Source organism: Helianthus annuus, chromosome 2 (genome assembly GCF_002127325.2).
Source record: "Helianthus annuus cultivar XRQ/B chromosome 2, HanXRQr2.0-SUNRISE, whole genome shotgun sequence".
In the NCBI taxonomy this organism is placed as follows: Eukaryota; Viridiplantae; Streptophyta; class Magnoliopsida; order Asterales; family Asteraceae; genus Helianthus; species Helianthus annuus.
In genome coordinates, this window is record NC_035434.2 from 147798533 (window position 1) to 147870621 (window position 72089).

The window sequence follows — 72089 nt, forward strand, 5'->3', positions numbered from 1 at the left end:
AATGAAGTAGTGGATTCAATAAATAAAGAGTTGTTAGAGAGTCTGCCCGGTGAAGAAAAGGTTTATTTTAGTTCAGATAGTGTATGCCAATCGGAGGAAGAATCAGAGCTTAATATGGCATTGTTTCCTCCTGATGTGTTAAACAATCTTCGTTTATCTGGTTTACCTAACCATAAATTAGTACTGAAACTTGGTGCTCCGGTGATGTTACTCAGAAACATTGATCAGGCAAATGGATTGTGTAATGGTACATGTTTACAAGTCACGAAGCTCGGAAAAGTTGTGATTGAAGCAAAAATTATCACATGAACTAATATAGGTCATCATACTTTGCCTTCAAGACTGAAGATGACACCTTCAGATAAAAGAATACCAGTGAAGATTTCTCGAAGACAATTCCCACTTTCACTGTTTTGCTATGACAATAAATAAAAGTCAAGGACAATCATTGGAGCGTGTTGGTTTATATCTTCCACGTCCAGTGTTTAGTCATGGCCAGCTTTATGTTGCTGTATCTAGAGTAAAAAGTAGGAAGGGGTTGAAATTTTTGATTTGTGATAAAGAGAAACGAGTCTGTACAACCACTACTAATGTGGTTTACAAAGAAGTTTTACAAAATCTATGATGATACTAAACATCTGTCAATCTGGCAACGTCTGTTGGGTATAATGGAGGAACTGTTGTTAGGAAATGTTTGTTGGAAAGCAATACAATTTTTTGAAAGCATCTGATACTTGCTCTGCATTAAGCTTATCCTGAGAACACATGTTGTTAATAACATTATTCTGTTAATATCTGTTTACTAACCTTTGTAGTTTCTGTTGACTGACCTTTTTAACATGGGTGGACTAACATCTGATAGTTACTATCTATCCATCTGGCAAGCTCTGTTGGAGATAATGGATGACAGTTCTTATTAAAGTCTGTTGGAAAGCAACAGAAGTTTTTAACAGTTAATAGATAACAGTAGTTTGATCAACATAATGGAATTGCTGTTGAATAAACATATTGACCATTAGTGTATATCAATTTTATAAGTCTGTACTAATTATTTTTTTACTCTCTGTCAATATGGGCTATGCATGGTTTTCTAAGAAACGACCCGTGTTTGCACACGGGTCTTACCGATAGTACTATATAATAAAACAAACCAATTTAGGGACACTTGTCATCATATTAGACCATCTCTTATAGATAATTATAATTTTAGTTTAATCTCTTCTAATTAATTATAGATAACTCTCCTATTTAAATATTATTTAGTTTAATATCTTATATTATAGATAATCCTCCTACTAAATATTATTAGTTTAATATCTTATGGATAATTATTATTTAGTTTAATCTCCTTCTCATTTATAATATTATTTATTTGAATTAATTATATTTGAACGTTTTGTTTAGTTTGATATCAAATAGGTTTTACGAAACTTAAAATAAAATTAATTAATATTATTTATCATTTATACATTTACGGTGTATTAAATAAAGGATTAAATTTATTGAGACTTCGTTAACAAATTTTTCAACAACATAATAATCTATTTTTATCACGAGACCAAACTTTGAATTAATATATTTAATAGTTTTATTTTCACTATATAAAATTATATTTACTCGACCCATGTAATACATGAGGTTTTTTAAGATATAACTTTTTATTATTTGATATATAAAATTAGATTTATTCAATTCGTACAATACACGGGGTTTTTAAGGATATATATTTTTTATTATTTAGTACAGAAAATTACATTTATTCAAACTGTGTAATGTACATATTTTTAAAGATGTAATTTTTTTTTTATTATTTGATATCTAAAATTACATTTATTCAACCCGTGTTATAAATGAGCTTTTTTAAAGATGTATTATTTTATTATTTGGTAAACAATATTACATTTATTCAACCCGTGTAATACACGTGGTTTTAAAGATATAACTTTTTTATTTGGTATATAAAATTACATTTATTCAACCCGTACAATATGATTCTTATAGATATAACTTTTTATTATTTAATATATAAAATTATATTTATTGAATCCGTACAATAAATGAGCCTTTTAAATATATATTATTTTATTATTTAGTATATAAAATTTATTTATTCAATCCCGTATAATACACGGGGTTATAACCTAATATCATATATTTTATTCCTTTGTAGGTAAAATAGAAAAGATAAACTAAAACTTAAATTATACCAATGTTACTTTTATAAAGGAAAAAAAAAAAAAAAACTTAAAAGTAACATTACATCAATTTTGACCGAATCAAGCTTTTGCAACTAAATGCATAGCAGCCCTCAGAAATTTGATCAAATTTGATATCTACATCTTTGAACTTTATAATCAAACATATCTCAGAACGGTTTAGGATAAAATACAAAGGCTTCATATTGTAAAAAGGGTACAAAGGCTTCTAAAAAACCCACTACACAAAAAAAAAACCCTAACTTTTGTCGAGAGGGAGTGTGTGGGTGGGTTGGGGGGGGGGGGGGCGGTTAGGTTTTTGGGTGGTGGGGTGGGGTGGGTGTTTAGGTTTTAGATGGTAGTGTAGTGGGTTTAGGTTTTAGGTTATTGCACACCGGTCACTCTATATAATTGTTCTTACACTTCTTACAATTAGGAGTCTTTGTAGAATAAGTTAACCCATCTCAGAACATCATGTATCCCTAATTAAAACCAATATAATAAATATGATGGTAATATTGTAATAATCAATACCTGCTTGCGTAGAACTAGGAATCAGTTTAAGATAATCGGTTCATGGATTGGGTCTATGCTGATAGATTACACAGGAAATGAAGGCTGGGTTCCACGAGCGATTAGGGTTTCATGTAGGTGATTATGGATATAATGAAAAAAATTTCGGATACAAAGGTTATTATAGGATTCGAAATTTTGAACACGGGTCATGATATTCAGGTTCGGATCCCGCGATTTTCAAAGGGAAAAGTCAAATAGTCAATAAAATCATTGAAACTCATTGAGGGGGTGACACGTGTCACCCAATGTTTTTCTTTATTAATTGCTAAATATTCGATCGATATTGATCACTGAACGAATTTCCCCTATAACATTAATTGCTAAATATTCGATGGACGTTTTTACCCTTACTACATAAGCATAGGATTTTCTCTTAGGTGTATATATAGAGGTTATTAGAGAGGGTTTAAGGGTTACACAAATATCAACACCAATTTCATCTCCTACTCTCTCTAAAAGTGATCATCAAGATCACCTAAATCATCCTAACTATACACCCTATTCGGGAACTCGATCAGTCAACAATATGTTTACATCCATTTCTACGGTTGCTGGCAAAATCAGGTACACACGTTTTAGCTTCATGTTTCATTTCATTAATGTTTAATAAAGAATTAACAAACATATGGATTAAAATATATCAAGACAATTAAGGTAGTGTTTGGTATATAGGAATGAAAGGTGGAATGAAATGGACCATTGAAAGGGGAATGAAGAAAAGGATGTTTGGTTGGTTAATAGAATGGAATCGCCTATTAAACCATTCCTTCAAAATCATTTCATCCGCCTCCGTTTTTATTTTTCATTCCATTCTTTCTTCCTTCATTAACAACACCACAACCCACTACTGTCGCCCCACCGCCTACCGTTGCCACCACCGCTCACCAACATCGTTGTCCACCACCGTCCACCGCCTCTGCCGCCACCGACGTTCACCGCCGCCGCCATCACCACCCACCACTGACGTCCACCACCGCCGCTGCACACCACCCACCACCGTTGTGATCTAGAAGCTTTACAAAAAGTTGTGCATAGAGTTTACTGATTTAGTGAGTTAAAGTTAAGTATTCATAAAAACATTAATACATACGTGACGAATTTACCCAACATAAAAGCAAAAAAAACAAAAGAGAAAAAGAGAAAAAATCGTTATTATGTTTTGAGTTGTATGTGTCAAAATCACGAAATTAAATACTTGCAAAGAATCATTAAAATTAAACTAACCAAACATCAAAAACCTTAGCGTGAAGAATTCCATACTATACAACAAAAGAATGGAATTTTTATTAATTAAAGTTCATAATAGTTCCATACTAGGTTTATGCCTCACTCGCATCGCGTGGCGGTAAGCCGTATATTTCTCAGTTTAATAACATGTACTACTCATAACACAATCTTGATAAAAATTAAATCGAGAGACCTAGATAAAAATACGGTCGTCAAAGAATTTGTTTTAACTAAGTTTAGGAATTATAAAGTAACTTTATTAAAGTCCAGGAGTAGCCTGATTCTGTTAACTAGAAGGACAATTCGGCCATATAAAATGACCGAATTACCCTTCTCGTTAACAGAAAAAATGGATGAAGTTAACCCAGTGGACTAAAACGGCAACGGTGAAACCTTTTTGGACCCATAGACAAAAAATGAAACCTTTGAACTAAACTGACAAAATGGCTCAAACCACAAGGACGGAAATAACATTTAACTCGAAAAAAAAGTCAAGACCAATGAGAAAGTACCAGACAATTGAGACAATTGGCTGACACTATACATGTGCCCTTTAAAGATATATACAACTAGTTTTTGCTGTCACACCCCAACCGATGGCGGAAACATCGAGATGAGACGTACAAACTGTTCAAAGACATCATAACACTAGTTGTGACAATAATTAAAGTTTATTTCATTGATATTCATAAGTTTCATACAATACATGGAAATGAAAAAGTACATAACATAGATTGTAAATTTAAATAGTTGATGGGTTTCTAAGCCATCCTAGCCTTTTCTTGTTTTCTTGAATCCTCAGCCTGCAGTATGCATTTAAAATACAATCAACAAATAATTGCTGGCGAGTATACAGGTTTGAATATAGCATAATAGAGTTAAATAGTTTATCAAATCTATTCCATGTGAACAACTGATATTAATTAACTGTTATACTCGTAACGATGAAATCCACATGTCCAAACCATAGTTTAACGCAATTAACATAGCCTAACCCTCGAAAGGGTGGTGATAGAGTTAAAAGAACCTAGCAATACCCGTATATACGGGAGGGGCGTTACAACCTACAGCACTGCCATTGATAGGGGAGGCTTGCAAAGTTAATGAACATATAGCCATAGATGTTAACATCAGCACAACATAGATAATCAATGATCAAGTAGTTTCACAATAGTATGGATAGATTGTGCAATGAAAGTGTTTATCATTGTGTTTTTGATAAGGAAATGCATACTACACCCAAAAGTGTGAAAAGAAAATGGGTCAAGTATACTCACCTTAGGTTGCGTTGCGTATATTGGAAAAAGATAATAGAATCAGGGATTTTCCAAGAAGATCGTGCACAAGAGAATTACCCTATTAATTTGAGGATTTGATTAATTATTTGGGAATTTATAGAATAATTTAGATAATAAGACATAAATAATACAGAATTCCTAAAGTGTTGGAACAATAAAATAAATAGGAATTTAAATAGATAAATAATTATTTTAACAATCTAAAATAATTACCACAACATTAGTTAATAATCTTATAAACAAATAACTTATTTATAAAGTTTCTAGTTTATAAAACAAATAAATAAATCTGAAAATAAAATAAATAAAATTTCTAGATTTTTATTAAATAAACAATAATTCTGATTTAAAGAATATAAATCCTGAAATTAATAAATATGATCAAATAATAATTAAATAGTAATTCAGAATTAATTTATAATTTAAACAACATTTAAAATAAATATTCTGAATTAATAAAAACAATATATCTGATTTTTATGATAATAATTCTGAAATACATAAATAATTCTGATTTGTAAATTCTGAAATAAATAAATAGATAAAATCTGATTTTATTAAATTTCAGAAATAAATTCCGAAATAAATAAATAAATAAAATCTTATTTTATTAAATTTCAGAAATAAATTCTGAAATAAATAAATAAATAAAATCTGATTTTATTAAATTTCAGAAATAAATTCTGAAATAAATAAATAAATAAAAACTGATTTTTAATAAATCTGATTTTATAAAACTGAAATATTTAAATAAAATTCCGAAATAATAAATATGTTTTAATAAATAGATAATAATTATAAATCTGATTATTTTAATAAATAAATCTGTTTTATTAAATTTCTGATTTTAAATAAATATTTCAGATTTAAAATAATTAAATATGTTTAGTAATAATTATATTAGTATATTTGTTTTCTAAATAGATATATTTGATTTTTTTTTAAAAATTTTCAGTATTATATATTAATATTTATAATATATAAACCTGATTTTATGTATTTATATCTTATAATACTGAATTATATAATAATAATAATAATAATAATAATAATAATAATAATAATAATAATAATAATAATATTAACAGTTGTATAATAGTATCGATACGTAAATCGGAAACGAACATATAGGTCGGAATACGTTACCGGACAAGGATGGCGATGGTCGGCGGTCTTTTGCAGGTTTCCGGCGACGGCGGGTGGTGGTCTTCCGGCGGCGTGAACGACAACGAACCGAGTTCGGTTCGTGGTTTACTTCGGTTTCGGTTATGGTCGAAAATGAAAAGGAAAGATCAAGAAGGTTAGGTTGCCTATATAGGGGATGGAGATGCCAGTTACGAACAATGGAAGGTCGCAAAAGTCCGGTCGAAAATCAATAGCCGGAGAAGATGAAAGGTTTGGCGGTTTCTTTAGATTTAAATTACGCAATTAATGACTGGTTAAATGCAAAACAGATCCAAAATAAACACATCGCTCACATCCTTGGGATTTAATCCCTTTTTTTTTTTTTTGGTATAAGTTAGTTTTAACTAACTGGGTTAGCCACTAACTGAGTTTTCCAACTCAGTTAGTGCTGCCCTTTAGTAAAAGCTAACCAGGTTAGGTTATTTAACGAAAATGCTTAAAACATCAATAAAAATTCAGAAATAATTATCTATTTAATTTAAATTGTTATTTTATTCATTTAAAATAATAATAAAATAATATAATAATCAAATTTAACCCAAACTTCAATATTTTTACCGAATCAGCGTATAAATTCCCAATTTTGTACGGTTTAGGGTAATCTCTTGGCAACGATGAATTAAAGAGTCGAAATTAAGATGGAATTCCTCTGTTTTTACGTGTTTAACATAGTTTCAACGTGTTTAACATAGTTTCAACGTGTTTAACATAGTTTCAACGTGTTTAACATAGTTTCAACGTGTTTAACATAGTTTCATAGTTTCAATGATTCATAGTATTCAAACACAAAATATGGATAAAATCATGCAATTTCATTATGATTTCAAGTCTCGAGTACAATTTTGGAATTTGAATCAAGTACAACAAAGGTACAACTTACAAAGGTAGAAAGTACAAGTAGACTTTCCAAAAATGGAAAGTTTGAAAATACGAAATGTTACAGTCTCCCCTACTTTAGGAGATTTCGTCCTCGAAATCTAAGAGGAAGACTGTTGAAAAGATGGCATCCAAGGATTCCACAGAGGGAATAGATGAAACTTGATTGTGAATGGGAGTCATATCAAAGACATGGAATAATAGAGAATAGTGGGAGTATGGAAGTGAACGATTGACTCTAAGTGGATGCAAGTATAAGAATGGCATAAGTATTGGATATACAAAAGTTGCGTAGTAAGAATGGAGTTTCGTCTTGGATAATCGGACATAATGCGTTTGTAAGTTGTTTAAAGTTTGCATTAGGTCCAAAAAGGTGTGCAAAACACTGAATTTCTCATGGCACGTTTCACGAAAGTTTGGTAACGTGGTGAAAACACTTATATATAGGATGTACCAGCGGTGTATCCACCATGTTTTGACCATGTTACGTCCGTTTCGTTATTCGTGTCATATTACGTTCCATGTCTTACCATACACAGTAGTACACTCTATGGTTCTCATGCGCTTATTACTATAATCCCGTGTGCACCCGCGATTATACCAATCGTCGCATGATCCGCATAGCTTGTACTAATTTGCGTATGAATCAAGGTATACATAAATTTGAAAATAAGATTGTGTGCGTATAAAAATGTAACATGTAAGCATGTTCGCGTTCCAAATAGTATAAGACTAACGTAAACGAATCCTTCGGGTTTCGCCCGTGTACATGTGCGAATGTATAAATTTTGAGTAAAAAGCATGAGCATAGTATAAGTTTAAATTTGAACACGCACGTGAGCATAAACATAAAACGCATGCCAGGAGTGTGAGCAAAAGTATAAGCATAACGTGTATTAAAATGAGCATAAATGTGAGCACAATTTGAGCACAAACGAATGACGTGAGTATGGACAAAATTCGTATAAATGAGAGTATGAACACAAGTACGAGTGTGAATACGAGTATAAATATGAGTATAAACATAAGATGCATGAGTATGGTTGTAAATGTGAAAATTAAGTGTAAAACATGAATGTTTAAGTACGAATGGAATGTATGAGTATATATATATATATATATATATATATATATGAGTGTAAACGTGATCGTATAAGTACAAGTACAAGTATGTTGTTGCGACTATGAGTATAAATATGAGTACAAGTGTAAGCATACGAACGTATTGTGGGGAGTACGTGTGTAAATATGAGTCAAAGTATAGACACGAAACGTGTCGTGGTAGTTATGAGTATATAAATACGAGGATCATAACAGACGTGAGAATGTGTCTGAATATAAATACAAGTATAAACATAGCGGTATAAGCGTATACGCAAATTGCATACGTATGAATGTGTATATGATTATAAGTAAAACGAAGGTGTATGAATATGAATTTAAGTATCACGTAAATGTATAATTGTGAGTGTGTGTATAAACGTAAAACGTATGAGTTTTGAATCGTGAGTATAACATAAATGCGTAAGTGTGAACATAAGTGAAAGCATAAAATGTATAAGTATGGACGTAGGGATTAATGATTTTGTTTATAATATAAAATTAAAATACATGAGTTTATGCGCATAAAAGGTTTAAAGTTTTGAATATGAAAGGAAAAAGAGAACGAGTGACACGCGTGAGATTGTTGTGAGATATTGACTAAAACGTGTAAAATGATATACATATATAGTTGTTTGTGCAAAACGTGAAGTTAAATTAGATTGAGTTGTCAGGAATGTAGAATCTAGTTTGTGAATTGTAAAGAGAATATAAAGGAAAACATCTTTTGATTATGCGAAAGGATACTTTGTAAAAGAATGGAAGTGCTATTATGGTTTTAAAAAAAGAATTTTCATAGCTGAAAATTTGTCGTCCTTATAAAGTTTCCTTGCCCACGTGTTTTGAATTTAATTAACGTATCAAGCGAGGTTTTGAAAAGTTCTTCGAATTAAAAAGTTTGCATCGTTTTAAGAAGTTTTTTTTTTGTATTACTAACTTCGAAGTTTACAGATTCTAGTGAAAAGGTTTAACCTTAGGAAAAGGAATTTTGGTATATGAACCTGGTGATCGTGAAAGGTGTCCTTAATAAAATGTTTTTGTTGATCTTGAAAAGAGTTTTGATAACTGATCGGATAATATTTGTAATATTCTGTATGAAAAGTTGGTTTGATTCTCAATTGGAAATTTAGAATTCTTTAGTATAGTGATGCGAGATGAGTGCGTTTTAGTAATTACGTGGAATACGAAATTTTGTGGGCAATAGATTTATTAAACTGATTAGGGTGACAGTAGTATTTTGTGAAATTTTTGAAATCGAGGAATACGCGTTTTTGGTAACATTGAAAATTTTTGTGTATGCGAGCGATGTGAAAATAGATTATAGAATAGGAGATACGTCTAAATAACTGAAGCATTTTGAAATACATGATAAATGATTTAGGTATAAACATGATCGTGTTTACGCAATATAATCTATTAAAGAAAGTATTGGTAACGATCACCTAGGTAAGGGAATCACCCCAAATCCGTTGGTGAGGTCGTTGTAAGATGAGAAAAGAAGCGAAGTTAATCGTCAAGGTAAGGAAATCACTCCTATCTCGATGATATGTCTTCACTCGTTGTTACGAAAGTGTAATTAAAATTAAGTGAAATTATGCATGCTAATGATGTATAATCGTATGATGTATGCGCAAAAGTGAAATCCTAAAAATGGTTCAAAATTGACAAGGAAGAGTTTCATCATAAAAGATCGAAGATAATAAAGTGTACATCTGATAAAAAGGAACTTGGATTTTCTGGGAGAGTGAGAGTACTGACGAGATGATGACATCTAGAAATTCAAAACAAGAAATGGATGAGACTTTTAATCATAATGTTTTTGTTTAGGAAAATTGACTTCATGTATGCATCACATAGCACATAGTTTCTCACATGGATCACCAAATAGTTTCACATAGTTTAACATAGTATTACACAGAATGATGTTTCACATAGAATAATGAAAGCAATATAAATTTAGTTTGTTCACGAAAGAGAGTAGTTATTAATTGTTTTGGATTGCGATAATAACGTGCTTCGTGTTCCCAAATTTGAATTGAAGATAACGCTCAAATATAAATCACATGATAATTGAGATAGCATAAAAAGAGATTTTATCAATAAATATGGAGTGTCACGGAACGTAACATAGACTATTCCAAAGTGAATCGAAGTCCTTTTCGAATTAAGGAAACGTGCTTTGGCCTAATAGACAAACATTCTCATCGAGGAGCGACTAACGATGTTTGTCCTTCCAGTTACTACACGTCCTTAATCGATTGGGTAAATCGAAACTTTGGCGAGATCGAAAATCAAGGAATGGGACTAGTTAACAAGATGCGAGTTTCACCTCTAACTTGATAACATCGTACCCTAACGTGGTTAGTACCCATCCAAAGATGAGGGTCCACTAGATTAGGAAATGGAAAACTCCCATCAAGATTTAGATATCACTCCTAACTTGAGGGTAGATTTCGTGCAAAATCAAAGTATAGCTGAGTGAAAATCATCACCAAGTGTGGGAATCACCCCTATCTTGATGAATCATTTCGATTGTGTTATAAGAGTGTCTTCAAAGCTTCCAAGTGTGTATTGTGTTAGCCTTAGGAAAGGCTTGTATATTAGAAGTCCAAAAGAATAGAGAGAAGCAAAGAAGAAAGCAAGGATAATGTCTTTAACAGCAAGTAAATGAGAAAGCTCTTAAACTATAGACTAGGTAAAGCAAGGCAATCCTAATTCCCTATAGTTATGGCTCTGATACCAATCTGTCACACCCCAACCGATGGCGGAAACATCGAGATGAGACGTACAAACTGTTCAAAGACATCATAACACTAGTTGTGACAATAATTAAAGTTTATTTCATTGATATTCATAAGTTTCATACAATACATGGAAATGAAAAAGTACATAACATAGATTGTAAATTTAAATAGTTGATGGGTTTCTAAGCCATCCTAGCCTTTTCTTGTTTTCTTGAATCCTCAGCCTGCAGTATGCATTTAAAATACAATCAACAAATAATTGCTGGCGAGTATACAGGTTTGAATATAGCATAATAGAGTTAAATAGTTTATCAAATCTATTCCATGTGAACAACTGATATTAATTAACTGTTATACTCGTAACGATGAAATCCACATGTCCAAACCATAGTTTAACGCAATTAACATAGCCTAACCCTCGAAAGGGTGGTGATAGAGTTAAAAGAACCTAGCAATACCCGTATATACGGGAGGGGCGTTACAACCTACAGCGCTGCCATTGATAGGGGAGGCTTGCAAAGTTAATGAACATATAGCCATAGATGTTAACATCAGCACAACATAGATAATCAATGATCAAGTAGTTTCACAATAGTATGGATAGATTGTGCAATGAAAGTGTTTATCATTGTGTTTTTGATAAGGAAATGCATACTACACCCAAAAGTGTGAAAAGAAAATGGGTCAAGTATACTCACCTTAGGTTGCGTTGCGTATATTGGAAAAAGATAATAGAATCAGGGATTTTCCAAGAAGATCGTGCACAAGAGAATTACCCTATTAATTTGAGGATTTGATTAATTATTTGGGAATTTATAGAATAATTTAGATAATAAGACATAAATAATACAGAATTCCTAAAGTGTTGGAACAATAAAATAAATAGGAATTTAAATAGATAAATAATTATTTTAACAATCTAAAATAATTACCACAACATCAGTTAATAATCTTATAAACAAATAACTTATTTATAAAGTTTCTAGTTTATAAAACAAATAAATAAATCTGAAAATAAAATAAATAAAATTTCTAGATTTTTATTAAATAAACAATAATTCTGATTTAAAGAATATAAATCCTGAAATTAATAAATATGATCAAATAATAATTAAATAGTAATTCAGAATTAATTTATAATTTAAACAACATTTAAAATAAATATTCTGAATTAATAAAAACAATATATCTGATTTTTATGATAATAATTCTGAAATACATAAATAATTCTGATTTGTAAATTCTGAAATAAATAAATAGATAAAATCTGATTTTATTAAATTTCAGAAATAAATTCCGAAATAAATAAATAAATAAAATCTTATTTTATTAAATTTCAGAAATAAATTCTGAAATAAATAAATAAATAAAATCTGATTTTATTAAATTTCAGAAATAAATTCTGAAATAAATAAATAAATAAAAACTGATTTTTAATAAATCTGATTTTATAAAACTGAAATATTTAAATAAAATTCCGAAATAATAAATATGTTTTAATAAATAGATAATAATTATAAATCTGATTATTTTAATAAATAAATCTGTTTTATTAAATTTCTGATTTTAAATAAATATTTCAGATTTAAAATAATTAAATATGTTTAGTAATAATTATATTAGTATATTTGTTTTCTAAATAGATATATTTGATTTTTTTTAAAAATTTTCAGTATTATATATTAATATTTATAATATATAAACCTGATTTTATGTATTTATATCTTATAATACTGAATTATATAATAATAATAATAATAATAATAATAATAATAATAATAATAATAATAATAATAATATTAACAGTTGTATAATAGTATCGATACGTAAATCGGAAACGAACATATAGGTCGGAATACGTTACCGGACAAGGATGGCGATGGTCGGCGGTCTTTTGCAGGTTTCCGGCGACGGCGGGTGGTGGTCTTCCGGCGGCGTGAACGACAACGAACCGAGTTCGGTTCGTGGTTTACTTCGGTTTCGGTTATGGTCGAAAATGAAAAGGAAAGATCAAGAAGGTTAGGTTGCCTATATAGGGGATGGAGATGCCAGTTACGAACAATGGAAGGTCGCAAAAGTCCGGTCGAAAATCAATAGCCGGAGAAGATGAAAGGTTTGGCGGTTTCTTTAGATTTAAATTACGCAATTAATGACTGGTTAAATGCAAAACAGATCCAAAATAAACACATGTTCTGGTGTAGACCAGTTGGTTTGTGCGCTGTTTGAGTTGTTGTTGGTCGCGGGTTCGAAACCCGGTTCGCTCACATCCTTCGGATTTAATCCCTTTTTTTTTTTGGTATAAGTTAGTTTTAACTAACTGGGTTAGCCACTAACTGAGTTTTCCAACTCAGTTAGTGCTGCCCTTTAGTAAAAGCTAACCAGGTTAGGTTATTTAACGAAAATGCTTAAAACATCAATAAAAATTCAGAAATAATTATCTATTTAATTTAAATTGTTATTTTATTCATTTAAAATAATAATAAAATAATATAATAATCAAATTTAACCCAAACTTCAATATTTTTACCGAATCAGCGTATAAATTCCCAATTTTGTACGGTTTAGGGTAATCTCTTGGCAACGATGAATTAAAGAGTCGAAATTAAGATGGAATTCCTCTGTTTTTACGTGTTTAACATAGTTTCAACGTGTTTAACATAGTTTCAACGTGTTTAACATAGTTTCAACGTGTTTAACATAGTTTCAACGTGTTTAACATAGTTTCATAGTTTCAATGATTCATAGTATTCAAACACAAAATATGGATAAAATCATGCAATTTCATTATGATTTCAAGTCTCGAGTACAATTTTGGAATTTGAATCAAGTACAACAAAGGTACAACTTACAAAGGTAGAAAGTACAAGTAGACTTTCCAAAAATGGAAAGTTTGAAAATACGAAATGTTACATTTGCCCCGCCCGCGTTGCGGGGCAATAAGCCGAATATTTTTCTCTCATAACATGTATCTCTATACAGAGGGCAAAATCGTAAATTATATTTTGAACTGAAGGCGAAATCATAATTTTAAACTGAGAGCAAAATCATAATTTTGAGCTAGGGGGAAAACGTAATTTTATTTTGAACTGTGGACAAAAACATAATTTTAAGCTGAGGGCAGAATCGTAATTTTGAGCTAGAGGAAAAAACAACATTTTATTTTGAACTGGGTGCAAAAACATAATTTTAAACGGAGGGCGAAACCGTAATTTGAAAGTGGGAACAAAATTAAAAGTGAGTTTTTGAACTGAGGGCAAAAACGTAATTTTGAGCTATGGGCAAAATTATAATTTTATTTTGAGTTGGGGGCAAAAACGTAATTTTATACAAAGGACGAAAGCGTAATTTTAAACTGGAAATAAAATTAAATTAAAAAAAAAAGTTGGTCCAATAGGGAAATACCAGACAGCAGAAATAAAATTAAATTAAAAAAAAGTTGGTCCAATAGGGAAGTGTCAGGACTATTCCCCTAACTTAGAAATGTATACGTAGGAAATACAATACAGTTATAAAAAATGGATTTTTTATTCATTGAAGATATTATTTTATATATATTATTTTATATATTGTTTTATATATTATATATATTATTATTATTATTATTATTATTTTATTATTTTATATATTATTTTATATATTATTATTATTATTATTTTATTATTTTATATATTATTTTATATATTTTATATATTGGTGATGATTCATGAATAGTGGCCCAAGAAAAGAGGGAAATGTATGGCATGGCAGCCAGCTATTACCTTGCTTTTTTTTTTCCAACATGACTGCTTGTTTGCTATTTATATAAAATGAAGTTCAATCTTTAATACAAAAGTAGAGTTGGTTTAGTGGTTTGTACCTACTCTAATGAAATCAATAATTCAGGGTTCGATCCCTATTGTTTTTTTTTTAATTGAATGCTTTTAATTTTTGTTTTTTGTTTTTTTTTTTTTTTCTCTTTTCACCTCTTCACTTTCCTAAATCACAATGAAAGTATTTTTTGTTTACACTAATTCTTATTTTGATTAAATACTTTTATATTTTCGTTTTGGTTTACTAAGTTTTTAATGTTTTTTTAATTTCTCCTCAAAGCGAAGTTAACTTTTCTATAATTTAAATTATTTATTTTTTAAATATTTATAGTCCATTTTTAAATATTGGATTCAATACTTATATTCATTTGTATAAACACATGTCGATATATTATTGTCTATATCACGACTTATGTTTTTGGTTTTCACTTTGGTTGCTATACTAAGTCTTGGTACCATAACGATTTTTGTTATTATATACATATAAGAATTTTTGTTTTTAACAATTCCTTTTTCTTATTTAAATAATATTTCCTTTATCATTTAATTTTTTATTTTAATAATTCTTTTTATCTTTTAAATCATGTTTCCTTATCATTTAATTTAATATTTTTAATAGTTTATGTTCGTTAACTTTTTTCAAAAACTTAAGTACGTAGTTGTGCTTAAATTTTTCCTCAACATTCCGGTATAAATTTTAGTAAAACGAAGTTGTATTCAAAACAGAGTTTATATTTGGTATTGTAAAACGGTATAATGATGAATTGAATCGAACCGATTCTGACGCTTTGGCTTTCTAAACAACACCCTTCATTTTCAAATAACGTTTGTTTTACATTATCATCTGCTTTGTTTCGCTGCAACGTGCGGTGTCAAGAAACCTAGTATATATATTAAAGAAGAATGTCGGTGCAATTTACAAATTAGGTCCCTGCTTTAATTTTTACACTTTGATCCTTTTACTTTTGTTTGTTTTTTTCTTTCATCCTTTCTTGGTAATACACTAATACTCATTTATTACTATAGCTATTCGTACCGATAATTAAAGTGTACGTGTCGCTTTCGTTTTCTTCTTTCTTAAGTTGGTTTACGTTTCAACATCATTTTTTTAACGACTAGGGTCAAATATAATACGTTCATGCCTATTTTTATGTACGTTTTCAGTTGATCTACGTTTTGACGTAAATTTTGTTCGAAACAAGTCAGGTCAAATATAATACGTTTTTATTCGACGGAATAAATTCGAGTTACTGTTTGTTTCGACGCCGCCGCAACGCGCGACGGGTACAATTACTAGTAATAATAATAAAACCTAAGAATGGGAAAGGGCCATGCACAAAGGAAACCAACAAATGAATTGGTGGATAGTTCCACTATAGGTTTTGTCGTTCTTTCCTACCCTCGTCACTTTCATGTTGTTTGTTTATTCCTCGTCAATGTGTTTAATATATATTCATTTTCACACCACGTAGCATTCCATAGTATTTATCATATTTAAATAGAAAACTTTTTACTCATGGTATCATATTTTGGTGTCTGTATGTGTGAACTTTCTTTAATATGTTCGTGTAATCAATTCACAACACGAAGCATCCCATTGGAGGCCACCGTCTATCTTCATTGGCTCCCTCAATCTCGCTCCTGTATGTGCAGATGTGTGTGTGTTCTGTAGAAGCGGTTGGGTTGACAGTAGAATTGGAGGTGGAGGTGGTGGTGGGTTTGAGGTGGAGGTGGATTTTACAGACAGAGAGAGAGAGAGAGAGAGAGAGAGAGAGAGAGAGAGAGAGAGAGAGAGAGAGAGAGAGAGAGAGAGAGGAAAGTGTGGTTGGATCTTAGGTGTTGGTGGTAGAGGTATACATATTTTTTTATTTTTTTAATCGTTCAAGGGTAATATAGTCATTTCAGACATAGTTAACTGAGAAATTTAACAGAGGTTAGGTTAGAGAATCAACCGAGTTCATTTTTGGCAACTTTTGGGACCACGCGTGTAATTAGTAAACCACTAGGACCAAGTATGAAGTTTTTGCAAATCACAGGGAACAACCAAGCATTTAACTCACTAAAAATTGACAAAATGATATCTTGGTTCATAACCATTGATAAAAAAAATATAGGGTCTAGATTAATTTATTTTTCTTCTTTCAACCTCAAAATAACCTTCCCCTACATAATCATTCCTTCAAAATCATTTCATTTGCCCCCTTTTTATTTTTCATTCCATTCCCTCTTTCTTCATTAATAACACCACAACCCGCAACTGTCGCCACCACCGCCCACCGTTGCCATCACCGCTCACCACCATCGTTGTCCACCACCGTCCGCCGCCGCCACCGTCTCTGCCACCACCGACGTTCACCGTCGCCGCCGTCACCAACCACCACCGCTATCATCACCACCCACCACTGACGTCCACCACCGCCGCTGCCCACCACTCACCACCGTTGTCTCGAAGTTTTACAAAAAGTTGTGCATACAATTTACTGATTTAATGAGTTAAAGTTAAATATTCATAAAAAACATTAATACGTACGTTACGAATTTACCCAACATAAAAGCAAAAAACAAAAGAGAGAAAGAGAGAAAAAATCGTTATTTATGTCTTGAGTTGTATGTGTCAAAATCACGAAATTGAATACTTACAAACGAATCATTATTCATTAAAATTAAAATAACCAAACATCAAAAACCTTAGCGTGAAGAATTCCATATAATACAACAAAAAATAGAATTTTTATATGTAATTCTGTTAACTAAAAAGACAATTTTGCTATATAAAATGACCGAATTACCCTTCTCATTAACAGAAAAAATGGATAAAGTTAACCCAGTGGACTAAAACGGCAACGGTGAAACCTTTTTGAACCCATAGGCAAAAAATGAAACCTTTGGACTAAACTGACAAAATGGTCCAAATCACATGGACGAAAATGACACTTAACTCTAAAAAAATGTCACGACCAACAAGAAAGTACCAGACAACTGGCTGATACTATTCCTGACTTTGCCCTTTTTCCTGACTTTGCCTTTTAAAGATATATATAATCAATACAATACAGTAATAAAAATGGATTTTTTATTCATTGAAGATAATAATAATAATAATAATAAGGGGTAGGCTAAATGCACCCTCTTTTTACTTTTCATACCTCCCTTTTCAAATATATTAGTTTGAAATTTGTTAAGTTTAACCCCTTAGAATCCTTATTTTTATAATAGATGCGGAAGTTAGGGCCAAGAAGTTAATACTAAAATTATATTATTTTAAAAGAAAATATTGTATACATATAATATAAAATACATAGCTATCTACGTCGCTATATTTTTATAGCAAATATATATGTATAATACTCAACTAATACAAGATCTTAAAATTCTGCTAAATCAAAAAAAAAAAAAAATTATTGTTTATTGTGAGAAGCCATTGTTACACCTTAATTATCTAAATTTATGATCTTCATTATTAAGGATTAGGAAAAGAGAAAAACCTGTAGTCATACAATCTTTTAAAATGAGAAAAGCAAATGTGTAAAACGAAAAGAAGTTACGAACATCTATTTCTTGGTGGTGGATTGATGGTATAATTGTTTTTTACCATATTCAATGATTTAAATTGTATTTTGAAACGAAAATGTTTAATATAGACTCTAAATTTTAACGTCAACAATTAATATATTTTTTTACAGTAACTTTCTGGATGAATATGTATGCTCTATGTATTTGCACAGGGGCGGATGTACCATATAAGAAGGGGTAGCCTCCGCTACCCCTTGGCGATCCGGCGGTAGTGTAAATTTTGGAAAAATTTGACATTTTTTTAACGTTTTTTCGATTTCGTTACCCTTTTCTTTTAGGACGTTACCCCTATGAAAGTTTTCTAGATCCGCCACTGTATTTGCATCAACTATTCTGGTCATGGTTGATTTAATAGATATTTTTTCTTTTTGGAATTAATATGTAAATGACAACCTGAAGTTATCGACCAGAACAACAAAAGTGTTTACACATACCTATTCTGGTCATGGTTGATTTAATAGATTATCTTTTTCAAATTGAGATAGATAATGATCACCTAAAATTTGGAATAGAATAATAAATTCTAATTAAGATCGTTTACAAAGAATAGAAAGGAGGTTTTCTGTTTGTAGAAATTGTAGCACAAACAATAAAAACCTATGTTATACAGGGGACTCGACCGAAATAATCCTTATATATTCAAAATTCAAGTTATTGAAAGTGGATAAACCCCTAAAAAAGCTTGAGATGTTTACAAATGTAATTTTATAAAAAATAGAAAATAAAAGGTCTCACTGTATTTTTTTTAAACATTGAGGGGGAAGTATAACCAGTAAAAATAGAAACAATGGAGGTACAACACCCTAATAATAAAACCTAAGAATGGGAAAGGGCCACGCACAAAGGAAACCAACAAATGAATTGGTGGATAGTTTCCATTATAGGTTTTGTCGTTCTTTCCTACCCTCGTCACTTCCATGTTGTTTGTTTATTCCTAGTCAATGTGTTTAATATATATTCGTTTTCACACCACGTAGCATTCCATAGTCTTTATCATATTTAAATAGAAAACTTTTTACTCATGGTATCATATTTTAGTGTCTGGATGTGTGAAATTTCTTTAATATGTTCGTGTCATCAATTCACAACACGAAGCATTCCATAGTCTTTATCATAATTGAATGGAAAACTTTTTACTCAAGGTATCATATTTTAGTGTCTGGATGTGTGAACTTTCTTTAATACGTTCGTGTCATCAAAGGTCTAATACTGTATATATGCACCTTAGAATCCACAATACATACACATAACGTTATGATTCAACTCATGTTAGGATGGTAACGGGAGGGGAGGGGGTTGAGCCATGTATCACATGCTCAACCTGAAGGGGTTTGGTCCCAAATCCTGTGCAAGCCATGAGTGCAAAGGAACATACCCAAACTTAATCACAACAACACTCAGCCTTTTCTAAGGTCCTGCGTGGGGTATCACAGCCATACGCGCATCCATGACAACTTATAAAGGTACAACCAGTATAAGTAGCAGGAGCCTGTAGCCAAGGAGCTGTATAAGGAGTGTGCATCAGGTTCTGCCCATACAGCTCCCACAATGATCAATCGTGCAGGAGACAAATAGTACAAAAGGACAATGACGTCTAGCCAATAAGCTTGCGTCATTCACTGCTCCACAATCTCCACTCACAGCTGATAACAGACTCGACAACAAGTATACTTGGCATGCCACATGGCTCCAATCAGCGTGCGCCAACGTCCCCCCACCTCTGCAAACACTAACTATCGTATCAAAGGGGACAAACCGGCCGATATTCCATGTTGGTGAGGTCTGGTCCAAGGCCCACCATCCCAATCCCTTCTCCACACTCTCTTTGGTTATAAATACCAACCTTCAATCACATGTTTAAGGATTCGAATTCTCTCACTCTCGCTCTTAACACACACGGTTTTATTCTTCTTAAGACCATACTTATTCTCACGATAAAGGGTGGTTATGAGAAGAACCCTCGTCTCTCCTTCTCGTAACAAGCTTCACGGTGTTTTGTTTTGTAGATTACAATAGGCTTTGTCGATCGAGAAGAGATTAAGCATTAACCCCATGTCAAAGCTACCACTTTGGTTCTAACCCCACGCGAATTAGGACCGGTGTTTCTTCACAACCCTATTTCCATCATGTATTTTTTGGGTGAATTTTATTACATATTTAAATTAGAAAATATCTATAAGTTTTTTTTTCATTCATTAAATATACGTTTATAGAATATTATATTTAAAATTTAGTAATTTCACGAAGGACTATCATAATATATGCATAAGACGGTTATGTAGTTGTTTAACTGCTCTCTGCTTTTCTTTCACTACATCTGATCAACATTACGTACAAGTGCTTATTATCCTAAAACTTCATATTTAAATTTGTTTATGTATGAAATGTGTTTTTTTTTTAAATTATAAAAAAGGGGAAATGGACTGTATCACCCTCAACTATGCAAAATTGGCCGATATCACGCCCAACTTTCAAGTTGGCTCCCACCACTCCCTACTGGACAAGTTGGTGTCACTGTCACCCCTTCGTTAAAAAAACACTAACTGAGTTAGTATTTGAAGCCTATGTGGCATTTAAATGATGACTTGGAAGCACACGTGGACAGGAACTTGATATATCATCTGTTTAACATCAGTAACCATTTAACCCTAATTCCTAAACAAAGTCATCTTCTCCCCCATCAAATTGGTGACGAAGATCAATTGCAGGTAGAGGGTCATCGCCGTTCTTGCCCTAATACCTCCTCCCCATAGCCGATCTAGCCCCAATTGCCCATTGAAACATTCAGTCAAGATGTCGTCTTCTTCTACATCTGCTGTAATTCGAAAACCTAAAGTATTCAAGGTCGATTTGGAAGGCAATTTGTACTGTCATCACGATGTTGTTGCTGTTCTTCGAGTAGCTGGTCGTAAAAGTGAACGACATGGTCAAGAATTTTACAGCTGTTCTCACTGGCCTGTAAGTTGAAATTGCATATCAATTTGGTGTTTAGGAGATATTCCATTGCAATTTCCTTATAGTTGTTGTGTTTTGTAGAGAGGGGATTGCAAATTCTTCCTCTGGAAAGAAGATGTTGATAAGATGTTCGTTGAACGTTCATACGGCACCTCAACTCAAGTGACGTTTAAAGACCTGAAGATAAAGAACCTTGAATTACACAATATGTTGTTAATAGAAGAGAACATGAACTTGAAAGCAATGAGATTTGACACAAAGACGAAGTCGAAGACACCGTATTTGCTAACCTTTGTAATTGCAATTGTCATATTGTTGTATTTGTGTATTTAGTGTTTATTGATAATGAAATGAAGTGTTTTGTTACTTTGACTCAACTGGACATCTAACTTAATGTACATGTTGACCATACTTGCAAGTGACTGAAACAATTTGCAGTCAAACTGTTTGAGCCAAAATTCACAAACTTGTAGAAACAATTTGCAGTCAAACTGTTACAAACTGCATATGAAGCCAAAATGGCCAAAGTTTGACCAATTTGAAGTCAAACTGTTACTAGGTGCATAGTTGGCCAAATATGAAGCAAAGTGCAAGTGCACTAGCAAGTGAACTTGTAGAAACAGGAGACCAAACTGTAAGCTGAATTTTGGCCAAAGTTTGACCAATTTGCAGTCAAACTGTTACTAGGTGCATAGTTGGCCAAATATGAAGCAAAGTGCAACTGCACTAGCAAGTGAACTTGTAGAAACAGCAGACCAAACTGTAAGCTGAATTTTGGCCAAAGTTTGACCAATTTGCAGTCAAACTGTTACTAGGTGCATAGTTGGCCAAATATGAAGCAAAGTGCAACTGCACTAGCAAGTGAACTTGTAGAAACAGCAGACCAAACTGTAAGTTGATTTTTGGCCAAAGTTTGACCAATTTGCAGTCAAACTGCAACTGCACTTCCAAGTGCACTTGTAGAATCACCAAACCAAACAGCAGAATCACCAAACCAAACTGCAGACTGACAAAAACATACCAAACAGAAAGCATGGTCAAACTGCAACTGCACTTCCAAGTGCACTTGTAGAATCACCAAACCAAACAGAAAGCATGGTCATCAATTTCTGAGTCAACCTATTAAAGTGAACACAATGACCATAATGGAATATGTACACCAATATGTGACTCAATCAACAACAGAAAAAGTCAAACAACACTGAAAAAGTCGAACAACATAAAAAAGTCATAGATTGACTACTTAACTGGTCCCACATTACTAGACAAAATATTAGAGTCATACATAACATTGTCTACTTAATTAAGTCATACATAACATTGTCTACTTAATTAAGTCATACATAACAGTGCCACAAACACAAAAGATCACATATAACTTCAGCCTTGATTGGTCTTTCTCTTTCCCTTTTGACTTGACTTATTGATTCCCTTTTGACTTGACTTGGTTCCCTTTTGAGTAGATTTCTGAGTTGCCTCTTGAGTGGACTGCTGGGTTGCCTCAAGAGTGGACTGCTGGGTTGCCTCATAAGTGGACTGATGGGTTGCCTCTTGAGTGGACTGCTTTGTTGCCTTTTTAGTTGACTTCTTCTGTCTCTTTGGAGCAGAACCACCTGAGACACAAACTTTAAGCCATGTAATTAACAAAACAATAAACTTAAACTTAATCACATTTACCTTCAGTTGTTTTCCCCTTCTCAGTGCACTTTCTTTTGTTGTGACCTCTAGCCCCACAGTTACTACATTTCATTATAACCCCATGCTTTGTGAGTTTCCCAGGCCTTTTTGGATCTTCATGAGGATCCCTCTTCCTATTCTTCTTGGGCCTACCAGGAGCAGATTTGATTGGTGGTGGATCCATTGGCTGATTGATCTTGGTCCAATACCTTTCACTAGGCAATGGAGGTATTGAGAACTCATAAGCCTTCATGTATGTATCTTTGTGATAACACACATCAACATAGTCTTCAGCATTCTTATGTAAAAAACCAGCAACAGCACATACATGTTTACAAGGATATCCTCTTAAATCCCATTTTCTACATGTGCAGCTTCTCTTTTCTAGATCCACAGAGACATCATCAAAATCCCTTACTTGGAAAACTTGATATGATGAGGGATACACCTCACATCTATAAGAAGCAGCTTTTGAAAATTCAAGTTTTTCCTGGATTTTAGGGCATATGATAACATCTCTGGCAGCCATTTCTGTCCTTTTTGTCACTAACCTACTCATGACCTGAATCCTTATATCCTCTAACATATGAATTATGTGTTTTGACCTTGCATTAATGATAAAACCATTAAAGGTTTCTGCCATGTTGTTTACTATTACATCACACTTGGTGTGGGTGTTCAAATAGCACCTGTTAAACCAGTTGGGATTCTGCTTCAGTAAGGCCTCTACAGCATCAGGATTGATTGCTTTCATGTCTTCAATTGCTTGTAGATAGTCACTTTCAGAGTAAGCCCTAGCTGATTTCCAAAACAACTCTTTCAGCTCCTCATCTTTGAATGATTTGTGCCAATTTGCATAGATGTGCCTTGCACAGTTTCTATGCTCTGCATAGGGCCACATCATTGAAACAGCATTTAACAGACCCTGCCAAAGCATCTAAACATAAGTAATGAATAACTAAATAACTGATTTAAGAAGACAGAATTGAGTGACAACCTTTTGCTGGTCAGAAATCAATGTCCATGAAAGCCCAGCATCATTTACTTCCAAACATAGCAGTAGCTCATGCATGAACCATTCCCAACTGTCATTGTTTTCTCCTTCAACAACTGCCCAAGCCACAGGATACATTTGGTCATTAGCATCCCTCCCAACAGCAGTTAACAACATTCCTCCAAGGAAGGTCTTTAGAAAACATCCATCTAAGCACAACACCTTCCTGCATCCAGCTAGAAACCCTTTTTTAAGACCATCAAAACATACAAACAGTCTGAAGAATGCTTCACATGTGGCCTCTGGATCTAGATTAATGAAACCTGGTGGAGCAGTTTCCAACTTGAAAGTTGATGATGGATTTGCTTTCCTTAATGCATTCAGATATGAACCAATCTTACTGTAATGATCTCTCATTGATCCATGAAGCTTCTTATGTGCACTTTTCTTAGCCTTATAAGCCAACCACTTACTTATAATCACCTTGTACTTTTGTCTGACAGCAGTTATGATTTCCTTTGCAGACCAGTGTGGTTTAGCCTTAAATAAAGGTAGGAACTCATCACCTATAAACTTAGCAGTTAGTTGCCTGTTCTTTATCATGTTTCTTTGGCAAGTGTGATGGTTTTTCACGCTTTTAATCATGTAACACTCTTTCCCTGTGTGCATTGAACAAAATAGATAGAAAGGACACCCTGCTACACACTTGATTACTACACGACCTTGTTGTTTGCTATCACTCTTTGCTATGAAAAGATTCCTGCCATTAGACACAACATATCTTCTAACTGCCTCCTTAAAGGCATCCCTTGAAGCAAACCTTGTCCCAACTTTCCAAACAAACTTCTTCCAGTTAGTTTGTGCACTTACACTAGGAGCAGTTTCCCTAAACTTTTTACCTCGAACATCATCTTCTTCACTATCACCTGGTGTGGCAATATCGCCATCTGATTCTTCGTAACTACTGTATCCCTCTACATGTGCACAACCTGCATCATTAGTTTCATGCAAATTACCTTCTTCTTCATTATGTTTGATACACTCTTCAAGTATCTTCTTTGTGGCTGCTTCTTCATCCTTGGTAGCTTGTTTAATTGCATCTTGTGATTGTTTCCATTCAAAATCTTCTCTGTCTGAATCTAAGCCAACCAATTCTTCCAAAACCTCATCCTCATCAGAATAACAATCCTCATCATCATCACAACTGGACTCTTCATTGTAATCACTGTCTTCACTGTCTTCACTGTCCTCATCATCATCACAACTGGACTCTTCATTGTAATCACTGTCTTCACTGGACTCTTCATTGGGTTGGGCTTGTCGTTTAATGGGCTGGGAACTAGACTTAGGTTTAATGGGCTGGGTACTGGACTGGCAACTGGGCTGGGCCTCTGGTTTACTGGGTTGGGAACAGTAGTGGGTCTTATGTTCAGACATAATTGGCCTATGTTGAACAAACACTTCAATGAACGGTTCACTCCAATTTTTAGCCTTAATTGCAAGTTCCAACACATCTTTATCATCACGAAACAATTTAAAATCACCATTATCCGCATCCATCCCATACATATAAAAATCCCTATTTTCATACTCGTTGGTTTCCATTACATAATCAACTAGCTCAAAGTATGCGATATGATCAAAATCCATTTGGATTAACTTAGAATTACCATCAATATACTGAGGTAGATCAAACGAGAAATCAAGACAACCACCGTACCAAAGCATAACATCTATACGCTCCATAACTTAAATCAGTGTGTAAAATCACAATGCAATCAACCCTAACATAAACCTTACCTCTTGAGAGTCTGAATGTTGCCTGCAATCGTCGATGATCAAGGAACTAGGGTTTGATCGCCAACATCGAAGTGAACTGGTGAACTGGGTAAGTTGGAAATGCAACTGATTAGAGAGGGAAAGGGGGTATTTATTGAGGTCCTGTCCACGTGTGCTTCCAAGTCATCATTTAAATGCCACATAGGCTTCAAATACTAACTCAGTTAGTGTTTTTTTAACGAAGGGGTGACAGTGACACCAACTTGTCCAGTAGGGAGTGGTGGGAGCCAACTTGAAAGTTGGGCGTGATATCGGCCAATTTTGCATAGTTGAGGGTGATACAGTCCATTTCCCCTATAAAAAATTATATATTATTATAGCTATAGGGGTAACTATGTGATTTTGGCGAGTGGATATTATTGTCATAAGGATTTCATCGACATAATGAGACCCTTTTTATCTCTGTGTTTGTATACATGGATGCATACAATATCGCAGGAATGATGATTGATGCCACACATGGGTTCCCAAAAGTCCAAAATCATCTTCTCTATCTTAGAATGTCCACTATTGACTTTCTTTTTTATTTTTATTTGTGGTTGATATGGTAGTTTCAATTTAAAAAAGAAAATACGTAAAAAAATCATAATTTACATAGGGAGGACTAGTCCTAGATCAACCTTTTGAGGATACTTGATCTTTTAAGTTTTAAATATTCTAATTGGTTTAAAATGATGATGGTATATTGTTAGTAGTGTGTTATTAACAAAGAATATATTCGTGTTGATAATATATTTTGTTTATACTTAAAAAGCAAACATAACGAAAAATGTTGATATATGTGAAACTTGCGGTTTCTTTAAGTCAGGATTCGTCCACTCCATAACGGAAAATATTGAGACATGTGAAACTTGTGGTTTCTTTAAGACAGGATTCGTTCACCATAGTGCTCGAGAATAATGGATGTCTATGTCATTATACAATAACAAATAATTCTATTTGCACTAAAATTGCTTAGCCGGACTAAATGTACATTCACTCCACTACGGGAGTGTACAATATATATTAAATTAAAATTAAAAAGGGAATTAAAAAGGAAGGCAAGGAAGAAAATATAAACAAGTGGAATGTTTTGTTTTTGTTGGAAGGTCCATCACATGTGAGGGGTCAAAGGGAGTAACATCTCTATAAAAGCAATTATTTATTATTTCTTTTGGGTATTTTTTTAAACGACGAATTTCAATTATGTTATTTACAGGAAGTGAACCCGTGATCTCTAAAACTTAGGTGTATCTAGAGGCTTTGTCTCTATCATTAGGGAATTGTTGACTTTATGAAACGATGAATCAGTCTATTGCTAAATAGTCATCACTATCTAGCCTATGAAAAACATCTTTTATTAGTTTTTAAATTAATTAGAAACTTAATAGGAAAATAGTAATCTTAAGATGGTTCTAAAGTCAATATGAGAAAAGTATTTGCAAAGAATCGATTCCTCTCACTTTCTTTGACTAAACCCAATAAGGATATGCGATTATGTTGACTTAAAAAAAGATACATTCGTTGTATTGATTTTGTTGTCTAATACCCTATTTATAAACAATTGACACAAAAGTCTTCTTTGCTAACTCATGTTAAAACAAAGCCTAATTCTACTAACTATAATACTTAAAAGTGTCATTTGATCAACTAAAGTAGTGAAGTCGTCTACGTGATGGGTTTACCTACTTAGCTAAACCAATAACTATTGAAAGTCTTCTTTGCTAACTCTTGTTAAAACAAAGCCTAAATTATCCTAACTATAATATTTTAAAGTGTCCTTTCAAAAAAAAAAAATAATATTTTAAAGTGTTGTTTGATCAGCTACTAAAGTATTGAAGTTGTCTACGTGATGGGTTTACCTACTTATTAGCTAAACCATTAACAATTGGAAAGCTAATAATTAGGGGTCGATGAGGGTCCGTAGATATGCGGAGAGGGGATGGTGTCTTTTATAGTAAGGGCGGGTGATGATATGAGATAAATGTTAACGACGATCAACATTCAACATCACGCATTAGCATGGGTGGAGCTTTATTGGGGCCGGGGGTGCCAGACTCACACTGACTTTTCGCTCGTAGTGTTAATTTTATCGAAAATTTTTGAATTTTTTAGTGTAAAATATTGGATTTTTAAGAGTCCGGCTCCCAACGATTTGGATTTTGAGAGTCCAGCCTACATTGAGTTTTCGTTCAAACTCCGCCACTACGCATTAAAAATACATAACTTTGCCTCCAACTTTTAACCCGGGGAACTAGGTGTGGCTACCTCATTGCATCCGGGTGTGTGGCTATGTTTTTGAGTAATGGCTTTAAATAGTGATCTTGTTGGAGTATAGTCTATTGTTGTTAAAGAGGTTATATGTGACTAAAAGGACTGCTTACAAAGCCGATTGATTTTACGATGACTAGAGGACTCTATTAAAGTAGATATTTTAAAGCCTCTTCATTAGTTGAGAATATATATGTAATAACTAAATATTGAATAAAAGTAGCCAACTATTCTAATAAACAATTATGTTAATTGAAAGGGAAACTTCACTCTTGAATTTTTTTTTATTATTCTTTTTGTTAAAATTGGTTCATGCTAATTCTTATATTTCTTATTTTGTGTTTAATATTGTTCCTTTTTCAATATGTTATGTTTTAAGTAAGCATCTCAATCGTATTGAGTTGATAGACTGATAATGTTTGACTTGATGGTTTGAAATGATGCCCCCCAAACACGACACATATATCTATTTGTGTCAACAATAACCACACGCCATATATGTAATACACATATGTAAACGAGGCAAACAATTTACCAATTTGTAATCAACTTGAATGGGTTGAATTGATGATACACAGGTTGACGAGTTCTATTCAAGTTACACAAGTTGTAAATGGTTGACAAATTGACCTAATAATTTTTTTTTTGTTTTGATCTTAAACATGTCAACATGTTTACGTTAGGGTTAAACAACATAACATAATCTTTTTATCACCTAGAACAAAATTACAACAAACACGTAATTACATTAATGTTGTATTTAAAATCATGTCAGAAATTATCTACCTCGCTTTTGTTTTTAAGTGGTTTCTTTATATAATTGTACAAAATTATTTGATTTTTTAATATACTTTTTTGAAAAACTAACTTACACACCCTTTAATCTTTTTCCTTTCTAAAATCTATACTTTTGTCCATCACAATACTAGAAACACTCATTAAGTACATGCATTGATATCGCCATGCTATAAACCCTTTGTTTTTTCAGATCATCTCTTTCATGTCTGGATATGTTTAGAGTCGGGTCTCTTTATTCCTTAAGGATAGTAGGGACACAACCTAAAATACCCAAATCAAAACAATTAATGATGGTAAGCCACCTCATGTTTTACCAAAACTAACTAAATCACATGAGGTGATATTCTAAACTACTCATCTACCCAAAGGCAAGTCATCCCTCGAATTTTCCACCATCACAATTAGGTTCTTCGTCAGATAGTAGAACCCGATTTCACAAACCAAGCCGTTTGCAGCAATGTCACCGAACTAGTTGATCAAACCGAATGAGTTACCCGAGGGAGCCCTGAATAACCTAAGATCTATCTGATTTGCGTACATTCTACACTCTCCAGACTCTATCAATAACTTTGCTATGTTTTTTTGAACCGCAAGGAACGACGTGTCAACCACCGTGACACCGGGCGCTGTGGCCAAGGTCGACTACTCGACCGCCGCCAGCCCCTTGGCTCTCCCAGATGCGTAGAAACCCGGTCTCCACCCGCCCGAAAGCACGATAATAAAATAATCGATAAGACCTCGTCTCCCATCCAAGACGAACTGATGCTACCCGTATTCATCTTTCACCTAGATGCTACAGAAGATAATTGGGAGAGTGAAAGTCGAACCTGGCTCGGAAGGAGTTACTTTGTTTCCTAGAAGTACATACATGTACAAGATTCTAGGCTATGTAGAAATGATCAAAGTAAAGGTGTACCTTGGTAGATCCACTTCCTCTTCCTCCTACACACAAATTCTCAGACAAAACATCCACACTCTAGGACAGAGCAAAACGGCAGAACAACTAGCTTTTACTCTTTAATGCTCTCTCTCTCTCTAGATTCTCCCCCTCTCTCTCATCCCTTCTTAAAAGCAGGAAAAGAAAACCCTTGTTTCTCTCCAAAAGCCCCCCTTTACTTTTCTCATTTACAGTCTCTGTGATATGATGATAACAACAACAATAGGTGATTTGAGATGAGATTATGGCTGCTATCTTGATGGCTCAAAACAACAACACCAATGCAAGTGATGATGTTAAACCCACTATTTTACATGACTTTCTTGGCCGTGGGTGTGCTCCGGTGACCAAGTTCACCGCCGGTAGTGATGCCGCCGGTTGCTCCTCCCCTTCTGCCTCCGTCTCCGGTGGCGGTGGCCGTGGTGGTGGGCCGGTTTCCACCGCTTCTGATCTGGGCTCCGGTAACTATATGTGTTTCTTGATTTTTGTAAAAAGCTTCCATTTTTCTTGATTTTTGGTTCTTAAGAGTTTATGGGTGTTTTCTTAAATTACATTTTGATGTTCAGAAGCTCATTTTTTTTCTTTATTTTTTAAAAAAGCTCCGTTTTTTCTTGATTTTTGGCTATCATTTCTTAAATTACATTTTGATGATTCAAAAGCTCTTTTTTTTTCTTGATTTGAAAAATAAAAATATTTTCTTGATTTTTAGTTTTTAGAGTTTATGGGTGTTTTCTTAAGTTACATTTTCATGAGTCAAAAGCTCAAATTTTCTTGATTTTTAGTTCTTATAGTTTATGGGTGTTTTCCTAAATTACATTTTGATGAACCAAAAGCTCATTTTTTTTTCTTAATTTGAAAAAGAGCTCCAATTTTTCTTGATTTTAATAAAAAAAAAAGTTGCAAAATTTCTTGATTTCTAGTTCTCAGAGTTCATGGGTGTTTTCTTAAATCACATTTTGATGAACCAAAAGCTCTTTTTTTTCTTAATTTTAATAAAAAGCTCCAATTTTTTTTTTAAGTTTTTTTAGTTCTTATAGTTTATGGGTGTTACCTTAAATCTTTTTTTTTTCATGATTTAAAAACAAAAAAAAAAATCCTGTTTTTCTTGAATTTTAGTTCTTAAGAGTTTGTGGGTGTTTACTTAAGTTGCATTTTGATGATTCAAAGCTCATTTTTTTCTTGATTTTTATAAAAAAAGCTCCAATTATTCTTGATTTTTAGTTCTTGTAGTTTATGGGTATTATCCTTAATTTACATTTTGATGATCCAAAAGCTCATATTTTTTTTCTTGATTTTTGAAAAAAGACTTCATATTTTCTTGATTTTTAGTTCTTAAGTTTATGGGTCTTTCCTTAAATTAAGCATTGATTCAAAAGCTTCCATTTTTCATGATGTTTTAAAAACAAATCCTATTTTTCTTGATTTTTAGGTCTTAGAATTTATGGGTGTTTCTTGAATTACCTTTTAATGATTAAAAAGCTCATATTTTTCTTGCTTTTTTAGTAGAAATTTCATCAAGAATTCAAGATTGGGGGGTATTTAAATAAGGGCAATGATATAGAAAAATAAATGATCGCCTTTAGTACAACTTTTGATGCAATAAGTACATGTTATTGCAACATCATTTCACTGGATTCAGTACCTATGTGGGGGACAATGTATATGATTGTTTAATTTCAATCTCATGATGGTAAAGAAAACCTTGATTTTCTGCAAAATTGATGCTAAAATTACCATTTTACCCCTGCAGTGTAGCAAAATTTTCACACTTGTTAATTGATGATGTTTATTGTTTTAACCATGGTAGAAAGGCAGGTTGGGACATTTTATGAAGGGGTGCCTTTCTTTGGTCATAAAACCGATGTTTCGGGTTCCAAGATTCGGTATTCGGGGAGTAAACGCAGCCACTCCGATTCGGGTTTCATGCCGCCTTCAAGATTAGAAGGTATCCCCCAACCGCGACCAGATTTACCCGAAACGTCACATTTAATGAAGGTACTGATGTTATATTATGCCTTGCATAGAAACTGTTGGTTGAGATGCCTGAATGAGATGTTACTATTTTAACGTATGACGTTCAACCTTTTCTTGTGGTTAGATGCTTAGAAACGTGGGGTCGGAGCGGCCCAGATGGCCCCACGAAGACGAACCGTTCATGGGCGTGCACCAAACGAGGCCAACGTCGTCATCTCATGTGGTGCAACCTGCGAACGCATCTAAATGGGAACGCACGATTCCTGTGAACGTTGGGCCTGTACTGCAGTATCCACCTCGTGCCGGTCCTTACGGTTACCAACCGGTTTCAAACAGATTCAAAGATTCCAACGCGGGTCCCCCTTTAATTTCCCAGTTGGCTGCTGATGAAGGATCTAGAACCGGAATCAAAGGGTCTGGGATTTTGAGCGCGGTTAATGCTAGTGGTTCAGTGGCGGAACCGAGCAGTAGTAAACTAAAGTCTTTGATTAGTAACATCGAGCCTAACGCTTCAACTCCACCTTCGTAAGCATTATAGTGATATAGTCTCCCATTCATGTTACATAAAGTTGACCTTTGACTCAAGATTTATGGTTTTCAATCCTTGTTTTTACAGTCGTCAAGGATCGGCATCGGTTAGTCGCCAGATGACCATATTTTACGGCGGTCAAGCTCACGTGTTTGACGATGTTCACCCGAACAAGGTCGAAATATATACTTTCTTTCACCGTTTCTGCTGATGGCATATAGTGATATATTGTTATATAGATATACTTTGTTCTTTTCTCGGTTTCAGGCAGATGTAATCATGGCCCTAGCTGGGTCAAATGGAGGATCATGGTCAACGAGTTTCTTACCAAATTCATCTCTAAAACCGTCCGGTGGTGAGGCTATTGTGTTGAATGGTGAGAATGACGCAATCAATACGATTATTTGTCATCATGCTAACAAATAAATAACTTAAAGGGCCAATTTCTATGACATTATCTTTAATGTTAGAGTAAAGTACACGGATGGTCCCTGTAGTTTACCAAAATTTTGGATTAGGTCCCTAGCTTTTTGAAAGTACACGGATGGTCCCTGTGGTTTGCGCTTTGTAACGCATCTAGTCCCCAGCTAACAAATGTCCAAATTAGTACACGGATGGTCCCTGTAGTTTACCAAAATTTTGGATTTGGTCCCTAGCTTTTTGAAAGTACACGGATGGTCCCTGTGGTTTGCGCTTTGTAACGCATCTAGTCCCCAGCCAACAAATGTCCAAATTAGGGACTAATTACAAAGTGCAAACCACATGTACCATCCTTGTACTTTTGAAAATAGTTGTGGACTAAATATATTACAAAGTGCAAACCACATGGACCATCTGTGTACTTTTAGAAAGCTAGGGACCAAATCCAAAATTTTGGTAAACCACAGGGACCATCCGTGTACTTTACTCTAAATTTTAACTCCACAAATCGTCTTAAAAATATGGTTTTGGGTACAGGAGGACAGGGTAACATTTCAATGAAAGATGCAAGAGATCAAAAGAGTGAAGAGAAACAGTGAAGAACGATTCGGAAACTCTTTCAAAGGTATTTCATCACTAAACAAATGATTGTTGTTTTGGGGAGTTGGATTATGGTGTAGTTTAGCTATAATATCGGGTTATCTACGTTGTATTTTGAATGCCAAAACGATTCAGTTTAATCTAAAATCGTTTCTAAACTTGTATTAGCGGACTGTATTTGATAAAAGAAGTTAGCGATAACAAGATAGATCGGGGAATACATGTCAATGTGTTAATGATTGTTAGTCTAATCGACACAAAAGTGACTTAACCTTATGAAAGAAAAGTAACACAAATGTGAAATGGTATGAGCACTGCTTTCGGTTTGAAATAACCGAGTATACGCTTATTGCAGCTTCAAACTACATAAACACATCCGAATGGTATCAACCTTGGAGAAAATAAGCCAAAGTTTTTCGAGCCTCTTTTACACTTGCATCAGTGTTATATATTTGGAGCGCGATAGGTTCTGCTATTAGTGTTCCAGTCTAACATAAAACTGAATCAGGTTTTCGGTTACTAAATTGAAAAGCCGAATTATAAATAATGAATCAACGGGTTAAGATTCAGGGTTGCTGCTGCTGATGTATATTAGTAGTAATGGTCTATCGACAGTAAAATTATCACTAGGCACCTACGTGGCGGGTAGGAACATAAAAATGGGCAGCGGAGACTAACGAAAAGAAGTATTGGTCGTTAGCAGGAAAGTTGCTACTGGTGTTGATGAAGATACTACTGATGTTTAAGTAGAGTTACTTTCGACGGGGTTTCTACCTCGTTGAACGCTGGAGGTTTAAAGACCAAAACGTTTAAAATTATCCAAACTAGATAAATAAAGTGTATGCTTAAATTTTATCGATGTCTATTCATCTATCGTTTAGAACATTAACTAGAATTATATCCCGCCACGATACAACGGGGTTCGGTAGCAAGAAAGAAAATGTTACAATAAAAGGAAAACTAACAACCAAAGAAAACAAAAACTACAATCCTACCGTCAATCAACATAGTCCCTGTTATTGCCAAGAATCTCTCATCTCCCTCTAGCTGTGAAGTCCAGCGAAACCTTATACCTCATTCGTAGCGGTCTTCAAGGATTCCGGTCAAAACAGCCACCGCGAAGCTGCCATTGGTCAGAAGTTATTACAGAACAGAACTGGTTAACAGTAATCAAACTGGCATAGGGTATCACGAGGCTCGGATTCATTTTAACAAGAGAGTAAGAACTTAAACCACCACGATAAGTACCTCATTCTTATGACTCAGCTAATATTATTTATTCATCATAGCCGACCCTTATTTGGCATTCAACTAAATCAACACACCACCTAGATTAAAAAAAAAAAAAACTAAAGGCAAAACAAAATGTTACGCTAGACGAAACATCAAAGGAGCAAATTGTTACGTTTTTATAGTAAAATAGTGTTGTCGATAGATTTTAGTGGTGTATTAAAACCGTAGAGGCCAACAAAACCAAAACAGGAGCGTATGCGTAACCAACTACATTCAGAATTTCAGATGGTTCATGGTTACTGTTTTTATAATTTCAAAAATCCGATTATTTGTACTGAAAGAAATTGGAACCAAAGCGGCTGTGGGCCTGTGGTGCAGTTGTAGCATTTTCAAAATAAATAAATAAATAAACAGCCTGGTCTAAAACCAAAATGAATGAAAATAGTTAGAAAAAGAATTAAATGTTGAGAGTGGGATTTGAACCCACGCCCTTTCGGACCAGAACCTTAATCTGGCGCCTTAGACCAACTCGGCCATCTCAACATTTGTTTTGATTCTTTGACCTTAATTAGTAGATATGATCTCTTTCTGGGTACCTAAGACTTCATATCTGTACACGGATGATGCAAGAAATTTGGCATTTTCAGCATTGCCTAGCCTGCTACAAAGATCTCAGCTTGCTTCTTCTGACATGCAGATTCTCTCTATATAGATAACAAATACAAATGTAACTTCCAAACAACAAAACATCTTTAGATCAATTTTTGATGCAGGCCCAAGTGTGTAAGATCAAGCTAGAGGTGCACAATATACCCGTACCAGGAACTGGGCGCGATAAAAAAAACTGGAACCGGTTATTTTTGTACCCGGGTATTTTATACCCGGAACCGAACCCGGCCCTACCCGTAGGGTATGGATAGAGTATACATTTTGAGATCAATAACCGTACCCGATTTATACCCAAAAATATCCGAAACCATATAAATATATTTTTACTAAACATGAACAAAGCTATATGAAGATTAATACTGTTTATATATTTTTTTTATAGGGTCTTTTCTTACATATTTTATATTCTTTTTCATGTGTGTCTATGTTATGTCATGAAACGAAAACATATAAGAAAGTTTATCCATTTGTCTTTGTTTGTTGCACTATATTAAGTTGAACTTAAAAAAACAAACATTAGCTACGATGTGTTCATGCTCACTTATGCGTATTGGATTTTAGCGTTTAAGTTTTTAGAGTAAATTACACAGATTGTCCTTTAATTACACCCTAAATTGCAGTCCCTGCCCTTTGTCTTTAAGTTGTGCATTCCATGTCCTTTAAATAACAAATTTGCACACTCCTTGTCCTTTGCTCCAAACCCCATCCAACAACCCAGTTAAATGCACCCATGTGCCTCTCACATGATGGGTAAAATTGTAATTAACCTTCCACCAACCCTTAAAAACCCCATAGTCTTCTTCCTCCCAGAACACACTCTCCAAACCCTTCACTCCACACGATCAACCCAATACCATAGAAACCCTAATCAAACGATTGTAAACCGAGCCCACTGTAATCGAACTGACCGAAACAAATCAAAAACGGAAACTGATTTTTGAAACAAAACTGAAATTTAAACAAATAACACTCGAAATCCTTACCGGAAAGAACCAAACTCGAACTGGGACTACGTTGAACTGACATCACCATAGCTGGCCCGACTCGGATCGAAATTCTGACCGTTGACCGCCTTGACCGGACCAAACATAACACGAGCCGAAGTAAAACTGAAATCTGACCCGAGGTTTGAACCATACGAGACCCGAAACATCCGAAGCTGAACACAACAATAAACACCACCACTGCCGTCGCGGCTCCGCCGCCGTTGGCAGGTCGTGCCGGAAAACGGCGCCGTCGTGTATGGCGGTGCTGCCGCCATCTCCTTTGCCCGTCTTTCTCTCTCTCCTTATCTCCGTCGCCGCTCCACCACCAGACGGTGGTGGCGGTGGTGCGTTTTGTCGATCGAAAAAAGGGGTTTAAGAGAGGTTGAGGTGTTTTTTTTTTTGGGGGGGGGGGGGGGTGTCTCACCGGTTCTCCGGCGGCGGTGAGGAACGTCGAGAGGGTGAGGGAGCAGGTTATGAGCTTGTGTGGGTTTGCAGGTTTTAGATCGAGAGGAGAGAGAGAGCTGCTTGTGAATATCTGTGTGTGTTTGAAGGAGATGAATGTACAGAGGAGTTTGTGTGTGTATTGTTTGTTTAAAAGTTGCAGACAACAAAAGTTGGGAGGGAACGAGATGGGAGGAAGAAGACTCTGGGGTTTTTAAGGGTAGGTGGAAGGTTAATTACAATTTTATCCATCATGTGAGAGGCACATGGGTGTATTTAACTGGGTTGTTGGATGGGGTTTGGAGCAAAGGACAAGGAGTGTGCAAAATTGTTATTTAAAGGACATGGAATGCACAAATTAAAGGGAAAGGGCAGGGACTGCAATTTAGGGTGTAATTAAAGGACAATCTGTGTAATTTACTCAAGTTTTTAACAGACTGATATTAAGTAGCTTATTGTCATGGGTCATCTATTGAAGCCCTAGGCGGTGCCATCATCCCATCAATTGACATAGAGGGCTAGCCAATCTTTTTTACTTATGATTATGATTCATTGGTTTTATCTTACCATGTACCCTAACTCTCAACCAGTGGGACCCGAGAAGTGCAAGCATGTATTGGATACACTCTTAAGTCTTGGTTATTTTTTTGAACGACTTAAATTACACCAAATCCGTCATTGCTTAGCCTTCACTTAAGAACTTTAAGGGTTGCGACTTTGACTTGCCAAATGCCCTGAAGGCTCAAACCCGCCCCGATACCACTTGTCAAGGGGTTGGTCTATTGAGGCCAGACTCGGCACCTTTGTTTTATGTCAAGGCCCAACCAATAGTTTCCTCTCATAGTTATGGGTCACTGGTTTTATTCTGTCATGAACTTATTAGGCAAATGACACACACTCTCGACCAATGGGACCTCTGGTACGATCACTATCATCCTACACTATCAATTAATAGTTGAGACACTCCCTAGAAATATGTATTACTAGAAAATAACAAGCAGATAACAACATACACAACCTTCAAAACATCCAACACACTTACTTACATACGTAAAAAAAAAAAAAACAAACAAACAAACAAAAACTTTTGATGGTGACTACATATACAAGTGTTTTTAATTGTCAATGTGAGACTTGTCCACTTGATAAAGGCATACGTCGTGATCACAATATTTTTATATAAAAAGGCGTACCATAAAAGCACTTAAAAATGTAAAAAAAAAAAATATGGAAGGCGCCCAAACCTGTTATAAATGCCCTAGTAAAAACAACTCAACTCAATAAAATAAAACCAAACCTTTCTTCTTCTTGTTGTTTTCCCCCATTCCCGCTCAACCTTTTTTCCCTCAACTTTTCAGGGTTTTCCACATGGATCATCATCGTCTTCGTTCTGCTGGAGACAAGAAGGTGTTCTCTGGGTTCACAACAGCTGAGGTCAGGTCACTCATCATACATTTCTTTCTGTTTCTTGATACGGGTTTCTAGTTTCTTGAATATTATTTCATCTAGAGGTGTTTAACCTCTTCTTTTTCATGTTATTTCTTGATCATTTCATATGGTCTTTGAAAATTTTGAGAATATGTATTATATTATTTTCATCTGGGTGCTTTGTATTCTTACTTTTTTATGTGTTGGAGGGTGTTTGGATGTAGAGTTTGTGTTTGAGTGTTTGGTAAATTTTGATTTATTTAAGGGTTTGTCTCTAAATGTGTTGCCAAACACCTCCTTTCTGTTGTCTATAAGGCTTGTTGTTACTAATTTTTGGGGTGTTCAGAAGGGTACCTTGGTTATCATAAGGGGGTTTGAAAATCGGCGATAAATATTCGATTAATGTTGCTTAGGGTGTTGGTGTAATTATCGAAATTATCGTTACAGAAGTCTTCCCGAATTCTGATTATGATTTTAGAAACATCTCGAGATGAGATTCAACGTTGAATCTGTGTAAAGAATCTAATGTATGAAGTTAAGTAGGAATTTTTTAGTTTAATCGTCAACGCAAATGTTAAAGTTTGTATCTTTGTACACTAGTTTCTTAGCGCCGTTGAACGGTTGGTCACCTTAAAAGATACATATAGTTGAAACTAGCGGTGTCAAGTGTGTATTCGTGTTTACGTTGAAGAATTATTCGTGAATTCTTAACTTTACAGATGGAGAAAATGGATAGAATGCTAAAGGAATCAGGAAAAGTTCCAAATTTAGAGGTCATTAAGAGGTTGACAACTAGATTCAAGTGAGTTATGCTTCTGCACCATCACAAATATATGCTTTCTTTTTATTGTTTATTTTCATGAATTGTTTACAACTTATAACCTTTTCAAGCTACTCAACTATGAATTCATTTTAGCACTAAATTGTATATCTTTATTCCTTTTTTGATACCAAAAAATTCATAAACCTTTTCAAAACTAATTAATGGCGAATAATTTGGGAATAGAAATAACCGATTACCATGCTTCTTACATTTAATTCGGTAGTGCGACGGAATTGTTTGACTTTTGGTCAAATGATGAGAAAATCGGTCGCTTTAAAATGAAAGGATTTTAAAGAAGGTAAATGTTGAAGTGATAGTAAAAAAGTAAAATCTGCTTTGTTAATTGTTACAATCATGAACACTCTTTTGGTTTCTGTAACAGCGGTTCTGCAGGTCGTGCTGGAAAACCACTTTTAAAGTGGACCGAGGTCTGTATCCTTTTTTCATACTTGCTAACATTTAAAAAAAACAAATATTTGTTCTTTTTGCACTTATTTACACTTCTATCATATGGTTATATACTAGGTTCGAAATTGGTTCCTTTATAAACACGGTATTATGTCAAACGATACATCGCATACTGTCCCCAACAATTCTCCACCTGTGCAAGAAGCTTGTGTTATGAATGAGACTTCTGATATATCTAAAGGTAATTTTTTGGTTACCCCCCCCCCCCCCAAAAAAAAAAGCCACTTATTTGCCATCTGTAGTCATATAAAAGATAGTTATCAACATTGATTCTGGTCATAATTATCAACAGCGCACCACGTATCGATGTTTAGCGACGACGCGACGTTTCTGTAATTTGTTTTTGTTTTTGATAAATATAAATAGCGATGGCCATTAGGGTTTTCTTGTTTCACGATGGAAAAAGAAGCGTATTTAGATGATTAGTAATGGCGTATTTTAGTTATTTTTGATAAAATATACATGTAAAATATTTTTAAAATTTTCTATCACTCTATCGCTAACACATGAAATAGCATGCACTATTTCGTCGCTATCGCTACGTATTAGCTATTGACAACTATGATTTTGGTCCACAATGTCACCCTATCTTTTTAATATTGAGGGTTATTTTGTATATTCTGATTAATTGCTAATTAAGCTTTGCATTTGTTTTGGGCCAAATTGAAGATAATTTATTTACGGAACATGTTTATAACATTCAACAAATTTATGCAGGAGAAAAATTTATAGATCTGTCAAAGCTGGAATTTGAAGCAAAATCATCAGATGGTGCATGGTAAGCTTACATTTTTTTTTTTGGACAAAAAGAAATATTTTATTTATATATAAAATACTGGCCGAGTTACATCAATATCGCAGGTAAACGAGCAACAAGCTTACATGTAACAAGATAAATGTTTTGAGTTCATAGTCATACTAAAATCTTTCGTATTGCGTACTTTTCGTAGGTACGATGTGGAGATTTTCATTACATACCGATTTATTAGTTCAAGTGGATATGTAAGTTTGTATCTTTAACCTTTTGAAAACTTGGTTAATATTATATAAAAGTTTTAATACTGTTGTATTAGGCAACATCTAAAAGTAATTGTTTTTTTTTTTTTTTTTTCAGGAAGTTCTTGTGAGATATGATGGTTTTGGGCCAGAAGAGGACGAATGGGTGCACGTTAAAAATGTACGGGAACGATCGGTCCCACTTGAGCACTCGGAATGCGATAAAATCACGGTTGGAGATACTGTACTTTGTTTCCAAGTCAGTAAGCTCTATTGTTTTTTTGTACATTTTTTTTACATTATCATTGATTATTCGAAGCTAATTTACTGATTTTTTTGGGTGCATTATCAGGAGAAAACAGATATGGCAAGACATTATGATGCTCAAATTTTGGATATTCAAAGAAAGTTGCATGATATTAGGGGTTGCAGATGCATTTTCTTGATTCGGTACGAGCATGACAACTCTGAGGTATGTAAGACGGTGTAACATAATATAGAACACATAAAGACTAATGTTAGCATTTTGTATCAATATTTGAAAGTTTGACTTCAAAAGTCAACATGCAGCATTACATAAAGACTAATGTTAGCATTTTGTATCAAACTTTGTGTTTATAGGAAAGCGTTCGGTTGAAGAGACTCTGTTGCCGGCCAGAATATTAGAAGCCGATTTCCAATTTCTAAACATATATTTTGTCGAAATATGAGTTTTGGTTTATGGAGCATCTAGCAACATTGTTGATATGATTTTAAGTTTGTTGCTAGTCTATTGATGGAATTTTGTGTTGAGCCTTGATTCCTCTAGCTTGCTGCATTTGATGTTTGGTATTTGTCTGAAAAATGTAATATATTTAAGACTTTGAATATTAAAAAAAATGAAGTTCTAAGCATAATATGGTGCATCTCTATCTAGTTTTTGATAATGTTGTTTCCTTAACGAATGGACACGTACAGTTCGGTAGGTGTTCATGAACAGTTCGTGAACATATATATCTGTTTGGTTCGTTTGCAGCCCTACTAAAATGTATAACTCACGGTCCTTGGACGTGTTGAAAGCTTGAGGACATGCCACACACTACATAATTCAAAGTAGTGATTATTTTTTCTATATGATTTCAAAAATAAACTCATTGAAGTAGTGTTATTTTAGTTTATATGCCAAGATTTTTTTTTTTTTTTTTTATATTTAATTAGAGTAAAAATCACAACAAACACACAAGTGTAGAAGTAGGACAACAAAAGAATATCATTGCCCTTTAAATGTCATATAATACTAGCAACATATTTGGCTTTATAAACCTAGTCTTTTTAAATATAACAAGTTTAGAAAGTAACAATACTACTTAAAAAAATTAAATGAATACTTTTGAAAGTAATTTTTTTTTTTTTTGTATTAATACTTTCAGGATAATAAAACTCTTTAAAGTATTGTTTTTCTATAGTTTATATGCAAATATATTCATCTTTAAATAGGAGTAACAAGCACAAAGATTTTATAAACTTAAATAACCAAACACATAAGTGTAGGACAACAAAATAAGGCCATGGCCCTTCGAATACACTATAATAGTATGCAACATACTTGCCTTTCTAAACTAGTCTTTCTAAACATAACAAGTTTTCTTTTGACTTTCATGCGGTCAAACAAACGACCAGTTGACAAACACAAACGCTATGCAGTGAGGACTTTCTTCATCGTTCAGTACCTTCCATGCCACAGCTCGTTCATACGACACGGGTCTCCCCATACTCGTCAAACAAACTCCACCCGGAAAACAAGCAAACCCCTAAACACAACAAACGCAATCGTTTTATACAGTTGACTTTTGAAAGTCAAACATGTCATTGTTCAAATGAAAATTTACCTGTTGTAGAATCTGTGGGAGCTCAGAACAAATACTCGTTCTTCCACCTCTATCAAAAATCTTGTCGAGAGTAATATCTTGAAGCGAAACCAACGTCGTCTCGAGCATATCTAACCCCGCCTGATTTGCAAAAGTGAAATCCGGCAACGCCTGCAAGAAACGCGTATGTTTTAAATCCCGATCGCAACCCTTGAAAGTTTGGTTGAATCCATCGTTCGCACCCGCAGAAAATAATTCATGGGTACGCCACTGTCTAGTAACATGAAAGATAGAACATTTACCTTCAAAGAACAACACATTATGGCATCCGAATGATGCCAAAGTGTTTTAAGCATGGTATCGCTTCGTTCGTCAACCGTTTTGAACAGATCTTCACCGAGAAAGCATCTATACATAAAAAAGATTCATCATATATTATAAACTATCGCTATGTACATGTCAAGTATCACAAAGTGTTAATTACCGAAAGCTTTGACAGATCCAACCGGCTAGCATTTGGGCTTCGGGGGTACCCGACGGGGTTTGTAAACTCCGTGGGCCGAAAGACGAAGGTGAGAGGGCTAACGCGACCCGTTGAACAGATGCTATTATGCTGCGCACGTACTGTCTAGCCATAGCAGCTATACTTTCTTGAAGATGAATTTCAAAAGCAAACTGAAACGCTATGGTCATAACGGATTTCGTTGACCCGCTTTGACCAACATAATCTGCCGCTGTTCGTTTCCCAGGTGGGCCCACTTCGAGAGTTGACGCAAGGTCACGGGTCGGGTTCTGTGAGTTCTGCGTAAATAAAAAGAAAGTGTCAACATGTATTGAAAGAAAGTGTTAATTCATGTTAGAAAATGAGGTATGCTGATGGTTGAATTGACTTTAACGTTACATTGTTAACTGGGATTATACGAAAACCCGAAGGTAGGAGAGGGGCATCGTCGGTGAAAGATGCATCTATCGGAGCGAATATAAGTTCGGCGGATGTACCAATCGCGTTTTCGTCAACTCCGTTACAAAGCTGGATCAAAAGAGTAAGTTTGACAGTCAAAGTCAAGAGATGATATGGCAACAGTCAACACAAAACCGAGGGAGCATTACTTACTTGCAAGAAGAAAATATCTCCGGGCATGAGCATGTCGTCTGCCCGATAGTGAGACGTGTTTTCAAGCTTAATAACCTCCATAAACTGTTTCAAACAGGAAACGCATATTAATAATCCTCAAAAAATTACAAAAGAAAAGTAACATGTCATTTTCATCCCTGAGGTTTGGCAAGTTTTCCGACTTTCGTCCAAAGGTCTGTTTTTTCGCATTTTGATCCAAAAGGTTCGAAATCTTGTCATTTTCATCCGGCTCGTTAACCCCGTCCATTTTTCTCCGTTAAGTTAGGGGTATTTCCGTCATTTTTGTTAACTAAAAGGGCAATTTGTTCTTTTTCACTTTATGTAAAAAGACTGAATACCCTTGAAAAAGACCGAATGGCCATTTAAGTTAACAAAAAAGACGGAACTACCCCTGACTTAACGGAGAAAAATGCATGGAGTTAACGAGGCGGATGAAAATGGCAAGATTTCAAACCTTTTGAATCCAGATGCAAAAAAATAAACCTCTCGACCAAAGTCGCAAAACTTGCCAAATCTCAGGGATGAAAATGGCACTTTACTAAAAAAACAGCTTTTTTGAACAGATACCTCCTCGTGCTCGATGGTATGAGCCAATGGAAGAATAACTTGACCACCAAAGCCGCCACTTCTAGCCAACGGTATGCCACATGAACCACCTTTAACCGATGCAGCCGAATAACCATCGATGCTGCTATCAGCCCATTCAGATCGGTGTTCTCTTAAGAATCTTGTAAGTATTGCAGGAGGCACATTCTGTCAAATTTTGACTTTTGGTCAACGCTATCGCTTCTCATATTCAAAATTAAAATGGACTCTTTTGAAGTTACGGTACGAAATATTATACACATGTACAGTTTCTCATGAAATTCAAAGTGGTTCAAGTAATTTTTGAAATCGTAACAAGCGCATAACGTATTTATATCGGTATGTTTGACTTTGACAGTTTGACCAACTTACTTGTAAGAGCATTGAAGCTTTAGCACATAGAACTGCATGACCAATCGACGGAAATCCATCTGCATACATCGGAGTTGCACCCATCACTTTATCGGGAGACGAGTTAACAAGAACGGTGACATCATCGATTCCGTCACTTTCCATCATTGTCCAACCCTCATCAGTAAAACCATTAATGGCTTCATTAAAACCTCTGCAAAAATACTTAAATCTTCAGTATTTAACAACATTAAACAATAAAAAAGAAAAAAAATAATAATAATAACCTGCTCATTCGTTGGGCAAGTGCACGAAGAGCGGCCGGTCTTCTCCCCCAACTAGTGACCATCGGTTGAGAAATCTCTTGTGAAATCTGCCTCAACTGGCGAAAAGCCTAAAAAACAAAATAAATAAATATCTTTAACTGGCATTTTGACCCGCCACGCGTTGTGGTGGCGTCGATACTTAAAAGCAACTTGAAATTTTCAAATATATGATCTGACTCGTTTTCGAACAAAATTACGTCAAAATGTGGTCCAACTGAAAACGCACATGAAAATAAGCACGAAAACGTATTATATTTGACCTGACTCATTACCGAGAAAATTTACGCCGAAACGTAAACCAACTTGGATTTATATCGAAACGTACTTAAAAATAAGCACGTAAGAAAATTGTGTTTTTTTTATGTTAAAGAATGGTACAATGCGTTGAGGCAGAGTCGAAACGTAAAGCAACTCCTTTCCAAACAAAACGTAAACCAACAAAAAAACGTACATAAAAATAAGCTTGTAAAACTCGAGGGGCTCAAAATGACATTTTATAAAGTTTTTAGAAAGCTGAGGGGGGTGTAAGTGGCAATGCTAAAAGTTGAAGGGTTGAATACACAAAAAGAAAAAAAACATGAATTGGATGGCATTGTTGTAAATTTGATAAAGAAAAATAATAAAAAATAGAGGTTGTGTCTTAGAAACTATTTTTGTTATATATATAATTATAATTATTAAAGAAAGTATTTATTTATTAAAACATTTAAGAGAGAGTTATACTGCAAGTGTTGTCCTCTGGGCAAGTAATGTGGATGACTCGTATAGAGGGCGTAAAACTTCTGGAACGCTTCCGGCCTACACGATATGGAATATAAATGAAGTTAGATTTCAATATAGCACAACAGAGCACATGTACTTTTGTTGGATTTAAAGTTAATTTCCTTTCTCGTACCTCAAAGTCAACATGGTCAACTATGTGAATGATCGAGCCGCCACCGTCACAGGGCCGTATAAGGTATCCACTTGGCAGAACTTTGGCTCTCACGAAATGTGGCACTGGTGGCATAGTAGGACCGTTTTGAGTGTTGTTCAATGATCTTTCACAAACCTTCATGTTACGAAATCAAAGTCATGACATTTTCTTAAAACAAACAAATAAAAATTATAACACAAATTAAAAAATTTTAAAAATCGTTTACACGTACCACTAGGCTACCGTCCTCCAAAGCAGATGTATAACGCAGCAACCAGAAGTCGCGTGCCGGTGCTAAAGTAGTTGGTGCATATAGCTATATAACATGGTCATACAAAGAGTGAGGATTGTACCCATGTAACACATGTAACACAACTTGTACAAATGCATTGTAAATGTACTAGTCCGGAAATGTGATGTGCTAACCTGCATATAAAGCAGCTCAATGGTTCCATTAGTCCCGGTTGTGAGCATGTTGAGAACATCCACAGCTCGGCAATCACGATACCATGATGGCCGATCTTTAAGGATTTCAGCAACCTGAAATAGAGCCTTAAAAGTCAGTAATGGGGTTAAAACACACGTTTAAGGTTTCCGGTAAATAAAACAGGAAGGGCGGGGGGGGGGGGGCTTACTCGTGTAGGTTCGAGACCGACGAGACCACATGCACGTGATGCGACACCGGCGCAACCATGAGAAATAGCAATGATTCCAATGGAATCCGGACCAGGCTGCAAAACCGGTTACTAAAAGGAATTAGAATTAAAAAAAAAATGAACTTCTTTTAATGGAGACTTGAGACACTACAAGATCAGCAGATCACTAATGTATTTAAGAGATTATACTTATATTAATTCATCTCCTACTATTGTTCGGGTACAATTTGTTTGTTTGTTTGTTATTTAAAATTAAATGAAACCCATAAACATAACCTTAAATGGATCAAAATGATAAAATAAAAGAGACCCATAAACATAAACTGTTAAATGAATCAAGGAAAAATTACAAGTTTTGTCCTTTATCTTTATACCACTTTTCAGGCGGTGTCCTTTTTAACGAATGTAGACAGGCGGTGTCCTTTACTAGGTATTTTGTTGCAAGTTTAGTCCTTTACACCCAACCCAGATAAAAAACCTTGTTAATTGTTGGGTGTAAAGGACTAAACTTGTAACAAAATACCTAGGTAAAAGACTAAACTTGCAACAAAATACCTAGTAAAGGCCACCGCCTGTCAACAATTAACAGGGTTTTTTAACTGGGTTAGTTGTAAAGGACTAAACTTGCAACAAAATACCTAGTAAAGGACACCGTCTGTCAACAATTAATAGGGTTTTTTAACTGGGTCAGTTGTAAAGGACTAAACTTGCAACAAAATACCTAGTAAAGGACACCGCCTGTCTACATTCGTTAAAAAGGACACCACTTAAAAAGTGGTATAAAGATAAAGGACAAAACTTGTAATTTTTCCATGAATGAAAATGAAAACATGATTGATTCTCTTTTGTTGGCATGGTATTGATAAACAATAGAAAAGGAAAAGACAAGCTAAAAAGGTTGAATGTGGAAGATAGTGACTCAAATGATGAGATTCTTTCTGATGTGAATTGGAAGGTTAGCAGGTTTCTTTAACAATAATCCTAATTTAATCAAGGGATAATAATAATATTAATAATTAAAGGTTAATGGAATGATTAATCACCATTATAATATTTAACAACAACACTAATTAAAGTAAGTGCAAAGAACCTTCATCCCAGGCATTTGGACCCACTCCACAGCAGTCCCTGTTGCCTTTGATAAAAACTCTGTTAAAGTCTCTTCTGCAATTGACAAAAGCCTAAAAAACATACAATATATAAATATACATTCATTTAAAGTAGTGATCAATCAAGAACAAAAAGACTATTATTTTTCGAGTAAACTACACGGATGGTCCCAGTGGTTAACCAAAATTTTGGATTTAGTCTCTAGCTTTTCGAAAGTACATGAATGGTCCTTGTGGTTTGTACATTGTAACGCATTTAGTCCTCAACTTTTGCCAAAAGTACACAGTTGGTCCCTATGGTTTGCACTTTTTGTAACACATTTAGTCACTAAAGGTTGAGGACTAAATGTGTTACAAAGTGCAAACCATAAGGACCAACTGTGTACTTTTGGCAAATGTTGAGGACTAATTGCGTTACAAAGTACAAACCATAGGGACTATCCGTATACTTTTGAAAAGTTAGGGACTAAATCCAAATTTTTGGTTAACCACAGTTTTAAAAAAATGGGTACTAGAATTACTAAATTACCCTGCAGGACTAGCATCCCTCGGCGGATGTTGAGGGCTAGAGTGGTGTTGACCGCTCGTCACCACCGACTCACAACTCGTGTCTGTGGTGACGAGCGCCATCTGCATAACATATCGTAAACGGTTAACAAAATGATCAAATAAACATTCCAATATAATCTAAAAAAGAACTCGATTTTGAAAAAAAAAAAAAAAAAAACAAATTAATTACGTTTTGAGTCTGTTGACGGAAGTGGCCGTTTTCATACACCAAGTTAGAAACTTGCTTCTGCAACCGATCATTCTCCTCCATTAATAACTTATTCATTGCTGATAACTTCCGATTCACAGCTTGCAGCCTTGATGCCTCTTTTCGTTGCTTTTCCCTACATCTTTATATACAAACAACAAACTTTTTAATTTAAAAAGTCATCAAAACCCGAAAAAGATTACCACCCATTCTTTCTGGTCCAAGTTTTTTTTTTATATATATTTTTTATGCAATTAACATACAGGGAGTGTTTCGATAACTTAACTTTTAATTAGAACTTGAAACGGATTACCGCCTAATCTTGTCGTGTTAATAATGGGAAATTCAAACGGTTTAAGATGAAAGGGGTGTGTTTCAAGATCAAGAACTTTATAAGTCAACTAAAAAAATCACAAAATGGGATACCTTTTATGCATTTAAGATGAAAGGGTGTGTTTCAAGATCATGAACTTGAAATATTTAACCGAAAAAAGTCGAAAAACTTGAAAAAGATCACTACCCAATTCTTTCTGGTCAAAAGTGGGATTTTCTTTAGTGAAATTAAGATGAAAGGGGTGTTTCAAGATCAAGAATTCATTTTTTAATTTTTAAAAATTTTTAAAAAAATTTAAAATTCTACCTTCGATTCTGAAACCAGACTTTGATCTGTTTGGGCTCGATGTTGGAGAGGATCGGGCACTCACGAATGAGTTGTTGTCTGCGATGTGAGCTCGGTTTAGGGCAATCATGGTACAATCTTTCTAAAGCTTCGACTTGTTCGGGTGTGTACCGAACATATTTCCCATTGTCCATCGACCCCATTGAGTCCCCTTTGCAGGCCGAAGTCACCGCCATCATTACTCCGAAATCAGTAAAGATTGCTGAATAAAAAAGGATCAAAATTTCACCAAAAATTAACAAACAAACCCTTGTTACTTTTCCCTATATAAAATCACTTTCAAGAACACTTCAAACACAACTAGTATTGCAAACCCACAAAGGATCCTTCATAAAAACACAATCTTGTTGAGAACTTGAACACCCTTTTGTCTGTCTAATTCCCATCAAGAATCTTAGACAAAATCAAAATCCCATATAGAATTTCAGACAAAATCAAAATCCCATCGAGATTTTCAAAAAAAAAAAAAAAAAAAAAAAAAAATCAAAATCCCATCAAGAATCTCACACAATTCATGCCACTAGAACGAGTTCAATCGAAGTTCGTTTGAGCCGAATATTTTAAGTTTTTAAAAGACTTCTCACACTACTTAAGCAACTAAAATTTCTTCAATCAATTAAACTATGAGGGATCAAAAACATGTACACTTTTTAGTTTTTACTCATCAATAAAATTAAAAAAAAAAAAACAAAAAGCAAAGAAAACAAGATAACATAAGTGGAGCTTGTGCCTGAAACTTACAAAAAAATTCCACAATGCTTATTGACCAAGCAATGGTACGACAAGATTGATAAAGAAAGCAAGAAAGATGACAAGCACCAAGCTTTAAAATAGATAGAAGGATGTCGTTTACCCTTGTTCTAGTCTTGTTATTATAATAATATGATGATGGATGGATTTCCCTCACAATCACGCAGCTACAAGCACAAGATGGAGTATTCCATTGTTGGATCACACAAGATTGTGAATTTCAAGTGAGACCCAATTGGGAATTTGTTATTTTTTGGCTCAAAGGTGTAAACTTTATGCCTAAATTGGTCACAAGTGAGTGGATAAAGAGAGTGAAAGGTGGAAGGGTGGTGTTAAAAGGAGACCCCAAACGGGAGACAGAAGGAGACCATTTGCGGATCATCATTCCATTTTGCCCACACTTTGTTTGCACCAATTGTGTTGGAGGAGGTGTAGTGAATTTTGAGGCTACTTTGTTTGTTATTTAAGAATTAAGATGAGATGAGATGAAATCATCACACTCTGCAAAAGTGGGCTTGTATTTTTTCCTTTAATTAATGTCCTACTTTTGGGTAAGGCTGTCAAATCGTGTCTTAACAGGTTTAACAGGTTTTTTACGGCGCGCACAACATAAGTTTCAAACATGATTACGACTCGTTTAACTACTTTCTACCTCATGTTTATAAAACAGTTTTATGTTTTCTGTACAAAGATGAATAAATGATAGATCCTAACATTGTAATTTTAATTATTTTAAAAATTAAAAAAGTCAAAGGGTGTATTTTTCAGTCAAACAGGTCTAATCGTGTCTTAACAGGTACCCAATTGCCAGCCCTACTTTTGGGTAAATGTTCAAAATAGGAGTTAAAAAAAGGGTTGATAAAGAAACAAACTAATGTATTATTTAGATAGATATATATATATTTTTTAACGGCCAACAAACTCAATCCCAAGCATTCACCTACTGGACAAACGGAGTACTCCGAGAGTAACCCGAGTCCACCACCAATTCCGGGGAAAACCCGGTAACCCACCCGCCCGTAGGCACAACAATGAAATTACCAGTAAAACTCGTTTGGCTCAAGGATCCAACCCAAGTTTTCCTGGGTCTCCTATCATTGCCCACCAATGCCTCACTCTGCATCAAGTGGGAGTCGAACCTGCATCTCTCAAGAGGAATGCAAGCCCTCCACCACTTGATCTAGAGATCATTGGCGATATATATTTTTTTAACGGATTAAATTATACCAGTTTCGTGGGAAAGGATCCACTAAAAAGTGGATTTTGCCTAAGTAGACTAAGAAGGATTGTGATGATTACATGTGGCACTCCTAATAAGTAGGAATAAAGGGTATTTTTATCCTTATAAATAGGTTTGAAAGTGACATGTGGCACCCTTTTGTTTTTTTAGAACACAACAAAAAAAATCTAGTACAATAAAATCTAGCACAAAAAATCTAATATAAAAAAATATAGCACAAAAAATATAGTAAAAAAAATATAGTACAAAAAATGTAGTACAAAAAAATATAGCACAAAAAATGTAGTACAAAAAATATAGCACGAAAAAATTCAGAAAAAAATGTAGTACAACAAAATCCAGCACAAAAAATTGAGAAAAAAAATTTAAGACAAAAAAAGTTAGCACAAAAAATTTAGTACAAAAATATAGTACAAAAATCTAGCACAAAAATGTTAAACAACATAGAAATACAACACATTTTAGTGGGTTTTTTTAGTTTTCATATTTTATATAGCAATATGGTACTCAAATTAAAGATAAAAAGACGCTCGATTTTACGGTAAAATTTTTATGAAAAAATAATGTCGTATAAAAAAGTTATGAACGTTTAAAAAATGAGGGTGGAATATGCATGTGCCTTGCATGTGGAGAGAGAAAGTCCATAAATAGGATTTTCCCAATATACTCTTGCACTCCTTCTTTCTCCTACACTTTCATCTTAATCATTGATTTGAAAAATGAATGGTTAAGATTCCTTCTCATCCTACTTAGGCAAAATAAACTTTTTATTTGATCTTACCCCCCAGTTTCGTTTTTTACGGGGCTTAAATCCTTGATTTTAAGGAGAGCAATAACTTAACTTTAATAGCTTTACCAGTTAGACCCACCTCACCCAATATTTTTTAACGGTAAATTTGGATCACTGACGAACCACTGGAGTATCATCATGTCACTAGCGGAACCACCCGATCATTATCCATCTCCACTAGGCATAATGCATATACACCAATTCAGGAGGAAACCCAATAAATATGAGAAAACTCCCCTTGTGGGAATCGAACCCAAGACCTATTAGTCCAAAGTCTTATCTCACCCTCAAGCTAGGCTATAAAGCCATGGGTACCTCACCCAATATTATTTAGATTTTTTTTGAACAACCAGTATTATTTAGATATTATCAACTTGTTTAAACACCTGAGTATAAGAGGAGGAGATCTTGGGTTCAAGTCTCACGGACAACAAGTATTAAAAGAAATTTGTCGTTATAAAAAGATATTGTCGACTTGTTATACGGATTGTATGATATCGTATCAGTCATATTGGTTGTATAAGAATCCATATTAGGTGGTGTTTGTCAAATCATACACTTTATATGATGTGTTTGATGGACAAAAAAAATAACTAGTGTGACTATTGACAAAGCTATATCATGTATGACCCATATGGCATCATATAACCGTATCTCTATTATCTATATTATATTAAAATACAACTCTTTGAGATAAAAAAAAAAGTTAATTTCCGAGCAATATTAAGAAACGATATGAAGACAATATTAAGACGTGAGATATTAAGATGATACAAATTATTGAGTTATACAGTGAAAGTTTGAAATTTAATATGCAAGATATTAAGAGGATATGATACATTCGGTTATAAAGAAAAAAAAATAAATTTAATCCTCCATCATTCAAAACTACAGATCGTCGATCAATCACCTCATTCCCTTCAATATAGTGGTTGTTTAACCTCTTAATAGCCAATGGCTTCATCTTATTTTATTTTTTCATTTTTTAAACTCTTTTATTTTTTATTAATGTAGTAAAATTGTCCACTCCGCCGAATCATGAAGGTTCCCTCTAGTTACCTTATAAAGCATATCTTTAGATAACATCGTAATTTCACAAACTTTTTAACACGTCTGTTACAACTTTCTAAACATAAGGTACAAATGTTATATGCAATAGTTTTATTTATAATACTTTAATTATTTTATTCAGTACTTTGTATTTACTATTTATATTTTTATAACTAAATACTATTTAAATTAAGTATCATCTTATTTAAATAGTTAAGTATATAATTACTAAATATTTACATAATAATAATAATACCCAAGTATAATCAGAATTTAAGACATGTTATGCTTCTTAAATCACCAACGCATTTTGGGCTAAGTTGTTGTAGAGGACATGAAAACTCCACAGTTAATCGTGCTTAGGTGGGAGTAGTACCAGGATAGGTGGCCTTTTGGGAAGTCTCCACCGCGACAACAAAAAAGAAATCCCTGAGTTCCTGGATGGGCAACCTATCGGGGACAAAGCGGACAATATTAGTGGTACCAGAGTCACTACTGTCTCGTTCGGGATGGTGGGGCAAACCTCATCGAGGACGGTGAGTCTCTGGGGGGGTGATTGTAATGATACCAATACCGAGAAGATTAACATGGACCAGTGTAACACCCTATGCAAATCCCACATCGGTCGTGGACAGAAGAGATTCTTGGTTCATAAGACATGCCCTGCCTCTCAAATCACCAACTCGTGTTGGGCTTAGTTGGTTGTAGGGCACATGAAAACTCCACAGTTAAACATGCTTAGGTAAAAAACAAATCCATGAATTACTATATGGGCAACTCATCAGGGGCAAAACAGGCAATACTGGTGGTGCATGAGGCTGGATGTTCCAGGCTTCCAGCATTACTTAATAATAATAATAATAATAATAATAATAATAATAATAATAATAATAATAATAATAATAAATTTCCCAGGTTCAGCAGAAGGAATATTACTATAACTTTCAAAAGGAGTTGCCATATCTCGATAACGGGGTCTGTTGATTCGGAATCGTGGGATGAGTAGATGTAACAGATGATGAATCTTTCTGTGAGGTTCCAGGTATAGTTCCTTCCTGCGTCAATTGCCAATTCTTGGTCATTAAGATTCATGGGCGATTCGGATGTTGATTTAGGTTTAGGTTTAGGTTTGGAACCCTATATATTTTCCCCTTTCAATAAATCGAAATGCTTGAAGTTTTTCTATTTAGAATCGTGTTAGGTCTAATTCAAGCTCAACCCTAGGATAGAATCTCCAAAGGAACCTCAACTGGAAGATGATGGAAGAATAGGGCTACGGAGCTAAAAAAGGGCTAGGGGCAGAGCAGCAAGGCATGTCAGACCTAATCACTCTAACAGAAAGTGGATTTGGTCTCGGCTAAGCCGATTTGGTGATCAGTGGATGAAGGATGAATGGTTTAGCCCAACAACAGCAACAATAACTGGAAGAAAAAATAAACTAGTATTTACTCTATTGTCCTGCATTTGATCACAATGATTCTCGTACCTTGTGCTGCAAGGCAATGTTAATTGACACTGTTACCAACAAAGCCAACGTCTGATCTACCAGTCACTCTGTTCACAGGGAATGAATGTAAACCAATTGTTGACAGTGATAATAATAATAGTAGTAGTGGTAGTGGTAGTGGTGGTGGTGGTGGTGGTGGTGGTGGTGGTGGTGGTAGTAGTGGTAGTAGTGGTAGTAGTGGTAGTGGTAGTGGTAGTGGTAGTGGTAGTGGTGGTGGTGGTGGTGGTAGTAGTGGTAGTAGTGGTAGTGGTAGTGGTAGTGGTAGTGGTAGTGGTAGTGGTAGTGGTAGTGGTAGTGGTAGTGGTAGTGGTAGTGGTAGTAGTGGTAGTGGTGGTGGTGGTGGTGGTGGTGGTGGTGGTAGTGGTAGTGGTAGTGGTAGTGGTAGTGGTAGTGGTAGTGGTAGTGGTAGTGGTGGTAGTGGTAGTGGTAGTAGTGGTGGTAGTGGTAGTAGGGGTGGCAGTAGCAGTAGCAGTAGCAGTAGCAGTAGCAGTAGCAGTAGCAGTAGCAGTAGCAGTAGCAGTAGCAGTAGCAGTAGTAGTAGTAACAATAATAGCTGATTACGTTGCGCTCTACAAAAGAGCCTTAGTGACACCGGCCACATCACCTAGTATTATCTTATTTAAATACTTAAGAATATAATTACTAAAAATTTATATAATAATAATAATAATAATAATAATAATAATAATAATAATAATAATAATAATAATAATTAGTGTTTAAGGTTGGTCGGGGGTGGGATTATTGTAAAAAGGGTTTTTATTTTTTTGTGAAAAGTGTAATAAGTGTTTTAAACCTTTAGATCTTGTTGTTAATGATTGAGATCAAAAAGGGCTTAAAAGTAAATTATGTTTTTTTTTACTAATTTGGCTAGACTAGGGGTAATAGTGTCTTTTTATATTATTTAAATACAGAAACCGCCATCAAACCCTCCACAATTTATGCCATTTCCTTCTTCATCGAAGACATAGATCAAGATCAAAATTCAAAGTTCAGATTGTTTTATAAATGAATCAAAGAACCTTCTTCATCATTGTGTTTTATCGGTGATCGCATAATATGAAACCTACTGGAATGAAGGTGAACATCTACTGGAATGCAAATGTAAAACACCATACAAAGAACATACGAAGAACATCCACTGGAATGCAGGTTTAAAACACCATACGAAGAACATCGAGTGGAATGTAGGTGTAAAACACCATAAATGCATGTGTAATGTAGGTTTAAAACACCATACGAAGAACATCGAGTGGAATGCAGGTGTAAAACACAATAAATGCATGTGCAATGCTGGTTTAAAACACCATACGAAGAACATCGATTGGAATGTAGGTGTAAAACACCATGAATGCAGGTGTAATGCAAGTTTAAAATATCATACGAAGAACATCTACTGGAATGCAGGTGTAAAACACCATGAATTGACCTATAAATTTATTAAAACACCATGTTATGCATACTTTGATCTACAATGGACTGGATATAGCTGTAATCTTTGTAAAAGGGTTGAGATAAACGTAAATTAGGATATTTGGTTCCTAAAAAACTCAAAAAACGGTTAAGAAATATATTATTATATAAATTGAACTTTAATTGAAATTACCCTATCACCCTCAATCTTTAAATTTAATCCATGCCACTTGTCATCACAATAATCCTACTTACGCTTCTCACACACATGACCCTTTTTACAGGAACCTGAACTAGTAGGTCGGGTTAGATTACGCTTTCCAAAACAGTCTCGGTGACACCCGCCCTCGATGACACTCGACGCATCACGCGGACCGGCCCAATAGTAATGCGATGTTGTATATGTTTAAGGGTGATGTCTCTTTAGTGTCTCCCTTAAAAGCTTGGGTTTTTAAAATTAAAAATAATTAAATTTGTTATCTGAAAGACTAAAAGTGCTAATTTAACCCCGAGTCTTTTCGTTATAATTATTTCAATTATATTTCTCATATACTTTTTTATCGTGTTTGATGTATTTAAAGTAGTTTAACTAATATTAATTAAATTAATCCCAAACTAGACACTAAATAATACTCTAGATTTTCTGAAACTAAACTACTAACAGACAAGTGAACCTATTGACTCTGGTAAAGCTAAAGTAAGTCCAGATATCGAACCCACGAGACTCCTATTAAAAACGTGAACTAGACTCGATTACTTATCTACACTACTGATTTAATTTTTTTATGTTTTGAGGGGGGGGGGGTCTAACAATCCTAATGAAATTAATTGAAAGACTAACTAACGCGAACTAAGACACGAACTCTAACTGCAGACGAGATCAAATGATGGTAAAAGCACTACCTAGGTCAGAATCCTACACATGAAAGACAAGTTTTCTATCGGTAATAGAACTACTGTGGAACCGGGATCTGAATGTACTAAACTTAAAGGATGATCTAAGGAACCTCGACCTTTCTCCATGTGTCACCTAAAAGATACCTAAAAGCTGTGAGCTACATCGGTTTTGTGGATTCTCTCACGGGCTTTCCAACTCTAATATTGAAATCTTATGATAGGTAACACCTGAGTGTCACACCCTGACTTTTGCGGAAGCGTATTATGTGTGACTTGCTTAATATCTTTGCATTCAATTATAACAAACAACTATATGATTTAAACCATGATTTTCATCCATAAATAAGTTTCAAAATAGTACAAACCACATTGTTTAGTACCCCAACCATCGACTTCAAGTTTAAATTACAAACCATCTGAATAAGACAAGTTCCATGAAGGACTTTTAACAAAAGACACATAAAACCAAGGCTTTGACTTGTATGTCTTATCTAAGATAAAACATCTAAGTCAAACCCTTCAAAAGTTCGGATGACATCATTCCTTGTAAACACATCCTGAAAACTTTCATACTTCGCCAGATCCATCAATTCCCCGAAATACATGTAGTTTGAAAACATCAACAAAAGTTGAGCGAGTTCATGTGTTTATATGTGTGCACGAATAACCTTGTAAACATTTGTAAGTATGTATTTGTAAACCGGTATGAAAGCGTCTATGAACATATCGATTAATGATTTGCAAGGTCATTAATATGTGTGCAATGGTGTAGGAAGGCTCAAACCTAGCGGATTTTGTACCGGGCTTCCGGCTGGAAGACATAGTCACGACCTTCAGCCACTACCGGCCTAGGGGTGGGGCTCGCAACACCCAAATAGATCTATCACTCATGTCCCTCGGTCCTTATATGAGGATTAATGGTCTTAAGTATGCGCCTACCCATTCACATGATCTAACAGTTCATTCCTTGGCTAACCATACCATTTATAAACGTTTGTAAACATGTATTTCACCCCCGAAGTTATAAAACTGAAAATAGTTAAAAGAAAATGGGGACATGAACTCACTGTTTTGCGTTCTTCGGTCTGGTGTAAACTCAAAGATCCTTTCTCCTGGTCGCACTACTACCTACACACGTGCTATGGTTTATTAGACGGCCAGGTCGTGTAACGACTTTTAGTCTTAATTATTATGACTTAGTATCCTTTGAGTTACGTTTTTGATGTACTAAATATTATTCCAAAGTATATAATTATTGGTTAAAATCATAATATTTTAACTTAAATTATATTTGTCGATTACTTGGAATATTTGTTAAAATAATATATTTTAACTTATTTTGTTTTGAAATCCTTCATGAATATTTCCTGAAGGATGGGTATAATTATACTTGTGTATTTTTAGTCTTGTGCATTTTGCCAAGTATTAGTGGCGTATTCCGGTGTGTATTTGTACGTACGAGAATATGTATTTTTATTGTATTTATTAAGTATTCTTATACTTAATTTTGTATTTAATTTTCCGGAATATTATTTTTAATCAAATAAAAAAATCACCAATTTATATTCTCAAAATGTACGTATTTTAAGAAAACTTTTATAGAAAATTATCTATAAATCTTTTTTTGGCAAAAAAAAATAATAATTCTTCTTTCACATAAACCTCAAAAATAATATATTTTCAAGATTAACTTAGAAAATATTTATAAATCCATTTTTCACCCAAAATATTATATTCTTAATTTGTTTAAGAAAATATATATATTTTCTTTAAAAATAGTATATCTCCTAATTATTCAAGAAAATATATATATTTTTCTCCACTCAAAATAATATATTTTCTACTTGATAAAAATACTATATATTTTTGTGATACTTGTAGGAATCATACTATCCGTTCTTTTGGTTTCCAAAATACCGTTTAACTCGTTTGTCAAAATATATGAATTTAATTCCGGAATATATATATAAGTGTAGTCCATACGTCCGATTGTCCAATATTCGGGTATAATTCATATATTTGTTTTCTTGGGATTTTGGTAATATTTAGTATTATAATTTTTGGTATTTTGGTAAGTTATATTATTTTCAAGTTCCTAAAATAATATAACTAATACACATAATATACAAGTAGCACACAAGTGTGACATCTAAATATATATTTCCCTAAATATATACTTAGTCATTTTTATTTATCAAAAATCAACCTCCAATATTTGTAATTTTTGTAACAAAAAATTATGGCAAGTTTTTATATAAAAACCATGATCAAAATTTATTTGTAAACACTTCTTTAAAAATATTTTTCTAAGTGTTTAAATTCTACAAAAATTTTGCCATAGTTTCCCCTTAAAAATGGAGGTTTCCATGCTTTAAAAAGAATATCATTTTCTTTTAAAATCATCACCAATCATCAACAATTCAATCAATACTTACCATGAGCCAAAATTATGCAATTTACACTACATCATGAACTTGAAGTTTTGTAAAAACTTGTAGTAACTTAATATGTTATTTAGTAAGTTTAGTTACCCTTAAAAATATGGTCATTTGTTTATAAATATCATTCTTGAAAAATTTAGTCTTTTACAACTTATAAGATGATTTTCTAAAAATGATTTTTCTTGTATTCTTCTTGTTAACAACATGTTTTTAGCTTTGATTTAACACTAAAAACATGTTTAACTTCTTTAATAATCATGATTACGTAAATCTTGTAAATAACTTTGGTTTCTTGAGAAAATTAGTTTTGTAATCATCCATTTACAAGACTTATAACATGTATCTATCATCATCATACTCAAAAACATCTTCATTTTCAAGTTCAAGTTGAACATAAAGGATGATCATTTTAATTTTCACAAGATTCATCCTCTCACTTGCTAGATCATGTGTTTAATCACAATCTAGCAAGCTTCTTATGTTGATCAACATCATAAACACAAGAAATCAATCTTCAAGTATCACACATACACTAAAACACTTAGATTCTTATGTTATTAAGCTTTATGTGAAAGATTAGCTTCTTGTTTCTTTATGATTCTTATGATTAGCAACTTACATAATCTTTTAACCAACAAAATGAGAAGTAAAATCAAGTTATAAGAGGCTTACTACTAGCACAAGGGCTAGGGAAGAAATCAAAGATGAAGATGATGATGAACAAGGTGGATAAAAGCTCTAGGAAGTGGTCCTTCAAGCTCCAATGCCTCCTGTCACACCCCCAAAATACCACGTGCAGGAACCCCCGCGAGGCGTGTGACGTACCAGGATCTAGCCACCAATCACATTGAACTCATAACTAAATTTAGTTAAAAACTTTCTTTCATTAACATAAAGTATTAGAAAACGTTAAATGTAATTCATTGTATACAGCAGAAGCATAAATCATTTGTTAAGTATTTCATAAACCACATGTACGAAAACCATTAGACTTGTCTGGTGATTCCATGTATCTCGACCCATGACCACTCCAGCTTCCCAGACAGCAAGTTCCAATGATATAACCCTATAGACCAGCAAGCATGCATGCAAGTCTGTCAGACGACGCTGGTGAGTTCAAAGTTTGTTAACACGTTTAGTTACCAGATATGAGTTTAAAACATTTCAGAGATTGATGTCGTTAATAACTCGGTTATCGCAGATGGCTCCAGATTATTTTCCCTATTCCCCAAAGCCTCTATCAAAGCAATGGTCAAGACTGGGATCATTAGTTCACTCCCGACCTCCCCGGTGCGGTGTGAGGTTGCCAAACCTAAATAGCGCTATTAACTAATATCCTGTTGCCTCCCCGACAACAATCGGTAGAAGGGACTTAAGTGATAGATATGAGTGTATTAACCAACATCCCAATAACCCGACATTCCTCCCCGGAACGATTACCAGATGTTCCTCCCCGGGACGCATGCTTGAAAAAAGAGCAGTGAACTCACTTTAGATTTGCTCGGTATGTTACGTTACATTACCCGTTCCCAGTTGGTCAACCAAACCCTATCGTGGTTACCAATCAACATCACTCACATAATCAACAAGTCACGTATTTGCACACACTAAGTCACGTATTCGTACACAGTTTACATCTCTCACAAGATCATAGTATATCAGGTATCAAATGCACATTTCTAACACACATTCACATCTCATGTGAATGTTACAAAGTATCACATAGCATAACAGGTGAGTTTGCTATACATACTAATCAAACCAAGTTTCTTATTATCATTGACATGCAACAAAGATCGTATACACGCACAAGTATCTATCATTATCAACATCATAGTCACCTACTAATCAACTCATTTACTTACACGACGAAACACCGCATGTTTCGTCGAGATGAGGAGTTACGAAAGACCTAGTGTTTCGTCAAGAATATGGGTGATGAAAGACCTAGTGTTTCGTCAAGGACCAGATCAATGATGAACCTAGTTTTTCGTCACAACCCCAAACATACAGTTACAGTTTCTAACATGTTTTGCAGTTTTCCAATCAGATCAATCATTATAATTTAATCGATTACTATTCATGTTCATACGAACCCTAATATCTTGTTTATATAACCACACATGATCAAGATCAAATGATGACTCCCAAATCAAGTATATGCATATTAACATCATGTAAATCTGAATCGTTATCTAATAATCAGAATTATCATCTTTCTATGCCCAATCATCAATCATTGAGCCGAATACAATCATTATCATAAACATATTATGCAGTCATAGTTCATCGATCATGTTACCCTATTACCTTACCAAGTCTACCCATTTGTTAACACAAGAAAACCACCGAAGATTCTTCTCATACAACTCTACTTTATCAATAGACATTTGCTAACATTCAAGAACATTGATAAATCGCATCGATTGATTTTTATTATCACATCAGGTTTTATCAAGACTTCATTATTCAAGTGTGCATAATCATCTTGTCACAGGATTCAAATCATAAATACTCAAGATGAAACAATAACAACCAAAACAAATATGAATATACTAACCTACGAATTATATGTACACAATGTCGAAACCGAATGGGAGTGAGCTTCGAGATGATAGTCTGTCGTCGACCGCTCGAGAGAGAGAGAGAGAGAGCTAGGGTTTGCGATAAGATAGGTTTTGCGAATTATGCGCATGATGTATAAGGTCAAATAATCAAATCAGTGAACTGGGCCCTTACTGGGCTTTGAAATGACCTGGGCCGGCGAAACACTCCCTATGGAGAAAGACCATATTTCGTCGAGAGGGATAATGACGAAAGACATGTTTCGTCGAGCAGTAGAGTTGATGAGGGGTCCTAGGTCTTTTCCAGAGTTATAATCATGAACATGCTATGATAACACATTAAAACAATCCTAAGTTTACATTTAACCAACAACATAACAATCATTCTAAAATAATATGCAAACTACACTGTACAACAAAATATAAAACAGGTTAGTAAAACGGGTGACGCGCAAAGGAAGGGTCTTGAAATCTCGAGTTGTCACATCATCCCCAACTTGAAAGAAATTTCGTCCCGAAATTTGATAAGCAATCCAAAACAGCACGGTGTTAGATCAGGATGACTGTGGATTTTTCCCCAGGTGCCACATTATCCCCAACTTGAAAGGGAATTTCATCCTGAAATTCGCCAATGATATCAGAAGTTGATACAACTGTTTGAACAACTGAGGATACTAGAGCTTACTCCGATCATCGCGTTCCCACGTGGACTCTGGTCCACGTCTTGAGTCCCAACGAACTCTCATGATTGGAATTCGACTATGCTAACGAATCTTGATGTCCTGGTCCATGATTTCAGTAGATTCCTCAACAACTGCAACTTGTCTAATGAAGGTATCACAAATGTTTCCTCGGACAAACGCTTCTATAGATTTGAGACATAATGACATCGTGAACGTTACCCAATTCGTCAGGTAACTCGAGTTTGTGAGCCATGTCACCGATTCGTTCCAGAAATCCAAATGTCCCAACGTATCGTAAACTAAGCTTGCTGATGTGCGTGAAGTGTGTTATATTAGATGTATATTTTAAGCCCTTTTTACACTTTTAGCCAAGTTTTAAATTTATAAAACACGATATTCACTAACACTAAACACACATACAGGCAAGTGCACCCATCGTGGACGTAGTATAGTGTTGGTAAGATACCGAGGTCGTCCAAGGACACAAGAGCTTTTAGTACCGGTTTATCCTCAACGTCTAATCAAATCAAAATGTTAGAAAAGATTTTTTAAACTAAGAAAATAAAAACTAACTAAATGCTGAAAAATAAAATAAAAATAAAAACAGATAGACAAGATGAATCACTTGGATCCGACTCGTGTATTAGTATAACCTTTGATTATTTTCGCACTTTTGCACTTGTTTAAGAGATTATCTTAGTTATTGTAGTAGGCCCCTCTTTTGAAGGCGACGTTACCCTCAACCCAGTAATTTGAGTCAGCAAGGATACAATCCTAAAGGGTCGGATTATTGAAAGATAATGAATTAAGTTATTAATGCAAATTGTGGTAGGCCCCTCTTTTGGAGGTGACGTTACCCTCGACTAAGTAGTCTGAGTCAGCAGGGATACAATCCTAAATAGCCGGGTTATAGTATTAATAGTAGTTAACTTATGAGGGGGTCAAAGAGTTTGGATCCCCGCCATCCAATACCTATGGGTATTGAAGGAGATCCTACTAAATTTGACCCAGGTCCCTTGCAGGACCTCTAAACGCTGAACAAGGGCAAGACCCTTACCAAACCGTTCCCTTAACCCCCGACCAGGTAGCCAACATACCTCCATATAGACCATGGAGATATGAATGGTGAAAATCTTTTATTTTATATAGACAGTAAAATAATGCCAAGACACCACGGACAAACGATAAAGAAAGATCACCTTCAACATAAGCAACTAGTTATTAAAGTCATTAATATAAAACCAAATAAAAAGTGCAAAAGAGTGAAAATAAAAAGTATTATACTAAACACTTGTCTTCACCAAGTGATGTAAGAGACTTAGGCAAACATGGCCTTGATTATCAAGAACTCTTACGATCAATGTTGGATCCCGAGACGACTCACACACTCCATGATGGACAATGGATGATGGTGTTGTGATGGTGGTGGGTGGTGGATGAAGTGTGAGAGAGGTGGTGTACCAAGGGATGAGTTGCAATGAAACCAAGCACTCCTATTTATAGGCTGAACAGAAGGCTGGGCACGGCCCCGTGTCCGCTGGGCACGACCCCGTGCCTATCTGACATTCTCTCTCCTCATTAATTGTAATTCGCAATTACAATTAATGCGCCTGCAGTACTTTCGCCACGCCCCCGTGTTCACTGGGCTCGGCCCCGTGGTGGGCAATAGAAGCTTCTATAGGTTTGTCTTTTCTGCTGCTTCTTGGGCACGGCCCCGTGCTGGCTGAGCACGGGGCGTGTTCAGTCTTCTGCCTTCTCTATTTTGCTTGGGAGGATGCTGTCGAAGGGTCGGGCAATCCACTTATGTTCCTTTTCTTGTATTTATGTTAGATTTAGCTGTCTTTTTGCTTCTTTTGTTAATTTGAGCTCATTTAATCCTGAAAATACAAAAGGAAGACAAAAACACTCTTTTTCCAACATTAGTACTTAAAAAGGGTTAGTTTTATGCCTCATTTGATGTAATTTATATGTTGCATTTTACACACATCAAATACCCCCACACTTGAATTTTTGCTTGTCCTCAAGCAAAACTCTTTAATATGTGGCTTACACTCCCAAATGGAATGGGTAGAAGAGAAGGTTTTGGCTTGTCATAGAGTGTCGGGAATCCAAGATCTTTATTTGGGTTTTATTTTTATTTGTTTACAATCCTATTCGTTATGATTTATTTTAGAACGTTTCATAAGAGAGATTACTTATTTGGGCATAACATGCCTTTTTGAAATTCCATTTATATACAAGTTCACATACCTCACGGGAGAAATCACTCACACTCGGCCGAAGGTGTAATTTTTTGTCAATCCCTCGAGAGCGGCATGGAACTTATTCCTACCATAGGCTTGCCAAGCAATCAATCATCCTCCTTTTTAACTTGTTACCTTTGTAAATATCAAGAGGACTTTTTGGGTAAAGGCTTGGGCTAAAGGTGGGTAGTTGGGTTAGTGGTTAGTAGAAAAAGGGCGAAAAAGCGTCGGTTTTCGTAAAACATTTTGTTTTAGTGACTTTTTATTCTTAATGAAGTATTTCTTCAAACAAGCTTTTGTTTTAAGAGCTTTGTTTGTTTATTTCTAACTTCATCATTCATTTTTTTTTCAGTTACACGAAAACCGAGCTTGTTACTAAAATAAAGGGTAAAAATAAAAAGGGTTTTTGGTGGGTAAAAAGGTTTTAGGGTAAAGAAATGAAAGGTTTAGGCTCAAAGGGGTTAACTAGGGGGAGTTTTTGGGTAGGTGAAAAGAAAAATAAAAATAATGGTTTTGAAAGAAAAAGGGTTAGTCCTAATGCCTCCATCATTTACTTAGTTGGGTTTAAGTTGGTAAGGACCGGAAATGAATTGTCGTGGCAAGTTCTAGAGTTGTAAGAACCAAGCAGCTATGTAACAACTATTATTAAAATCCATAATTAGGATGGTAATTAGCTATTAAGGAAACCCTAATTGAGACACCCAAGTGATTCTACGCAAACCCTAAAATTTCCAGAACAATCAGAATCAGGATCAGGGCCCCTAAAACTCAGGGGGGAATAAACCCTAGCCAACGATTATCCTCATAACTCTGTGTAAAATTCGAAATTAACGAAACTGTCAACACAGCAAGCCTAGTTACACACGTAGCTACCCTATGAACATAGGTTACCACTCGCGTAGCGCGACACCTATAGGGGGTACCCCTCGCGCTACGCGACGGTGTCAAATTTCGGGTATAAATAGAGGGGGTTGGGACTTGAATTCTGTCTTTGGAACGACGTAAATCCGAGTTACGTAGATCAAGTTATCACAGAAACAGTCCAACACACACACACAAATATCGAATCACTGCGGCGGAACAGGGTAATTACTCGATCGCTATTACGATTCAGTTTCCGGAATCAATACATTCAAAGAATGTCTAAGTGCCGCCCACATTGGGCTATGCTTTGTCATTTGTCGGTAATCTGATAAATGAGTTGAAGCATTGTACTTTGTCGTTGTCGATAATTCGATAATGAGTTGAAGTACTATACTTTGTCGTTTGTCATTTTGATAAATGAGTTGAAGTATTGCACTTGGTCATTCATTGCGAGTATTTGATCTCGGGAAATTATCGTAACTGCTGTATTGATCACTAACTCTGTTTTGTGTGCATTATTGTGAAATTAGGTTAACAGGGATAAAATCATATTCTGTCAGTACTAAATCTGCAATGTGAGTCATTCTCTTTTTATCAATTGTTTTACAATACTCCAAACCAATTTTTCAAAGTTATAATTACAGTGATTAAGTTTATGTAATCACCAAATTACAGCCGGTATGTGGGGTATTGTGCACAGTATTATTATTGTTTTAATCACATTAGGTGGGCGAGCCTAAAAGAAAGTGATATACGTCACTCATTGGGCCAGCCAATGGTGATATGACCACAGTCACAGAGCTGGTCTGTGACAAATACCTATTCTTGAAATGTTGGTTGATAATAAACATATGTAAAAACTCTTAATACTGTGAATTATAACAAATGTGTCGTTTTCAGTAAAATGAATGATTCACTCAGTATTTCCCCGCTGACAAAAATCTTTTTCAAACATGTTTCAGGTGATCTGCTGTAAATCAGGAAAAGTGCTGAGGAGCATTTCAAGCTTAAAATAGTGGCTCAATACAAAATGAATAAAGATGTTTTAAAATAAGAATTTATCACTAAACTTATGTATTGTAAATTATCGGGGTTTTATCCCGAATTGTGAAATAAAAATAATCGGGAAAAAATTTAGCTTTACAACGATCCTGATGTTCAAAATTTTCCGCTGCAAAACTCAATTAAATAAATATCACGGGGTTTCTGTCCCGCGGCTCCGGAGACGGGTCAAACCGGGTCGGGGGCCGTGACAGAAACAAGGTGGTATCAGAGCCACTGAGTTAAGCTAATTAAGTATTTAACCGATACTTAATTTTTCCTGATTACTATTATGTGATTATGTGCTTTTAACTGACTATTTGTTAGTTACAGTATGGGTAAACAAAAGTTGCAAGATATCTATCTTAAATTAGATAGATCAATTTACGAGAAAGGAAGTTCGTCTAAAACTAAAATTTCAAGGCTCCTTACGATTCCCGAGGAAGAAATATTTGTGCAAAAAGCGAATTATGAAAATCCGCTTTCTCCTAGAAAAAGGAATATGATTATTAAAAAAAAGTAAGGAGCAAATCCGAGAAAAGAAGATTAAAAAGGAAACCCAGGAGTTACTTAAGAAATCACCTTGGAAAGATAAACTCGATGAAAAATGGGCAAATTTATATATGCTAGCCACTGTGGCTGAACATGCAAATCTTTAAAGATGCCCTAAAATTTGCAAGCAGTACTTCCCAATAAGTAAATAAATAAAAGTGAAATAAATTTGAGTGTGTTTTCCTGTATTTTGTACAAATAGTGTGCAATAAAACTTCCATGTTATTTGTTAAACTTTGTTCCAAACTTTTAACTTGATATTTTATGCATTTTGCATATATGCTACACAGCATGAACGAGATATCTGAAGCTTTTCAGAACCTCAATCTGTACCCAGTGAACATAGAAGTTTCTCATGAATTCACGGGATATATTGCTGATGTGGACCAACCTGTAAAACTCCCTACTCCACCAGTGACCAAACCAAAAAGGAAGCCAAAGAAAAATTATGTATGGGGAAGCCGTATACGTAAGAAAAAGTCAGTTACAAAAACCCCTAAAACTAGTAAACCTTTAGACAAAGGAAAAGCGATTATAATCCAGGAAAACCCTAATCCACAAGAACAGGAAACTGAAGCCAATGACGAATCTAGGCAAATGGAGGAACAGTTTGATCAGTATTCTCAGGAAATAGAAATAGAAATAGGGCAAGGTTCTAACCCAACCCAGGTAGAAGTTGGAGAGAGTTCTAATCAAACCAAAAGAGTTACTTTTCAGGATCAGATAGATATTTTACTGGAAAAATGTGAGACTATGCAACCTGCCAGTCCGGGTATTTTTACTTATCCTATCGAAAACCCAATTCCTATGAATTTTGCACCAACCATCACTGAACCAATAGTCCATAACCAACCTGTAGAAATGGAAGAATGGTGGACCAACGATTGGCAATTTCAAAATATTGTCAATAACGCTTACTCATTTCTTCCACAGTTCGACCCAGAACCCCTACCTAATCCACCAATGAGCAATGAAAATCTGGCTGAACTTCGCCATTTCGGTGAAGAGTTGATGGATGCAGGGAATAGAATTAGGGAAATAGGGGGACAGATTGCCTGGAAATATGACGAGAGGGAATTACGTTTCTAGAATAACAACTAGGAGGATGGGAAAGTTATCTTTGTATAATAGTAAAAGTAAATAGTGAAACCAGTTGTAACATAACAAATAAAACGTTGTAAAATATCGGTGTGTATTGATGCATACTATACTAATATGAAATGCAATCGAGAAATCGATAATTTTGGATTTATGTGTTATAACTTGTTTAATGATTTGTATAAATTGTTAATTGCTAATTATTCATAATAACTTATCATCAGATGGCAAATAACGATAACGAACCAGTAAATGAAGTTAATCAATCGGAGCAACACCCAGAAGATCAATATATGGCCAAACAAGATATTGAAAATATGGTTGCCCAAGGAATAGCCAACGCAATTCCAATGTTCGTTGCTGCTATGAAAAATCCAACCGATCCGCAACATATCATACCTAGCAAACATACTATTGAAGATAATTTCAGTAATAGTATAAACGGGGGCAATGATCATATAAATCATGACAATAAATCTCAGCACACGCAGCGCCCTAAGAAACGAAAGGCTGCAACACCTGGTTGCACTTTCAAAGAATTTCTTGCTTGTAAACCCGCTGAATTTGCAGGCAACGAAGGAGCAACTGCAACACTGCGATGGTTAGAGAAAACCGAAGCAGTAATTGCAATAAGTAAATGTGCTGAAGAAGATCAAGTCATGTATGCCTCAAACCTGTTCAAGGAAGGAGCACTAGAATGGTGGAACACAGTGCTACAGGCAAAAGGCAGACGGGTAGCTTATGCTATGACTTGGGACGAATTTAAAAATCTTGTCGAAAGAAAATTCTGTCCTGAGTATGAAAAAGAACAGATGGCAAATAAGTTCCTCAATCATCGAATGATCGGAGTAGATTGTCGTGGTTATACTTCGACATTCTTCGAATATGCGAGAATGGTACCTAACCTGGCTTCGCCAGAACCAGTACTCATTTCTCGATATATTTGGGGATTAATTAGTGAAATTCGCAATATCGTTAAAGCTGCGAGACCTCGAACTATTGACGATGCAGTGGAATTAGCTAATACCTTAACCGATGAACTAATCCGTACAAGAGATGAAGATAGGAAGAAAGAATTGGCTCAGAAAATTACCCAAGGATTTAGGGTAGGTAATAGTAGTAATTTCAAGAAAAGAGGAACAGGGCAATCTTCAAATGTGCCATTATGAAAATTTTGCAAAAAGAGACATTTTGGAAAATGTAATAGAATTTGCAATTTTTGCAAAATAACCGGACATCGGGAAGAAAACTGCAGAAAGAAATCCATAATTTGTTACAATTGTGGAGAAGCTGGACATATCAAACCAGAGTGTCCTAAGTTAATCAACCCAGCAGACAACAAACCCAAGGCAGCTGAAGGAAATACTAAGAAGAATGTTAGAGCATTTCAGCTGACTACTCAAGAAGCAGAACTCATTCCGGATGTGATCGCCGGTACGTTTTTAGTCCACAACATCTATGCAAAAGTATTATTTGACTCTGGTGCGAACCAAAGTTTTATAAATACTTCATTTTGTCAAGCTCTTAAGTTACCATTAACTACAGTTAGGCAGATCTTTACAGTCGAAACTGCAGATGGGAATTCCATAGAAATTAATCAGGTTTTGCAAAAGGTAGAAATAGAACTTTCAGGTCATAAGTTTGTTGCAAACCTATTGCCTATGAAATTAGCTGAGTTTGATGTTGTGTTAGGAATGGATTGGTTAATAGCCAACCATGCTCAAATCATATGTGATAGAAATTCTATAGAAATTCAAGCACCTACTGGAGAGGTAATTAAGATTTCAGGAGATAAACCTTGGAAACCATTGAAGTTCATATCAGTAATGAAAATTGCTAATTATGAACGGAACCAAGGAATAGTATATATGATTTCAGTAATCATTTGTACTAAAGGCAAAGAACTCAAGGAAATTCCTGTAGTCTCAGAATACCCAGATGTATTTCCAGAAGATTTACCTGGATTACCACCAGACAGAGAGGTAGAATTTAGGATTCATCTAATTCCAGGAACTACACCGATAGCCAAGGCACCTTATCGATTAGCTCCTACCGAAATGCTAGAATTAAAGAAACAATTAGATGAATTACTAAGCAAAGGATTTATACAACCTAGTTCATCCCCTTGGGGTGCACCAGTGTTGTTTGTGAAAAAGAAAGATGGATCAATGAGAATGTGTATTGATTATAGAGAATTGAATAAGGTTACAATTAAGAATCGATACCCATTACCTAGGATTGACGATCTTTTTGATCAATTACAAGGAGCTAGGTATTTCTCTAAGATAGATTTAAGATCCGGATATCATCAATTGAAGGTACAAGAGGAAGACATACCTAAAACTGCTTTCAGAACTAGGTATGGTCATTATGAGTTTACAGTCATGCCCTTCGGATTAACCAATGCCCCAGCTGCATTCATGGACATGATGAACAGAATCTGTAAACCATATTTGGATAAATTTGTGATCGTGTTTATTGACGATATACTTATTTATTCCAAAAGTCAAGTCGAGCATTGTCAGCATTTGCATGCACTCTTAACTTTGTTAAGAAAAGAAAAGTTGTACGCTAAATTCTCAAAGTGTGAATTTTGGTTACAAGAAGTACAATTCTTAGGCCACATGGTGAATCACGAAGGTATTCACGTAGATCCTGCTAATATCGAAGCCATTATTAACTGGAAGATTCCACAAACTGCAATGGAAATTAGAAGTTTTATAGGTTTAGCCGGTTATTATAGACGGTTTATTAAGGATTTTTCCAAGATAGCTGTACCATTAACTAAGCTAACCTGTAAAGCCACTAAGTTTGAATGGGGGCCAAAGCAAGAAGAAGCCTTTAGAATCTTAAAGCAGAAATTAACCAATGCGCCAATCTTAGCCTTACCAGAAGGAACAGAAGATTTTGAAGTATATTGTGATGCTTCAAAATTTGGATATGGATGCGTGTTGATGCAACGCAAGAAGGTAATTGCGTATGCCTCCAGACAATTGAAAAAGCACGAAGAAAACTATACGACTCATGATTTAGAACTAGGAGCCATAGTTTTTGCCTTAAGATTTGGAGACATTATCTGTATGGAAGTAAGTTTACTGTTTATACAGACCATAAGAGTTTAAGGTATATATTCGGGCAAAAAGAGTTAAACATGAGACAAAGAAGATGGATGGAAGTCCTGAGTGATTACGACTGTGATATTCAATATCACGAAGGAAAAGCCAACGTAGTAGCAGATGCCTTAAGTCGTAAGTATCATGAAAAACAAAGGCGAGTTCGTGCTCTTAGAATAAATCTACAAGTAGATTTACGGGAACAAGTGAAAGAAATCCAGAAAACGGCAATCAAGGACGATGCCGAAGGAATGAAAGGTTACCTAAAAGAATTAGAACAAGGAAATGATGGAATTTGAAAATTTCACCAAAGCAGAATTTGGGTACCTAAACAAGGAAATTTAAGATCGAAAATCTTAGAAGAAGCTCATAAATCTAGGTATACTGTACACCCAGGAAACAATAAGATGTACCAAGATTTAAGGAAAAATTTCTGGTGGATAGGAATGAAAAAGGACATAGCTGAATATGTATCTAAGTGTTTAACTTGTTCACAAGTTAAAGCAGAACACCAGAAACCCTCAGGCTTACTGCAACAATTAGAAATGCCAGTATGGAAATGGGAACTCATAACAATGGACTTTGTTACTAAGTTGCCCAAAACCAGAAAAGGTAATGATGCTATTTGGGTAATCGTGGACCGATTAACCAAATCCGCTCATTTTCTACCAATAAAAGAAACCTTTAGCATGGAAAGATTAGCCAAGCTATATGTGGATGAAATAGTATCCTTACATGGAGTCCCGCTCTCCATTGTATCGGATAGAGATAGTCGTTTCACTTCCCGATTTTGGACAAGTTTCCAAGAATCAATGGGAACCCGACTTAATCTAAGTACCGCATATCATCCACAGACAGACGGACAAAGTGAAAGGACAATC

At 34.7% G+C, this 72089-nt stretch overlaps 4 protein-coding genes and 1 non-coding gene across 5 annotated transcripts in view; 3 read left to right on the forward strand and 2 right to left on the reverse strand.

Annotated features, from left to right (window-relative positions):
* Positions 1 to 309, forward strand: part of LOC110897747 — a 636-nt gene extending 327 nt beyond the window's left edge. The window contains exon 1 of the mRNA XM_022144480.1: positions 1 to 309. This exon is cut by the window's left edge and continues 327 nt beyond it. Within this exon, the coding sequence (XP_022000172.1) occupies positions 1 to 309 (309 nt within the window).
* A 29685-nt stretch (positions 310 to 29994) lies between these two features.
* LOC110923759 (protein TIFY 8) lies at positions 29995 to 33777 on the forward strand. Its single transcript, XM_022167823.2, has 6 exons — positions 29995 to 30495; positions 31842 to 32029; positions 32133 to 32533; positions 32625 to 32712; positions 32805 to 32913; positions 33495 to 33777. The coding sequence occupies exons 1-6, from the start codon at positions 30279 to 30281 to the stop codon at positions 33554 to 33556; spliced, it is 1065 nt and encodes a 354-aa protein (XP_022023515.1). The 5' UTR covers positions 29995 to 30278; the 3' UTR covers positions 33557 to 33777.
* A 1475-nt stretch (positions 33778 to 35252) lies between these two features.
* On the reverse strand, positions 35253 to 35333 carry TRNAL-AAG. The gene has a single exon. It is a non-coding gene; the product is annotated as a tRNA-Leu (tRNA).
* A 2828-nt stretch (positions 35334 to 38161) lies between these two features.
* LOC110923750 (protein SAWADEE HOMEODOMAIN HOMOLOG 1) lies at positions 38162 to 41393 on the forward strand. The gene is made up of 9 exons (XM_022167815.1): positions 38162 to 38320; positions 39034 to 39116; positions 39520 to 39565; positions 39663 to 39786; positions 40323 to 40383; positions 40556 to 40607; positions 40720 to 40860; positions 40954 to 41073; positions 41223 to 41393. Exons 1-9 carry the CDS (start codon positions 38255 to 38257, stop codon positions 41265 to 41267), a joined length of 738 nt encoding a protein of 245 aa, XP_022023507.1. The 5' UTR covers positions 38162 to 38254; the 3' UTR covers positions 41268 to 41393.
* Positions 41394 to 42062: 669 nt separating this feature from the next.
* LOC110923740 (homeobox-leucine zipper protein ATHB-8) lies at positions 42063 to 50144 on the reverse strand. The gene is made up of 19 exons (XM_022167803.2): positions 49816 to 50144; positions 48924 to 49164; positions 48266 to 48425; positions 48056 to 48156; positions 47508 to 47598; positions 46397 to 46492; positions 46188 to 46301; positions 45994 to 46077; positions 45741 to 45896; positions 45569 to 45643; positions 44807 to 44913; positions 44541 to 44733; positions 44151 to 44336; positions 43563 to 43646; positions 43350 to 43478; positions 42933 to 43249; positions 42751 to 42856; positions 42470 to 42619; positions 42063 to 42391 (listed from the first exon to the last, which is right to left on the reverse strand). The coding sequence occupies exons 2-19, from the start codon at positions 49139 to 49141 to the stop codon at positions 42245 to 42247; spliced, it is 2514 nt and encodes an 837-aa protein (XP_022023495.1). The 5' UTR covers positions 49142 to 49164; positions 49816 to 50144; the 3' UTR covers positions 42063 to 42244.
* Between the last annotated feature and the right edge of the window lie 21945 nt (positions 50145 to 72089).

Bases quoted from the DNA above. Each gene is read 5' to 3' on its own strand.
- LOC110923759 (XM_022167823.2), top strand. From the start codon at position 30,279: ATGGCTGCTATCTTGATGGCTCAAAACAACAACACCAATGCAAGTGAT. The intron at 32,713-32,804 runs GTCGAAATATAT...TCTCGGTTTCAG, and splicing joins ACGATGTTCACCCGAACAAG to GCAGATGTAATCATGGCCCT. The intron at 32,914-33,494 runs GTGAGAATGACG...TTTTGGGTACAG, and splicing joins TGAGGCTATTGTGTTGAATG to GAGGACAGGGTAACATTTCA.
- LOC110923750 (XM_022167815.1), top strand. From the start codon at position 38,255: ATGGATCATCATCGTCTTCGTTCTGCTGGAGACAAGAAGGTGTTCTCT. The intron at 38,321-39,033 runs GTCAGGTCACTC...TTAACTTTACAG, and splicing joins CTGGGTTCACAACAGCTGAG to ATGGAGAAAATGGATAGAAT. The intron at 39,566-39,662 runs GTCTGTATCCTT...GTTATATACTAG, and splicing joins CACTTTTAAAGTGGACCGAG to GTTCGAAATTGGTTCCTTTA.
- LOC110923740 (XM_022167803.2), bottom strand. From the start codon at position 49,141: ATGATGGCGGTGACTTCGGCCTGCAAAGGGGACTCAATGGGGTCGATG. The intron at 43,479-43,562 runs GTAAGTAATGCT...CTTTTGATCCAG, and splicing joins GAGATATTTTCTTCTTGCAA to CTTTGTAACGGAGTTGACGA. The intron at 42,620-42,750 runs GTAAATGTTCTA...CGTTTCTTGCAG, and splicing joins TAATGTGTTGTTCTTTGAAG to GCGTTGCCGGATTTCACTTT.